At 39.7% G+C, this 72,089-nt stretch overlaps 1 protein-coding gene and 1 long non-coding RNA gene across 2 annotated transcripts; one reads left to right on the plus strand and one right to left on the minus strand.

Moving 5' to 3' along the window:
* The first annotated feature begins 6,249 nt into the window (after nucleotides 1–6,249).
* On the plus strand, nucleotides 6,250–9,672 carry LOC124160395. Its single transcript, XM_046536231.1, has 3 exons — nucleotides 6,250–6,362; nucleotides 7,631–8,399; nucleotides 9,613–9,672. The coding sequence occupies exons 1-3, from the start codon at nucleotides 6,250–6,252 to the stop codon at nucleotides 9,670–9,672; spliced, it is 942 nt and encodes a 313-aa protein (XP_046392187.1).
* Nucleotides 9,673–55,663: 45,991 nt separating this feature from the next.
* On the minus strand, nucleotides 55,664–57,052 carry LOC124161002. Its single transcript, XR_006865296.1, has 4 exons — nucleotides 56,752–57,052; nucleotides 56,441–56,680; nucleotides 56,140–56,297; nucleotides 55,664–55,904 (listed from the first exon to the last, which is right to left on the minus strand). It is a non-coding gene; the product is annotated as an uncharacterized LOC124161002 (long non-coding RNA).
* Between the last annotated feature and the right edge of the window lie 15,037 nt (nucleotides 57,053–72,089).

Here is a 72,089-nt window from a genome sequence, read left to right on the forward strand (position 1 = left end):
CATTCTCCCCAAATTGAAAAATAGCTTGCTATTCACTTAGGGGTACTTTGTTTGGATATGTATAGTGAAAAGGTATGAAAAAATAAACTAAACTATTGTTAGAAATTGTCGCTACTTTCTGGCTTTTTAATACTAACTTCTTAAAATTTGGAATAGGATATTTATGAAGCCGCATTTCGATTGTATGGAGTGTAGTTGCCAAGTTAATCGCAAGAATAGCGATCCAATCAACTCCCTCAGTACCTCGAAAATGTTAAGTAATATTCCCGAATCTGCCGGTTTAAATAGGAATCAGAGGAACATGTTTGCCTGTAGGAAAAACCAACGGCCTATTGGTGGAGGGGTATGCCCAGGATTTGATCCTGTGAATCTTGGAAACATTTCTGAAAATATGTTCGTGACACGCATTGGGAAGAAAGAGGCACTTTTGTCCTGAATATGATAAAGCTCTGAATGAAACAAGTTAATTTGTACGCAGTCGTGTAACTACGCGCAAGGGCACTAAGTTATGTAAACCCAGGAGTGAGTTCGCCATGAAGAAATTTTTGGCCCAACCACTGTTCGAATCAGGATCGCGAAATTGCTGGTCAGGGGTGCAGGCCAAATACACCACCTATACAACCATGGTGGAGCGGTAATCGGGAGATCCGAGTTAGAATCCTGGTCAAGCCAAATACTTTTTCTTGACGAAATTACGCCGTGGTATAATATGTCAAGTTTACTCGCCTCATCCTTAGTCTGACGGAAGCCAATACTAACAAAAAACAAGTTTTAAATGCTGGGAAAAAAGTGAAAAAAATTCAGTACCGAGGAAATTTCAAAATGGATAACTTCTTTTCTTTCCCACTCTTCGTCGTCGTTTTCACAAAAGGTATTCCAGGGACGGACGGACGTCAGAGGGGAATTGGGATGGGAAGAGTCTCAGTGTGGAGAAATTGAGAAATTGGGATGCGAATTAAAAGGACGAGCTATCATCGGCCCGAATGGACGTTTGACGATGACGCACGAGGGGGGCAGCTTTCCCTGGAAATGGTGAGAAATGGGGGAAAGGGGATGGGGGCAGAGTGGAGGGAGGGGGCGGGGTGGAGAAAAGGTCCTCCACAGCTTAAGAGATTACTACCGAAAACATTCTCACCGATAAGGATGCGTGACTGCCGAGAAGGAAAAAAACAGTCAAGACCCGAGTGCGAGAACCAGAAAGTGATCATGGACGCGATGTCTTCACCTATGTTCAAAGACACAGCTCCCACTGAAATCTACGCGTAATTAAAATACACCGGGACTAGCCACGGCGATAACTTTACGGAGTCACCTGCAATGGACAAATTGTGTGTAAATTCCACAGAGAAAAATATAACTGAGATTCGAACCCGGATCCCCTGATTTCTGGTAAATTGCTTCAGTCAGTTTAGCTACCAAGGCGTCATTCATCTCAATGGTATTTTGTCTGCTAGTAAATATAGATGTTGCAACTCTAAGTTTTCAATCAAGCCAGGAAAAAGAGCTTCAGAGGACACATCAACCTTTTCAAAAGATCGAATTTTGTTTGCTACATTTGATGAATAATTAATCCTTCAAATTTTTTCGCTTTTATCTTGAAAAGTAGCATGCTCAAGACCTTAGTCTAAATTCATTTTTTTATATAAGAACTGAAAATTGCAACTGGAAAATGCTGAGATGCAACTTTCAACTTTGAGATACAGCCAAATGTTGATCACAGTCAAATTTATACCTCCAGAAATTTTTAATATGATAGCAACTTATGGTATCATCTTAAAATTTTCGGGACGTCTAAATTTGATTGAAAATTTGAAAATATATCTTTATTAAATATTATCATACCGTATATCGACAAAAGACTTCAATAAATGTTGGGCGTAATTTCGTAATTTCCTTTATTTAATCAACGGTTGGTGTCCTAATACCTCCTGCCACACGACTATTGGTGCAGTTTCCATTGGGTTAGTAAGTAGATATAGATGAAGTTTCATGCGATAAATCTGCCACAAAAGTAAATAAAGACCGGAGAAGGGATGCGTACTCTTAATTATGAGCTACATGGCACTAGGAATTCTCCTACACGGTTTGTTGATGTGATGACACGGGGAGCTTTGCTCATCTAAAAACGGAATTGAATCGTAGACGTGAACAACAATTGCAATGCAGACGTTACAAAGAGTAAAATTAATCAATCAATTGCTGGAGGAATCATCGGGAGAAAAACAACTTGGGACACATACCTCACCCCGGGAAAGGTAGGTATTTTCACGCTATTTGAGACTATTCTGAATATAATATCAGCAAAAAAGGAGTTTTACCAAATCCAAATTTTTCTAAGTAAAGTTATGGACTGTTGAAAATGCCATGAGAATTGCGGAACGCGTGCAAATAATTCGATGGGAATCAATCATAGGTTTATGCATTTGATTAACTTATTAATGTTTGGTATGCACTTCATTTGTAACGGCTTAGAGAATTACTTTTTGCGCGTATATTGTTGAATTATATCTAAACTACGTTAGCACCTAACTGAGAATTACCTTTTTATTTGTAAAAATTTAGTATGAGAATTTGATATCAGTACTAAGGTCACTGAAATGAAAAATATTTCATCGGGCAAAAACCCTGAAGTTTCGATGCATGCAGGACTCCACTCAATGGTCTTATTAGCTATACTATTAATGTTATTACTTAAATATTTCTACGCCAATAAATATATATTCTCTTTTACTTGTTTCATCACCTATATTGTGATCTCATATGAGACATTCCTGTGCCGTTCTTCTCGATCAAGTACCCATTTCAAATACACATTTATCACTAGCTTTCATTCATCAAATGTTTATTCAATTTATCAGTAGCTGAAGTTTTTTTCATTCAGCCTAAAAGAATGTTTTCCCCACCTCATTGCCCGTTGCCCGAATTACCCACAAAGAAAATAATTCTGCCGAGGAATTCATCCATGATCGTGAAGCATTGACCTCAACTGAATCCACTCGAGGCCATTTACATCTTGAAACAACTAGATCGCAACCCGAGGAAGGCAATGATTGCCAAGTATCAATTAAGATGATGGCTTTCCAAGTAGGCTTCCGCGGAGATTATGATGAATTCTGCTGGTTTTTCCGGGTATTCTTCCGCGTTTATCCATTTGTAGGACGATATTTCGCCAACGTTCCAGTTGGCTTCCTCAGGTCCACTGAAGTGTTGATTTTTGCATCGCATCGCATCGCATTTTTGGTTAACTAATAGTTAATTTCTCGATATTCAGCATCAGCTGGTAATCGGCGTGTTGGTTGTTATTGTATTATGGCTTTTTTGTGTTTGGTGGTTAATTATTCAATTTTGTTCAGCGGTTTGGGTGTGTAATGGCTCTTTTGGGTCTGTTGTATTTAAAGTGTGGGTTTTATTCGTAGTTCCAGATTGGTGTGAGTAGCGTGTTGTTTGTTCTTTGCAAAGAGTGTTCGAAAGATTTGGCTATGTCGTGTAGGCATTGTGTAAGTGTTTTAATTTTGAGATTGTCGTGTAAGTATTGGTTGCGGACGAACCAGGGGGCGCCCGTGATTGTCCTTAAAGCCTTGTTTTGTAGAACTGTCAGTTTGTTTAAGTGTGTGTGTGCTATTGATCCCCAAGCCGGGTAGCCATAGGTTAGATACGGCCGGATCATCGCCGTGAACAGTAATTTCTTGGTGTCCAGCGCCAGGTGCTGGCTTTTTAATAGCGGGTAAATTGCCGCTGTTGCGCCTCTTGCTTTCCGGATGGCTTCGGATGTGTTGGCGCTCCAGGTGAGTTTCTCGTCTAGAGTGATGCCCAGAAATTTGGTGGTGGTACTTCGGACGATTCTTTTGTTCCCGTAATAGATGGGAGTGGACAGGGATTTTTTCCTCTTGCGTGCAAATTGTATGACCTGGCTTTTGGATGGATTCAACTGGAGTTTCCATGTGGTCATCCAGTCCTCCACGTCATCAAGGTGATCTTGGATGTGGTCGGCGGCCGTGTCTGGATCAAAGGACTTGGAGAGAATGGCGAGGTCGTCTGCATATAGGTAGGTATCGGTGTTTGGATGGGATGGCAAATCGTTGATGTACAAGTTGAATAGGGTAGGAGAGAGTAGGGATCCTTGGGGAACGCCGGAGTTAATAGGGTATAATTTGGATTTAGAATTGGAAAAGGATGAAAAGAAGGTTCGGTCGGATAAGTAGGATAAAATAATTTTGGTGAGGTATGAGGAGACGGGAGAGGTGTGGAGTTTGTGTATAAGTCCTTGATGCCAGACACGGTCAAATGCCTTCGACTGATCAAGGAATACGCCAACGATGTATTTTTTCATGTTATATCCTAGTTGGATGTATTCCACCAGCCTGGTAATCTGGTGGGAAGTGGAGTTACCAGTGCGGAAACCAGCTTGTTCGTCTCGAATGATGGCGTTGTCGATGAGCTCAGGTAGCAGGCGGTTTAGGATAGTCTTCTCTAGGATTCTTCCAAATGCCGATAGAAGACTAATTGGGCGGAAGTTATTCGGGTCCCGTGGAGACTTTCCCGGCTTTGGGATGTGAATAACCTTAGCGGTCTTCCAAGGTTTGGGGAAGTAGGATAACTTGAGGTAGGAGTTTAAGAGGTATCTGAGGAACAGGGTATAGTTTGGAGGCAGTTGCTTGATCAGGTGTTGGAGAAGAGGTCCGGGCCTGGGGCTTTCTTTTTCGGCATCTGCTTGACGATGGATTGGAGCTCTAATGGAGAGACCGGCGGAAAAGGCGGTGTAAGACAGTGGAGGACGGTGGAGTAGGAAATTTGGCAATCTTCCGCCATGTCTGAATCTTCTGAGTCCTTGAAAGTTTCTGCAAGCAGTTCAGCAAACTTGTCAGCTTTCTGTTGATCGGTGGCCGCTTGTGAGGTACCGAAATCGACAGGAGGAGTAGGGGTTTTTCTTTGTTTTAAAGAACGCGCTAGTTGCCAGACTTAATGGTCCTTATGGCTTACAGAGGCGATTTTGTTGTCCCAAGACTTTTGTCGGTGTTCCCTGATGAGACTGGTAACTCGGTTGCGTAGCGCTTTATATAGGTTCCGCATAGCTGGATCATGAGTTCTCCTCCAGCGTAGAAGTGCGTTGTTGCGGCGCTGCATCAGCGGAAGAACTGACGGCGGCAGAGAGTCGTCAATGAGGGGAGAAGGTTTTGGCGTGAACGAAGCATCAGCAATGCAGTTGTTTAAACTGTTGTTGAGGAGAGTTACATGGTCTTCAAGTTCTTCGGTGGTGATGCATGTGCGTGGGTCGGGAAGAATGATCTTCGAGGCGGAGGCTGTAAATTTGTCCCAGTTCACTATTGGGGAAGGAAGAGTCATCGGATATGAGAGAGGTAATGAGATTGAAATCGGGATATGATCAGACGAAAGTTGTGGAAGAGTTGTAGGCAAGAGTAATGGAGAAAGGTTTTTTGTGACGAAGAGATCTAGGATATCAGCTGATTGGTTGGGATCGGCAGAGATGTGGGTGGGGTTTGGTGGCGGAAGAATAGTGAATGGGACAGTTAGTTCTGCGTGATGCAGAGCTCGCCCTCTGGAGTTGGTGCTGTTGCATCCCCAAGCAACGTGTTTGCAATTGAGGTCTCCGCCGATGATTGCGGTGTTGGTAAGGACAGTCTCAATGGCGTCGAGATCAGTGCGGCTGATGCCGTGCTGTCTTGGCGGGAGGTAAGCACTCCATACATCAATACTGCCGTTGTTGGTGGAGAATTTAGATCCCACGAGTTCTAGTCTGTCGGTATTTGGGGACTGCAGTGGAGTTTCCGATAGGGTCTTCTTGAAGCCAAGCATCACACCGCCTCCTCCAATCCCTTCAGCTCGGTCCTTTCTTCTGATGGTGTAGTTCGGGACATAAAAAGTATCTCTCTGCTTGAGCCACGTTTCCTGGACAAGGAAGATGTCTGGTTGGTTGCTATGGACGAGGTGTTGGAATTCCTGTTTTTTGGGCCGAAGACTGCCCGCGTTCCAGGACAGTACTCGGAGATTGTGGACGGTTCTCGGTTTACAAGCCATTGAGGAGGATCATGGCGCCTGCAATGACTTCTTCTATTAAGATGTCCATTCTGGACTTGCCCTGTTCCGGGGCAATGATTTTTTTAATAAGGCCGGAGAGCCAACCTTTCAGTTGGCTCTTCCAGGAATCATTATTAACGTTTGGGGCCGATGGCGGCTGGCTGTTTTGTGGCGGTTGTGGGTTGCGGCGGGGGAGATTGGTAGTAGGGGAAGATGTTGAGGGTGCTGAGGGCATTGTTGCGATTGAGGGTGCAGTCTGGGCCTGAGGAACTGCGGGCGGAGTTGTGGCTGGGCGGTTTGTCGTCCGTCGCTGCGTCCAGGCGTTCGTAGGAGGAGGTGGAGGAAAATTAGTTTCGTTGTTGACCGGAGCTGCGGGGGCTTCTTCGGTTGGAGCGTGTTTTAAGCGCAACGCGAGAGCGAGCTCTTTGTATTTTGGGCAGCCTCTATATGTCGAAATGTGCGCCCCTTCACAGTTTGCACATTTCCCCGGCTGGTCCTTAGGCTTAGTGCAAGCTGAGTGGTGATGCGGGCCTGCGCATTTGAAGCATTTGATTGCCAGGGCACATGCTTTGTGGGAATGCCCAAACGCTTGGCATCGTCGGCACTGTATGGGTCCGGGAGTTGCTTTATAAACTTCGACCTTGGCAGTAAGGCCAAGCATGTGGTTGATTTTGGTAAGATTAACTCGTTGCTCCGGGTTTGTCAAGGCGTACCTGAAACATGGGCAGCGGTTTCAGTTGGATCGGTGGCAGTTTAGCGTTGGGATCGTTACGGCGCATTTGAGTGCGTTCGCGATTTTCATCTGGCGTTAGGCGCGACGTGTGCAATTGATGCACATGTTCTGTGCGGACGCCTTTAGATTGGAGCTCGTGAGCTATTAGTTCAGGTGGTGAGTCAGCTGGAAGTCCACGGATCACAAAGTGTTGCTTTTTATCTTGCTTGAGCTGATAGGAATAGTGTGGAATATTATGCTCTGCAAGAATTTTTGTTGTGGCTCTGAAATCGTCCACACGCTGGCATTTGACCATGATGTCGTTTTTCCGGAGGGAAGCGACGGGAAGAAATTGGCAGGCCGATTTTATCAGCCGCCATTTTGGTGACCATTTGGTAGTCTCTGTAGTAAAGATTGGCGGGATATTGGAGTGGCCTTCCCTAACGTTTTCGGCTTCTTCATTTTCCTCGGTGTCCTCCTCCATGTCGTCTGGCGGGGCGATGGCCGCAAATTGGTTGGCGATTTCAATAACTGGCTGCTGCGGCTGTGTTGATTTTTGCAGAAATTTGTTCATCTTATATACACCCCGTTTGCCGCCTTTTTTCTCGAGGTGTGCCCTTATTGGTCAGGATCTTTGAAGACCCTTTTCCACGCGCTGGCGAGATTGTAGCCGTCTTCACGGTTGAAGTTCTTTGTCGTTTTGGCGATTTCAATTGCCTCCCTGATTATTCTCGGGTAGTAGCGGCCTTCTTTGTTCAGAAGAGAGGCGTTGTCAAAATCAATATTGTGTGTCGGTCCACTCCATTGGAGTTCCGCCACCGCTGACTGGGTGGAATGTCCATTTTTTACTGCCCTTCTGTGCTCTTGGACTCGGCATTTCAGTGCTCGTGATGTTTGGCCTAAGGAAGAAGCTGATGAATTTCGAGGTGAAGTGAGCCGTATACTGCTCAATTCCAAAACCCCTGTAAACAACGTCAACCGAGAGGAGAAAAAAGCCTTGAGAGAACTTCGGACGAACGACGACATTATTATCACACCGGCGGATAAAGGGAACGCAACTGTAGTGATGAATAAAGAAGACTACATTAGTAAAATCAACGGTCTCCTGAACGATGATACTTACTCCGAAGAAAAACTGGATCCCACCTCCAGGACTCAAAAAGGAATCAAACACATTATCAACCAGTCTTCGATCCCTCCAGAAGAAAGAAAGTGGATCATCGAGTCGGCGCCCAAACCACCTAGATTATATGGTCTACCCAAGATCCATAAGCAAGGTGTCCCTCTACGACCAATAGTGAGTGCAATAGGTTCTCCCTCTCATAAAATTGCAAAATACTTGGCCCAGCAACTCGTACCGTTCTCCGGTCAGACGTCTACGCATGTAAAGAACTCCGCTCACTTCATTGAGATTATAAAAAAGGCCAAAATAAGCAAGGATGATATTTTAGTGAGTTTCGATGTAGTGTCTCTCTTCACAAACATCCCAATTGGTGAAGCCGTAGAGATTATCAAGACATTCACAAGTGACGGCCTCCCAGAAGACATCCCAAAGATGGTGGAATTTTGCCTGAGAAACTCCTACTTCACGTGGAACGGAAAATTCTACAGGCAAACAAATGGTGCTGCAATGGGGTCCCCACTCTCCCCGGTAATCGCCAATCTTTTCATGGAAGATTTTGAACGGAAAGCCCTGCAGTCCTTCAACAAAAAGCCAAAACTCTTTGTGAGGTATGTGGATGACACATTTGTGATATGGCCCCACGAAAAAGATGAACTCCAGAAGTTCTTGCACCACCTGAACGTACAAAATGCTGCCATAACATTTACCATGGAGATGGAAACGGACAATCGCTTACCTTTTCTTGACGTACTGGTCGAGAAGAAAGGAGATGGGACTTTGGGACACTCCGTTTTTCGTAAAAATACCCACACGGACCGATATCTCCATGCAGACTCCCATCACCACCCACAACAGAAATTCGGAGTAATTAAAACATTATTCCACCGAGCATGCTCCATCTCAGACGCTGCCTCCATCGAAAAAGAAAAACGGCATTTAATGGAAACCCTCCAGATGAACGGCTTCCGGCGAGAAAACATCTTGAAGATTTTCCACAAAATGGAACGTAAGCAGTCGCGGATGGCCCCAAAAAGGAACAATGAAGAGAGCCCTACTACAGAAAAGGCGAGGGCACACGCTATTCTACCTTACGTTGCCGGTACCACGGAAAAGATCGCGAGAGCTCTCCAGAAACACAACATCATGACCAGATTCAAATCCGTCACCAAGATGTCGAATATCCTCGTCAATACGAAAGACCACCACTCTAATGACATCTGTGGAGGAGTATATCAAATTAAATGCAGCTGCGGTGAGTCCTACAACGGCCAAACATCACGAGCACTGAAATGCCGAGTCCAAGAGCACAGAAGGGCAGTAAAAAATAGACATTTCACCCAGTCAGCGGTGGCGGAACACCAATGGAGTGGACCGACACACAATATTGATTTTGACAACGCCTCTCTTCTGAACAAAGAAGGCCGCTACTACCCGAGAATAATCAGGGAGGCAATTGAAATCGCCAAAACGACAAAGAACTTCAACCGTGAGGACGGCTACAATCTCGCCAGCGCGTGGAAAAGGGTCTTCAAATATCCTGACCAATCAGGGCACACCTCGAGAAAAAAGGCGGCAAACGGGGTGTATATAAGATGAACAAATTTCTGCAAAAATCAACACTTCAGTGGACCTGAGGAAGCCAACTGGAACGTTGGCGAAATATCGTCCTACAAATGGATAAACGCGGAAGAATACCAGGAAAAACCAGCAGAATTCAAGATGATGGCTATTCGGCGCTTAGTTCATCAAGAGTGCTCGGAATGACCACCACGAGACGTATATTCAGACGACTGTGCCGTGATTTACAACTAAACCACCATATTTAGACACTGTATTCTCGATGCAAACTAGTAGATCAGTGAAATATGATATTATGCTTTCCCGGCGAATAATGTGGGTAAACTTTTCTCGGGATTCCCACCGGGTTAATGTTTTTTTTATAAAAACATTAACCCGGTAGGAATCCCGAGAAAAGTTTACCCACATAGTAGATTAGTGGTTCCCAAACGGTGGTACGAGAATCAGTATAGGATTCGCCGAAAATAATCGGTAATGGGGGACGCTACGGTCCCTAGTAGCTCGCTAGTAGTAGTCTGGCAACAGCGGCGCGCCGCCCCGTAAGTGTTAACGAGGAAATATGTATGCATATTATATGGGGTATTCAACAAAATTTCTATTAATATAATTATTTATGCCTAGAAGTATCACCTACCCGTAGTGAAATTATGCAATAAAATGTGCACGTTACATTTTTGGGGGTACAATATTAGTTACATACTTAAAGAGAGGTACGGGAGAATAAGTAGCTGAGAACCGCTGGAGTAGATGATTGCAAAATACTCACGTCGATTGACACAATAGGTACTATGGCAAAATTTTATCATGGTGGCCACTGCTGTCAAATTGGTCAGAAATGTAAGGATATGGGTTATTTTTTACTCCTGAGAACAGAATTATTATCTCCAATAATAGCACGGCTATATACGAGGGTGTTTTTTTCTTCAACCTCCGATAGCTCAGCAAAAACACCTGACAAGCGACAGGCGTGTACTGCGCGGATAGGGCCATTGCGTGGCCTCCGTACCACGCGCTCAAGTCATTTCTGAGCGTAAGTTGTTAGTTTAAGGTAAGTAGCAATCTCATCAACTACACTTATTACGTCAATCGATTCTCCCGCTAAGTGTGCACTGCGGAGCGACAGCCAGAAAACTCGCCGAACGTCTTCAGCATTGACATGTCTTGGCTTTCATGCCGATATAAGAGAATTAGTCTTCAATGCAATGTGGCTAGAGTGTGAAACAGTGTGAAATATTACGTCCATTCCCATTCAAAACTAAAAAAGAGACATACTGACCTCTGGAAGTGTTCTGATCCATGGCAACGCTCGTCATCTAAGCGCTGATGCAGCCCAACTGCTGCTTAAGCAATTTAAATGAGACATTTTCGATTACCCGCCGTGCAACGCCGACCTAGTGCCGGGGGAAATCCATCTTTACGATGAAATGTTGATATGGCTAGGAAGGAAGCGTTTCCAAACGGGCGATGAGCTCCAGGGCAAAGGCAACATTCATTGGAAGACATTCGCGGCGACATCAAAAAGAAGGTTTAATAGTAAAGCTTGTCCACAGGCACGACCAATTCCTCGATCGCCGAGGCGATTATGCCGAAAGGACACCACAAGCGTATTCAACATTTAGCAATGAAATAACTTTTAATCAATCACTTCGTCTTGTCTTTATGAACCATCGGAGGTTGAAAAAAACGGCTCTCGTATTCTTACCAATGACGGACTCTTCTGTAGCCATTAAAAAAGTTTTTTTCACAAGCAATATGAAAGCGCGCATTGGCTGGGAACTATAGAGAGAAAATAGGAAACATCCCTAACAAGAAGAAGAAGGCTGGGAATTAGAGGCTTACAGAGCAGATTAGAAAAAAACAGCAAAAAAGATGAGGAAACTGAAGACATTAGCTTAGGAAAGGAAGAAATAGCGAGCTAAAGTGAAAAACCTCAGGAATACAACACTATTAACTTTTAAATACTACAGGAAATGGATGGAGGGGTTAAACAACTATTTCCTCTGCGAGCAATAAAAAACTAAAATACCAAAAATATCTGTAGCCACAGCTACTATGAGCATGACCTTTCTTCCACTCTTCGACCAATTAGAAGAGCCCGAAACAGTTATCATACTTGCCCGCATCATGCAAAAATAGACAGAAATTAATCTTGTGGCATAGCTGATTGCGTTTGAGCAGTGAATTTGTGGATAATGTTATCGATAGGGTAGCGTGCGCTGAGATGCCCTCGCCAGAACGGTAACGCGCTGATTCAAAGGTTCTTCTGGATAATGCCTGCGAATTTAATGAGACGGTAAAATATTCTCCTTTAGGATAGATTTCAGAAAGCCGTATTTCTAATAACACGCATAATGACATCCACCTAACATCTTATTTCCGCTATCGCCAAAGAGTTCACAATTCACATCGATGAATAGAGAACTCCATTAACCAAACGTAAAAACGCAATTTCAGCGCACCACAGGAATTCTGAAACGCTTTAAAAAAATTTGATATAATTCTGAAACGATATACTTAAGTACTCTTGAGAAGAAGTAAGACTCCTGCTCAGAGTTCTTTCCTATAAATATCGAGATGTTTCCTATCCGCGTAGTTTTGCAGTTGGCTTCGAAGTAATCGATTACTGCTCAGCCTTATCCAAGTACTATTGCTTACATTTATTCTGAGCATGCAAAATTTAAGTACTCACGTATCCTCTCCCTTGATTCTCTTCCGTTGCTTTCGTCGTCGGCTCCGGAAGTCCAGAAGACAGAGTAGGCTACCGCCGACTACCAACTTCCCTGCGCAAAATGCCGCCGAAGAATTCAACGCCCCAGACACAGCAGACGCCCAAGCGCGACACGTCTCAGGCTGCTAATGAGACTTCCTTTTGGAAATGCGAGGCTGCAAAATAGATTTCAGAAAAACAAAGTCATAAAAATAGTCCATATCAATTAACTTATTTTATATTTGAATCTATTATGTAAGACCTTTCCCCTGGGATAAAATCTTGCCTCGGTGGAAAGACTAGCGAGTTCCTATGACCCCTAGAGCTAAACTGGCAGTATTGCTTCTCAATTACTCCCAGTATAGCCACCCAGGCCAGGTAGATTAAAGCGCTGGAGTCAGACAAAAGGTAGTCCACATTATGGTGTCACATAAAAAAATTGCTGGAATGGAAGTGGGAACCATTACCAACTATATCTTCCAAAAAAACAGAATCGATCCCTCAGAAAGTCGAATACGCGACATTATGGGTGATCGTAAGCAAAATGCAGTTCTTAGAAAAATGCATTTGTAGATAAATGCACCTCCGTTGTAGTGAAAGTGACATCAGGTGTCCCATAAGGAAGGAGCGTAATTGGCCCCCTTTTGTTCATTATATACGTTATAATGACCTCTGTCCCCAATTCAGCAGTAAAATACGTTTTGTTTGCTGACGACGCTGTCGTGTATTCCGGAATCGGTGATCATTCTGGCATTGTAATTCTATCATCGGATTTAACCAACGTTCATTTGTGGAGCCAAGAGTGGGGACTCGAACTTAATCTGAGCAAATGTACGGCGGTACCTCTCTGGCGGAGTTCGTCCAACTACAACCATGTTTTTGGTGTGGATGGTATTAACATAAAGGCAACAAACGGAGTGAAATACTGGGAGTTACGAAAACTTCGAACCTATCGTGGGGAACACATATAAGGAATATTTGCGGAATAGCCCTGAAGAAATTAGGATTCGCCAAGCGTATTGTGGAAAAATTTTCGGATGACAAAGAAAATAAAGGTGCTATTCCACACTCGTCCGATTGCACCTTGAATATGCAGCGAGCGTATGGGATCCAGTGCAGAAAGACTTCCGCGAACTGAAAAAAAATACAAAGGAAGGCTGCGCGTTTCGTCAAAAACTGCTCCGGGCGTACAGACAGCGTTACGCAGATGTTAAGCGAATTGGGCTGGGAGCCGCTGGAGACTCGGCGGCTGCGCGCTAGGCTTAGATTGCTTGAACAATTGGGAATGGATGCCTTTAAGAGCGACATAGATAAGCTTAAGGTTGGATGGCGATATTTGGTGGAACTTGTTCGCAGGAAACATAATGAAAAGGGAACTTGTTCGCAGGAACATACAAAAGTGTATTTCATTATGTTTCCGACATAGATAACATAATATAATAACAGGCCGCACTATATTTCCAGGTCCGGTAGAAGCGATAAATTAAGAGAGATGTCTTGCCGAACGGATAAATATGGGAATTCGTTTTTCCCCCTAGCCATAAAGGACTTTAATAAATGCTAATCGTAATTTCCTTCCTTAATGGCCGGTGTCCTAACACCTCCTGCCACACGCCATGGGGCAGTAGGTAGATGTAGATGAAAGAATATGCGGAGGGTCTGTATGATGGAAGGAACATGACAGAGACTTTGACTTTAGAGTAGGAAAGCGCAGTGGAGGAGGATAATATTAGGCCAGGGATCTTAGATGCGGAAATCGAGAGAGCCCTTCGAGATATGGAGGCTAGGAAAGCAGTAGGCGTGTACAATATCCCGGGTGAGCTTCTAAAGATTCTCGGGAGGGATAATAAGAAAATGATTTTCGAACTAGAACGCAGAATCTATGAGGAGGGATGCTGGCCGGGGGATTTCGTGAAGACGGTTCTGATTCCTCTTCCAAAAAAGAAGAAAGCTGTGGAGATTACAGGACTATCAGCCTATTATTGCATGCGGCGAAAGTGGTACTAAGGATATTAAACAAACGAATTGAAGCTAGGGCAAACGAGTATTTGGGCGAAGATCAGTTTGGTTTTAGAGAAGGGAAGTCAACACGTGATGTAATAGCGATAATGAGGTCCCCAGTGGAGAGAAGTCTAAACTATAATGAGGAAGTAAATGTTTGTTTCCTGCATTTTGAAAAAAGCATTTTACAAAATCAGCTGGGTCAAGTTAATGCCCATTCTTAAGAAAGTAAGAGTAGATTGGAGGGATAGGTGACTGCTTCGTAATATGTATATGGCTCAGACTGCGCAAGTGAGGGTAGCGGACGGAGAATCTGGGTGGGCAAGCATTGGCCGGGGAATGAGTCAAGGCTGTCCTCTATCGCCGGTGCATATTTACGGTCACGCTGAGGATATGGTAAGGAAGGCGTGAAATGAGTTGGAAGCTTGAATGAAAGTGATGTCTAAATCAGTGAGGTTCGCGAATGACCAGCCGCTCATTAGCCATTCAGCGCGAGGGAGCTGAAGGCTCTAGTGGATGCGTTAGATAGGCGTTTGCTAGTAGTATAGCTCGAGAAAACCTAAGTTACGCGTTTTCGTAAGTCATCGCAAGCTAGGAAAGCGAGACTCAAGATAAAGTTTGGTGGACAAAAAGTTGAACAGGTAGAGAAATTATTACTTAATAAACTATTTCGGCAGCACATCAGAGGAAAACGGATACAGCAGTAAGAGAAATGCGTCAGAAAAGGAGAAGTTCATGAACAGGAAGGAGTTAATATGATGATCGCTTTGAAACGGTTTGAAGAAAATTTAGCCATGAGTTTGATTTATTCACGGTGCGGAAACATGGACACTTTGGAAGAGGGATGAGAAAAGACTGGAGGCATTAAAGATGTGTGTGTGTGTGTGTGTGGAGAAGGAGAAATGGACGGAGAGGAGGAGGAAAGACGAAGTGCTGGACATGGTGGGTGAGAAGAAGGAGCTGAGATACGGAGGAGGTAAAAGTTTTGGATGGAACGAGTACCTAGCGGGGAGGGGATGTTGAAAACAATGTTATAGGGTAGAATGCTTTGGTAAACGAGGGAAATGATGGAAGAGAAAAGGATAATTTAGATAGAATGACTAGGAGTAGGCTTTATTGTGAATTGAAGACGGAAGTACATGAAGGGAGGATGGAAGACTGCCAGAATGCTTCTTAAATACTCCATGGAAACCTATCTAATTCGGTAGAACTCTTTAATAATAATTTATATGGAAGAGTGTTTCGATATAACAGAGTGAAAAATTAAATTGCATGATTTTCTGGATTAGGTCGTCTTTGTATTTTCTGAAGAGTTATCAAAGCAATTATAACGTTATTTTAATTACATTATTTTGATTAATATCGAACGATGAACTTAACACGTATATTGAGATTCAGATCTTTCCGAACCATTATAGGAAATAATGATTCAAGTATTTGATAAATAGCTTGATAATTCTGGTATTTCTCCTCATATAGAACTTTTCTTAGGCCTAAAATTGTTCTTCATCTGTAATAAAATTGGTTGAAGGTTAATTTTACCATGAACTTTAGCATGGTGGAAGATAATTGACATAAGTTGGAGTGTCTTCCTTAAGATCGCAGATTTGTGGATAACGTTTTGAAATCATACGAGAAATGGCTAAAAAAAAGTGAAATATAAAAGTGAAAAAGTTATGGGATCCTAAGAGCATAACTAAACAGAGTAGCAAGTGGATGAAAAAATATGAGCAATTGCGTTATTATGGTAGTATCAGAATATTTTTAACTGAAGCTAAAGTAATAGATAAATTATGAGATAAAAAGTACCATTGGCGAGGAATTCTTCCTCAGAAGGACCTTGGTGCTAGAGAATACGTATTGGAAATATTTTACGACCAAAAAACTAGTAGGAGTACATGAAATTTCAAAGAGGTCGAAATGTTATTAAAGAAAACAGAGTAGGGATTACACCACCAAAGTGCTCTAAATTAGCGGAATTGCTATCTACGAAGATGTTGGAATTGCGTTACATGCTCATGAAATTGGTTGTAAGGGTAACCTGTACGCGAAGGTAAACCAACGAAAATAGATGGAATCAAGGTGAATAACTTTCTAAATAAAGTTTAAGAGCAAGATTGAATTTCTGAGAGGTGGATGAAAATAATGGAAGAAGGAAAGCTTCTAGGCTGGAGAAGGCAGAGAATATGAGTGATTAGGTTTGGAAGAAAAAATGAAAAGAATCAATGATTTTTAACTGTACGATGATAGGGTAAAAAGAAAAGATTTTCGGTGGTAAAAAGTTTATGATTCCAACAAAATTTAGTGGAATGGGATAGCCACAACAAAAAATTATGAGACAATTTAAATAATTTGGGGAGATGTGGGTTTAGAAAAAAACGCGTGCGTTTGCTTTGTAAACCGCACGTAAACAGTGTTGACGAGCAAAAAGCACCATAAAACATCAATATAAAATTCATTTATACACGATGTGTCCCACACCTCTTTAGATTCATTTTACTTTATCCATTGTACGCAATAACCCCTGGATTAAAAACCCGAATTATTTTTCCTCCGCAACAAAGGAGCTCTTTGATTGAGCTTCCGCATGCTTTGATACATCAGGCTTCGCTCGGCCATATTCCGCTGATCACTAAAACCTCGTTGGTGAACGAATTTATTTCCTGAAGAAGTTTCAACAAACTAAACCAGTCAATGGTAAAAATTATACAAGCATTTTTCTTCCTTTGCCGATGGAAAAAATTCCAAATCGAAACTTATTTGATATAGCCATGTGAAGCAAGAAACCGCGTTATGGAATCGTTACAAATATTGTAAAAGAAAATAACTTCCTTAAACTAACATGCCTTTTAACATTTCCCATGAAATATTATGCCTAATGAGAGAAAAAATAATATTTATATTGGCCATGGAGCATTTTCGTCCCTCAGTAGAACGTTTTAAGGAAAAAAGATGAATGATAATTTTATGTCTTTTCAATGCCTTTGGGGCAAAAGTTTTGAAAAAGTAAACTAATGCAAGGTAGAAAAAAAACTGTGATCACTAGAATTAAAATCACTCACTTGAACTGCCTTTCCCTTGAGCTACAACCTTGTCGCGGTGGAAAGGCTTGCGCGTTCCTATGACCCCCAGAGCTGCACTGGCGGGATTAATTCCAAATTATTCCCGGTAGGGCCACCCAAGCCAGATAGGTCGAAGGGTAGGAGCCAGAAGAAAGGTAGTCCACGTGATGGTGTCACGTGAAAAACACCGTTGGAATGGAAGTGGGAAACCCTACCAACTATCGCTTCCCTGAAAACATGGAGTACAACCAAATAAGCCTCGGAATCTCATCGCCCGGGACCCGTCCGCAAAGGGCGGGTGTCGGGCACGGCAGCGAGGTCGGCAAGGTCCTCGGGGTCATCAACATGCGAAATCCTTGCAGAGACTTATCATCATCATCATCATCAGCAGCAGCAGCAATGAAGAAGGAAGAAAAGCAGACCAGTAAGATGGAGAAGAAGAAGTCAGCTATAAATGCTGGGACGTGGAATGTGAGGACTATGATGAGGGCGGGGAAGTTAGAAAATATCAAAAGGGAAATGGAAAGAGGGAGGATAGATATCTTAGGATTATGCGAAGTGAGGTGGAGTGATGGGGGAGACTATTGGAGTGATGGGTATAGAGTCATATATAGTGGAGGGGAAGAAAGCCATCGAGGGGTAGCTTTAGTATTAAACGAGAAGATGGGTAAGCGTGTGGTAGGTATAGATCAGGTAAGCGATAGGATTCTGGTGGTAGAAATTGAGGCGCGGCCCACCAAACCTTGTGGTGGTCCAAGTTTACACGCCCACCAGCAATCATAGGGAGGAAGAGTTGATGAGGTGTATGAACAGCTCGAAGAAATAATTAGAGGCACACCGGGTAAGAAAAATCTGGAATTGATGGGGGACTGGAACGCTTCCGTCGGGGAAGGGAGGGATGGAAACAAAATAGGAGAATTTGGATTAGGAATTCGGAACGACAGGAATGAGAAAGCAGGAGAATTTTGCAGAAGAAACAAGTTATTCATCACAAACACGTGGTTCAATCATCATAAAGGGAGAAGGTACACATGAAAAATCCAGGGGATGTGAGGAGATATCAAATAGATGACATTATGGTAAGACAGAGGTTTAGGAATACTGTGAAAAACTCGCGCAGCTTCCCAGCAGCAGATGCGGATTCAGACCACAGCCTAGTACTTATGAAATGCAACGTTAGATTCTAAAGACTCGTAAAAGGTAGGAGAGTGAGGAAATGGAATGTAGAAGTGCTGAAGGGGAGTATGAGGAGAGAATATCAGGAAGTAGTGGACATTACTATACGGGAGATTGAAGGTACGAATACTGTTGAGGAAAAATGGGATAATATTAAAACTGGAATAGCCAATGCGGCGGAGAAGTCAATTGGCTACGTTGACAGCAGAAGGATAAAGAAGCCTTGGGCTACGGCGGCAATGGTAAAAGAAATGGAGAAGAGAAGGAAGTGGATGAACGTGGACACAGAACAGGGCAAAAGAATGTATAGGGAACTAAATAATCGATTACAACGTGAAACAAAGAGGGCAAGGGAGGCTTGGTGGAAAAGAAAGTGTGAGGACATGGTAAAGTTCCAGAAGTAAAGAAAAGTAGGCGCGTTGTACACCAAAGTGAAGTCGCTATCGGGCGGCAAAGGAGGACAAGCCATGTCTAAAATTAAGGCTAAAGATGGGAAGATGCTAACCGAGCGAGAAGAGGTACAGAGTAGATGAAAGGAATACGTGGAGGATCTGTATGACGGAAGAAACAGGCCAGAGAGATTGACTCTAGAGGAGGAAAGTGCAGTGGAGGATGATAATCTTGGGCCGGGGATATTAGATTCGGAAATAGAGAGAGCACTTCGTGATATTATGGCCAGGAAAGCAGTAGGCGTGGACAATATCCCGCGTGAGCTTCTGAAGAATCTAGGGAAGGATAGTAAGAAAAGGTTTTTCGAACTAGTGCGCAGGATCTATGAGGAGGGAATTTGGCCGGAGGATTTCGTGAAGACGGTTTTAATTCCGCTTCCGAAAAAGAAGAAAGCTGTGGAATGCGTAAATTATAGAACTATCAGCCTAATATCGCATGCGGCGAAAGTGGTACTGAGGATATTGAACAGACGAATGGAGGCAAGGGCAAAGGAGTATTTGGGCGAAGATCAATTTGGTTTCAGAAAAGGGAAGTCAACTCGTGATGCAATAGCAATAATGAGGTACTTCGTCGAGAGGAACCTAGAATATGACCAGGACATATATGCCTGTTTCGTGGATTTTGAGAAAGCGTTTGATAGGGTGAACTGGGTTAAGTTATTGGATATTCTCAAGAGAATAGGTGTAGATTGGAGGAATAGACGACTGATTCGTAATCTTTATATGGCCCAGACTGCGCAAGTGAGGGTAGCGGACGGAGAATCTGGGTGGGCAAGCATTGGCTGAGGTGTAAGGCAAGGCTGTTCTCTATCGCCGCTGCTTTTTAACGTATACGCTGAGGAGATGGTTAGAGACGCGTGGGGCGAGTTGGAAGCTGGAGTGAAAGTAGGTGGAATGATGTTGAAATCGGTAAGGTTCGCGGATGATCAGGCGCTGATTAGCCAGTCAGCGATGGGACTACAGGCTGCAGTGGATGCGTTAGACGAGCGGTGCGAGGAGTATGGGATGAGGATTAATCACAAGAAGACTAAGGTAATGCGGTTTTGTAAAGTATCGCGAGCGAGGAATGTGAGAATCAAGATAAAATAGGTGGGTAAAAACTTGAACAGGTAGAGCAGTTTAACTATTTGGGCAGCAAATTAGAAGGAAACGGTCACAGTAGCAAGGACATCAGGAAGCGAATTGCACTAGCAATGGAGGCGTTCATGAACAGGAAGGAGCTTCTTAGAGGATCGTTATGTAAGAGTTTAAAGAAAAGGTTAGTAAAAAGTTTGATTTGGAGTGTAGCTCTCTACGGTGCGGAGACGTGGACACTGAGGAAAGAAGACGAGAGAAGATTGGAGGCATTCGAGATGTGGGTATGGAGAAGAATGGAGAGGGTGAAATGGACGGAGAGGAAAAGGAACGACGAAGTGCTGGATATGGTTGGCGAGAAGAGGCAGCTTTCAGATGAGATACGGAGGAGACAGAAGGTATGGATGGAGTTGGTGCTTAGCGGGGAGGGGATGCTGAAAAAGGTGTTAGAGGGTAGAATGTTAGAGAAACGAGGGAGGGGAAGGAAAATAATATGATTTTTCGATAGATTGAAAGGGATTAGGCCTTACAGTGAATTAAAGAAGGCAGTGCTGGAAGGAAAGGGAGGTTTCCAGATAACTTCTTGAACACTCCATGGAAACCTACCTTAATCGGTAGAATACTATAATAACAAACTTGAGCTGCGATTTTCTTCGAGAAAACTACGGAAAATGTGAACCCCTGTGATTATAATGAATGACGGCACATTTCCTTTCAAAACTGACAACTATTATTGCTTCCGCTAAACTCTACTAACTCCAAGATTCATAAAGTGTCCATCAGAGACCTGAATGTTTATACAAGTATCAAAACTTCAAATTAATTTCATTTAGACATTCCTATACTACATGAATCGCCTCGAGGGACGTAATTATTTAAGATTTAACTCTTTATGCATTAAAAAAAACTTTAATTCCAATTTCCCCAGAATTGATCCCCTCATTATAACTTGCGCTTTAAGTTCCTCCTTAGGGCAGTAATTATTCTCGTTTACCTCAGAAATTAACAGGGTCGAGTAGCCGTAGAGTGATAAGATGGGGTACACTTAGGTATCATGAAATTAAGTCCTTCGTTAATATCCATTATTACACATGGTGCTTGAAAAAAAGTGTCCAATACTTTGAGTGGTGGTAGTACCCATCAAAACAAGAAAAAAGTCCAATACACCTCGGTCCAGAAACGCATAATTTCTGAGTTACGTAGAATTACCATACCACCTAGTCCGGTATAATCCACAAATTTCCACAGGGGATAATGACGCCTCGGTAGCTTTACTTGCTAAAGCACTCGGTCGGAAATCGAGGGATCCGGGTTCGAATCCCGGTCAAGCGAACGATTTTTCCTCTGTGGATTTTTCGCACAATTTGTGCATTGCGGGTGACTCCGTAAAAGTTATCACCGTGGCTAGTCCCGGTATACTTGAATTATTGTTGTTAAATTAAAACACTTGTTCATAGCGGCTGTAGAAGTTCGGTCCGGAAACGCAACTATAGTCTTTAAATTAGCGAAAATAATTCTACACCATGTGTTTCCCTAGCCATGTTATCTCCCGAAATTCCATCATTCAAGTCATAAATTCATATTTGATTCAATATTTCTGATTCATTTACCACGATTAGCGCACGAGCTAGAAAGAATAAGACGATTCTGCGTTGCTTTTCACTCGAAGGCAGAACAATCGGCGAATTGGGGTGGGCGCGCGGCTACTAACCTTTGAGCCTGCGAGGCCAGAAACCGGACACCTAACGGTGGGTCCTCTATCAAAGCAGAAGCTGTGTTTTTTCAAACGGTTCAGGCTTTCTCTGAGTCTTCCAAAGTTGCGGGGAGGAGGGCTAACTCTCCCCCGCATCAAAACAGCGTCCCTGACCACCTGTATCGCTCAATTAAAGCGATTGACGTCAGTTCCTTCAACCCAATCCCTGTTTTATCATAAATACTGTACTTTCATCGCCTTCGAATGACGTCAAAGTCAAAGTTCCTCCGACCCAATTTTTCACGCTCCCGTTTCAAAAATTATTGCTCAAATCCAACCAACCAGTCTTGTTGACTCATGAGTATATTGAGTTACAAATTTCCTACGTTTCAAGAAAATATGGCATTTTTATTTCGCTCCATTCTTTTTAGTACATTATTATCTTTGATCCTTCATCATCGCCTTTTACTTACCTATAAATTTAATTTAAAATTTTTCTAAGTTCTTACCAAAAATTATTCTTTACATATCTTATTCACTCAGAATGTTTGGATGCATCTCCAAGAATGACTTAAAAATTATTTTTCTTTGCGATCACTTAAGTTAAGTATTTTTTATTTTTGAATAGTTTATGACAGGCTTTCATTTTTTTTAATCAAACCATAAGCCTCAATTAACAAATCAAAATAAGAAGCAATCAATGCTTCAAGTTTACTTAAATTGTCATTGGAATATATCAATCAGCCCAATGAGAGGAACAAAATTTGTGAAAAAGAATGTTCGGTACATTTTTTCCAACGATTTATGATTACTATGGAAATGAAAATTGAAGGGGAAGAATTTGGCTCTTTTTAAGTGTAAATACAATAAAATTGCACATTGCTATGGGATAATACTAGAGCTTAACTTTAGCGAACAAGAAAAAAACGTTAAATTTTATGCATCACTAACATTAGATCCATATCTACCTGTACTAACCCGACTATTAAAATTCAATTAATCTCTATAATTCCTACGCTATGGAAATAGTCATGATGGTGTATAGTTTCACCACCCATAACTGTGACCTTGGTGGCGAATGAATTCCTCTGTCACCACGGTAGCTACTTTATCTTTGATACATCAGTATACTAATGATGCAAGTGGTGGTTGTAAAGAGGCTAAGATTGTTCATAATTCGATAGAATCCACAACTATTACTTGAAATAATTTCACTGCACAATCATCAAGATTCCGAATATATCTCTAATACTCATTTGACATACTTGATTAAGACATAGTATACTATAGATAATGGCCTTTACTTTCAATGAATTTATATTTTTAACTATAACTAAACTAGCTGACCCGGCGAACTTTGTACAGCCCATTCATCACTGAACAGTTAAGTTGCACCATTTATGAATCAAGATCGGCTGTACTGATTTTAATAATATTTAGCTTACGGTTGTAAGATAACATTTTTAAAATTAACCTGTTTTTTAATATTCTATGTGTTATCCGGGGCTCAGACGAATCCAAAGAACCTAATATCATTAAAATCGGTGTAGCCGTTGTCGAGTTATAAGTGTTCTAACTAACACGATTTTCGACTTTCTTTTACGTATATAGATTGAACCTTTATATTTTCTACAGTATTTAAAGAGTTGACCACTTTGATCATTCAATACTTCGAATAAAATTACACGATAATGATGATAATTATGCGAAATTTATGGCCCATTCCAGAAAATAAATCTGCCTCTTAAAGAAGCGCCAGAGAAGAAATGCATTTTAGCACTCAATAGTTTCTGAGAGACGTTGCTACCCTTGCAGTTGCTATACAGATAAAAAATGCAGCAGTAAAATCTGAACCACGACGTCCGAATTGATGATGAATACTTTATTTTATTGGTATCAAAGTGCAATCTCACCTTATCTGAAAACGGTGGACGGAACGCATTGTAATTACACTGTGGGTAGCCACCCGATTGAATCAAAGGAATGAGAATTCAGCTCTCAAAACCGGTTTTTAAGAGTAGCGTCGTTCACATAAAATCGCGGTCATAAATGAAGCAGCAAGGAGTGAGCTGCATGGATTTACCCCCGATGCACAGTAACGCGTCATAAGGGGAAAAAAAAGGAATACTTAGCCTCTTTCCACCCCAATACATGAAACTGGAATTAAAAGTGGTTATCATGCATATAAAAATGAGCTGGAGCAGCAATTAGTCACCCGGAAATCACTCATATTTCGAACTGTAAATCTCAATGGACCACAAATTCATTCTGTGAGGTTTCGAGACCTACCAAATTCCATGCTTATCTTTAAAGCAAACAAAGCCATCATTCAGAATTTTCGCCGTGAATAGATACTTTAACATAGATTACATTAGTCAATGGAGAAAATTGAACAAATAGCATTAATGGCACTAAATATTAACATGAACATTATTCATTCCCCTATTCCGGTCTAGTGAGCTTTGCATTTAAGGAATTCGTGGTTTTAATTATTCTTTTTAAAAATTTGTCAATGGCTTATGGTATATTTAAAGGGAGAAATATAGACGTTCGTTTCACAATATATCTCATCCACACGTATTCTTCCATTGTCATTTGATATACAGCTCTGAATTAACCATTCGTCGTCCTTTCTTACAACTTTGACTCTTTCTCTTCACCTTTCCTCCTAGCCCACCAAAAATTCTTCTCTCTATCTTCAGTATCTTCTCAAGCAACTTCCCCTCCTCACTCACCCGTGTAACATATTCTACTCTTACTATGTGTCTTCATTTTTTAGTATTTTGGAAGTATTATTCACTGGTAAAAAATAAGCTTTGTTTGAAAAGAAAGGTATAGTTTTCAAAGTGTAGAACGGGATGATATATGGTATAAATTTTAAAATGCAAAATAATAAAAATCTCAATTTAAAACTTTGAATGTTTAAAGTTGAAAATAAGTCTTTGAAAAATCATCATCATTACTAGTCAATAATCCTAGGATTGGTTTGACGCAGCTCTCCACTCAGTTCTCCTATCAGCTAATCTTTTCACACCTACGTATTTCTTCTCTTTCACATCCTTCTTCACTTGTTCCAAGTACATATTTTATTCGAGGCATTTCTTTTCCACTCTTCATACCTATTTGTCCCTTATGGATTGTCCTCATCAAGCCATTACGTCTTAAGATATGATTTATTACGTGGTTTCGCCTTCTTTTCATGGTTTTCACGAGCCTTCTCTTATCCCCAACTCTTTTTAGGACTCCCTCATTACACACAATCGGTCGATCCATTTAATTCTCATAATATTTCCGCATTACAAAATCGATCACTCATGATACCTTTGCTTCTGCCATTGTCCATGTCTCCCTTCCGCAGAGCAATACTTAAAATGTAAGTTCGGATAAATCGTTTCCTTACTTCCTTGCTTAAATGTATCGCCGTAAGTAGGTATTTCTTTCGTTGGAATGGTATTTTCGCCTTGGCTATTCAACTAGTTACTACTTCCTTGCTTCTTCCATCACTAATTATTCTGCTTTACATATAAAAGAATCTATCCACCTCGTACAGATTTTATTTCCCAATTTTATGTCCACCTTCACTTTTCCTCTTCTACTACATCCTGACTTGTGCTTATTTTCAGCTGATATCTTTCCTACATCTGACTCGCTGTAACCGGAACCTTCTTCAAATCCTTCCATGACTCTGCTGTGATACCTGTGTCATTGGAAAGTTGAAGCATGCTAATTTTGTTTCAATTGAAATTAATTTCTGGCACCTTATCTATTGTTTCATAAATGGATTTTTCGATTTAAGCGTTGCAAGTTACAGTAGACAAAGCATTAGGCTTCTCTCACTCCTTTCCCAATCGCTTATTTACAGCTGGGTATAGAGTATATCACCGTACTTTATTTACCTCGGAGTTAACTTTACCTCGATTTTCTATACTGCGGACGATTCTCCTGTCATTGCAAAGAACTAAATTCTCTTTTAGTATTCAAGGTATTTAATTTCAACCCACATTGTCAAACGCCTTCTCTAAGTTTACAAGCGCAACGAACGTGGGCTTGTTCTTTTCCATTCTTTTGTCTATGAGCATCTTTCGGGCCAATATTGCTCCCCTTACACCATTGCTTTTTTAGAATTCCAATTGGTTCTCATCCAAGCACTTTTCTTAGCTATTTATATCAATCTTCCGTGGCCGATCCTTCTCAGTACCTTGTACGATGCTGTCAGGATTATGGTCCTAAACTTTCCACACTTGAGCGCTATTTTTCTCTTAGGAATAGGGATTATACAGTTCATCTCGAAGTCCTTTGGTATTTCACCGGTAGAATAAATTTCATTCGTGAATAGTTTAGTTTATCATGGGAACATTTTGATTCTGTACTTTTAGTTTGTTATGAAAAACAAAGCCATTTCACACTAAATATTTCAGTTTATCTTCGTCGTCACTTCTGTCTCTTATCTAAAAGAAGAAAGCTCCCAATTTCAGAAATTTTGGAGGTACTATGGCCTGGATACTGATCATCATCATCACTGGTCAACAATCCATGGATTGGTTTGACGCAGCTCTCCACTCAGTTCTCCTATCAGCTAATCTTTTCACACCTACGCATTTCTTCTCTTTCACATCCTTCTTCACTTGCTCCATATATTTTGTTCGAGGTCTTCCTTTTCCGTTCTTGCCTTCCACTTGTCCCTCGACTATTGTCTTCATCAGGCCATCATGTCTCAAGATGTGGCCTATAAGGTTGTTCCGTTTTCTTGTTAAGGTTTTCATGAGGCTTCTCTTCCCTCCTATTCTTCTTAGGACTTCCTCGTTACTAACTCGGTCGATCCATTTGATCTTCATCATTCTTCTGTAACACCACATTTTGAAGGCCTCTATCCTTGTTTTCTCCGCTGCGGACATTGTCCATGCCTCACTTCCGTATAGGATTCCGCATTCTCCAAATGAAGGTTCTTATAAATTGTTTCTTTACTTCCATATTTAAGTTTCCCGCTGTAAGCAGGTCTCTCCTTTGGTGGAATGCTCTCTTCGCTTACGGCCTGATTACACGGTACATGAGAATGTACAAGAAAATGTGAGAATGTCTGAATCTCAGAATGAACGCGAAAATGCACCGTGTAACCACGCAAAATGTAAGAATGTATGAATGTCTGAACGCCTGCTCTAATTTCGTTCAGACAATCATACAATTCGATTTCAGAGTCACCTGGTGGCAGACTACGAAAACGACACATTCATTTCATCTGGCTTGTATAGGCGACTTCTTTGTTTACGTAAGGCCCCGATAGTTATTTGGATTTGATATGATCTTGCTTGACTTGGATATCTCACTGATTGGATATGGGTAGCGAAAGAATGGAACACAAGAAAAGGGGATGGGTAAAAGGAAGGATCAGATGGAAAGGCCATTAATGTATGAACCGCGAGAATTGTCCAAGAATGAGATCCAAATGATCGTTAAAAGGTCATAAAAAAACCTGTGATAGGCAAAGAAATAAGATTCAAGTATTATTTGCGCTGTATTTACTCGAGTTCCTGTTTTTGAATCGAGACCGACTGCAAAACGAGTCGAAATTTTAGGTGTTGCGTTGACATGCAGCGAACGCTATGGGCATCGCAGTAATAAATATTGAATTTACCTTGCCAAAAACCTCATATTTCTAGTATATTCCTGTAGCGTGCGCGTGTAGATTCACAGGAGAAGGATGGAGGGAAATCACGACACACTCGCTTCCAAGACTAAAATTCAACTGCCTTTATTATGTCCTGTTTTTTATATCACAAGGCTTAAGGGCACGAGAAAAATTTAAAATGTGCTTTTATTATGGAACACTACTATCCAACAAAATTTGAACGATATCGGCGATAGACACTTCGTGAATATTCCTTGTTAGGGGCTCCTTTCGACGAGAGGCCGGCCGCCCCTCACATTCCTTATTTTTCTCCGTGGTTTAATCGTAATCAGTATTTATTCTCGTAAACAGCCACTTTCCTTATAATTTGATCCTACAATGGGTAGAATGATAGGTACATTCATAGAGTTGTTTGCAAAGTGAAATAAGTAACTTGATAAAATCCTGCGGTAACCATGATTTAAGAGTGTACTTACGTTGAGGATATCCCGTTGACAATATAGATAATGTATTTGACTCCGTTCTGTGAATCATTAACCACTTATTCCTCTTATTTTTGTCCTTTCGAACACAAGCAAAAAACTTCTCCGGCGAGTAAATAGAGGTACTAGACGACGGAGCACTTTATCTGGTTTTATGGGATACACGATTTATATGGTTTTCACACGTTTTTCTATTGAAGGTCCACACTGCATTACACTAACTGCATTAAGCAAATGATGTAGGTGTGTAACGTAGATCACAATCTGCAATCACCTTATTTGGATTTAATCTTTCCAAAGCTCCCCAAACAATCGCCTTTATTTATTTCAACAACGCCTTGGCAACCCAAAATATTCACAATCCGAAGTTTGACGTTAAAACAGCTATTATATTCGCAAAATATGCGTTTGAGGCACCACATAGACAGTTTTTCTATCCACTTCCTAGGCCTGTCATCAGTGGATACCGTGCCGTGATGTAACGTGCGCACGCTTCGTCACGTGTTTTCAAACAGTCGATGAAGATTATTTTTAATGACTTATATCTCAGCTATAAAACATAATTCATCCGCGAAATTTTCGGCAAGTACATTTGAGGTAAGTATCTTATTGTTCTAGTACTTTAAAAAAAGTTTGCATGTTCCCCATTGGTTTATATTTGAAGTATAAATAATTTGTTGCGCATTAAAAATGTACGAAAAAATGTATGAAAAAATGTACCGTGCAACCACCTACTCGTGGATCTTGTCCATGAGAATGTACAAGAATCTGTTCAGAAAACCATTCAGAAATATGTACAGAATCTTGTACATTCTAATGTACCGTGTAACCAGGCCTTTAGGCTATTCTGCTGATGATTTCGTTCTTACTTCTCCCGTCACTAGTTATCTTGACTCCAAAATAACCGAATTCATCCCTTTCTATCAGTTTTTGCTTCCCTATTTTAATGTTAGTCTTGACTTCTTCTCTTCTGCTGCATACTAATATCTTGGTTTTCTTCGTGCTTATTTTGAGTTGATGTTTACCCATTACCCTACCCATATTAACCAGAGTATTTTTCTAATCCTTCTCTGTTTCTTCTATAACGACTATGTAATCGGCAAATCTAATCATGCTATTTTTTTCTCCACGGATAATCACTCTCAATGCCTTTTCTTTGATTTCATTTCGGTGGCGGAGGTGTAAAGTCCTCGCCTGCCAACCCAAATGTCGCGGGTTCGAGTCCCGCCTGGGTAAGGTACCCTTATCCAGGGCATGAATGCTTGTGATTGTTAACTGTTATCAACCCCGATGTAAGGCCGAAAAGAGCTATTTTCGGTGGAGTGTGAAATAAATAAATTAATGGCTTTCTCAATGTAAACGTTGAAAATTACGGGTGACAATGTACAGCCTCGTCGCACTCCTTTCCTAATTCTTGCTTCTTCACAGCTGGGCCCTAATTTTATGACCGCTACTTGGTTTTTGTATAAACTGCGAATGATTCTTCTGTCATTATAAAGAACACCAATTTCCTTTAGGATTCCAAGCATTGTGCTCCAATCCACGTTATCAAATGCTTTCTCTAAGTCCACAAACGCAACGAATGTTGGCTTGTTCTTTTCCATTCTCTTTTCTATGAGCAGTCTTAGGGCCAATATTGCTTTCCTTGTGCCTTTGTTTTTTCTGAGTCCAAATTGATCCTCATCCAAATATTCCTCTTCTCTTCGTTCTATTCTTCTATAGACGATCCTTGTCAGTATCTTCGACGCATGTGTGATTAGGGTTATAGTCCTAAAATCTTCGCACTTCTCCGCTCTTTTCTTCTTAGGAATAGGGATTATGATGTTCCTCTCGAAGTCCTTTGGTATCTCACCAGTCAAATATATTTCACTAATGATTTTGTACAGGTTGTTCAGTGTCTTCTCTCCTGAATTTTTAATTAGCTCTGCAGGAATATGATCAATGCCAGACGCTTTAGTTATCCTAAGGTCTCTTATAGCCGCATCAAATTCTGATCTTAAAATTGGGGCTCCCATGTCATCGGCATCCACTTTCCTCTCGTTTTCGATAGCATTCGTTCTTAGGCTGCATCCTTTGTACAAATATTCCAGATATTCCTTCCATCTCTTCCCTTTTTCTTCGTTTTCAATCATTATTTTTTCATTTTTTGTCCCTAAGTGTATTACATCTTACGCCCCTTTCCTTAACACTACAACTACCGATGGAGTCATTTTGACTCCTCGCCATTTTTATTTCTCTGCCCTGTCTATAATTTTCCGAATTCCGGCCTGAAATTCCGTGACTTTTATTCATTTTCGACACAAAATAAGGCTGTGCGATTAAAATAATTCTAGAAAATAAAATAGTGCACGTTTTTCAAAATTTACCTTTAACTACCAAAGGGAGTCATTTTGACTCCCTAATGTATTTTGCTCGTCTTTTCACCAAATAGTAATATTTATACAAGTTTTTATGTCTTCTTATGTCAATAATAATTAATATAAATCAATCAAAGGCTTAAATACACAATTATTTTCCTTTTGGCTCATATTTGCGAGACTTTGAAAGCATTTCTTATTTTACGGGTCTGTGTTTGGATCTACAAACTATGTGAATGACCTGATATTATTTTACCTTGCGATAAAGTGGTGAATATGCAATTCATAGCATTTTCAAATCCATGTGTTTAGAATCCGTTGTGTCTGTCCCTCCTCCGTTACCCCTTCCTTCTCGCCGCCCACCTTTGCCGCCGCCCGCTAATACTGTGCATTGCGCTGCAGCACTTTTATTTCAGCCTTGACTGCGTGGAAGTTGATTTTCAAATATGAAAAAGTACCTCTGATATACCGATTCCCCAGAAAAATTGATATACTGATGAACCAGGAAAATAAATCAGTAGAATGAAATAAAGTTACTGTCCTAGCACCTACGGCTACCTGTTGGCAAGGAGAGCAAATATCTTGCAAATGCCTTCCCTTATGTTGGAAAAGGTAATTCACTTCATGCAGATTGCCGTTTATCAGAACTGAAACCAATGCAACCATTTCTGAAAAAGGGCGAAATGTTACTGTATATAATTACTTTACCTCAGTCAAACTCGCTGAACAGCAAAAAAATCCATGGTACTAGCACTGTGGGAAAGGTAAATAAAAGAGAATAGAAGAACCAAAATAGATGAAATCACAAATATACCACAAGAACGTCTACTCAGTGATAGCCTATCTACTCGTTGGAAAATACTCCCGACTTAGCAGGTGTTCATGGATAGTGTACAATGAGACTACCTAAAAGATTACGCGCAAGACGTTTTAGAAAAAGCTCGTTACAGAGTTGGCTGATCCTCATGTTAGATGTAGATAAAAGCGTTGCGTGTCCAATGCCGCAGATTCTTCTGACAGTTTTCTGCAAAAAAATTATTTCCAGGCAAAACCAAAGTGCAAAAATAATCTATCAGTTGGGAATTGTAAGACCTGCCAAAAGTCTTTGTGTGGGCAATGAAAATGAACGACAATGCTTGAACTCTAAAGCACCTTAGACAAATGCGTGGCGTATCAACTGCATTTTTTTGCTTTAGTTCATTATCTTCCCAACTACCATGTAGCCTAAGTAATATTTTTGATCATTCAAACAATATGATAAAATGTGTTGAAAAGTCTACGTTTGCTGTTTTATCCAATTCCTCCATTATAATTCTATTAAAACAACATAACATGTAAGAAAAAAGAATTTCAAAGCAACACTGTCGAATTTCGCATTTAAAAAAATATATTTTTTTGTTAAAACGACGTCTGAAATATTGCAATTATTAACAAAAATGATAAACTAATGCAATCTATCAATAAAAACAGACATAAACAGCAAAAATAAACAATAATAAGGTAGGAGTCAAAATGACTCCATTCGGTAGTTCTAGGGGGGGTGTCAAGTCCGGTATTCCTAGTGTTAAAGCGGTTCCTCACTATCCTATAGGCGGCCTCTATTTTTCCATGTTTAAGATTGTTTAGTACGTCTTCACAAATATTTTTCATCCACGTTTCTCTAGCCTTCCGCGGTTTACGACATATTTCGTTCCTTATTCTCTTGTAACGATTCAGTCCTTCCTCTGTTTTCGCAGCCTTGTATTTTTTTCTCTTTTCAATGAGATCTAATACTTCCTGCGTGATGCATGTTTTTTTCCAAACGACTCTTCTTTTACCAATAACTTCCTCAGCTGCTGCCTGCAGACCACTTTTAATGGTTTTCCAACTCTCTTCCACTGGTTTGTTGGTCGTCTACTCCCCTATTCTCTTTTCTACAGCTTCTTTAAAAGCCAGTTGATGCTGAACCTCCTTCAGTTTTTCAACCTGCCATGTATTATCACGGCTTTCTTCAATTTCATAAATTTAAGGTGGCATTTCATCATAACTAAGTTATGGTCTCTATCGATATTGTAACGGTTAGCCACCAACCATTTTATTTTATGTTGTATGCTTTGTTTTGAACTCGCGGGCTATCGAATCGCATAATTCGATAGTATGGCTGGTTTTCGCACGCCGCCGTCCTTAGGGGCGGCATAAAAAGGTGCGGAGCGTGAGGACTCAGGACAGAAAAAGGAGTGCAACAATGTTGTAGTGAGTGGTGAGTGAAATAATTGAAACCAAGGGAAGAAAGTTCGACACCGTGGAGCCATACGGACGCAGTAACGTCAAGGACAGAACGTAAAGTATCTGCACTCCATTCCCCCCCCCAGTGAAGACCCCCCTCCTCGTATACGGTGAACACTGTTCGTGTGTGGGAAAAGGGATTTTTTTTTCATTTCTCTTTGGTTGTTATAACTTGGTCCTTTCATTGTTCAACAATTCTTTTTTGATGCTATAATAAATTGTTATTTCTGTATTGTAAGGTGGCTAACCGTCATTTCCATCCGAATCATCAGCGTATTTTACTCATGGGCGAACCCCAACACCCATCTGGGATTTCAAAATGTTCCAATTTGTTTTTATTTTCTGCAAGTAACCACTTCCTTGGGACGTAGGCATCAGGGGAAGGGAGGACCCATTGAACGGGCTGGTTACATTGGCGCCCAACGTGGGGCTCGACGAGGTAGGGAAATACGCGAATGACCCGAGTATGAGTCAAGAGAGCGGAGAAAGGAACCGCGTTTCACGGATACCGGAATAAGCCGCCTTCGCTCGATAGCGAAGAGGAGAACCTAGTGACGGGGTTTTCGGCCATAATGGACAGGTGGGAACTGGGCACTGGAAAGCAGGAGGAAAAAATAGGAGAGGCGTCGAGAGGCGCGTCAGAGACAGAGGAACCAACATTGAGGAGTATAATGGCGATTATACTGGAATGCAAGCGGGAAGTGAAAGACAACGGGAGAATAACGGAGGAAATGAGAGAAGAAATTAAAACTTAGATTCAGGGAATTCGGGAGGAATTTTATGAGAAAGTAAACCTGATGTTCGAGAAGGAGAGGGCAGAAGTTAAACGGGAGTGCCGGGAGATGAGAGGGGAAATTCAACGGGTAAGAGCAGAAGCACAGAAGTCGCGGGACGAGACCTCAGCCGCTATAAGGGGGGCGACGCAAAGTCGAATCAAAGAAATGGACCAGAGGATGAGTGAAGTGGAAGGAAAAGTGGCGGTTATGGCGTCGTCCCGTGCGGAGCAGGAAGGAAGAGAAGAACAAGGGAGCCGGGATGAAGCAGTGCAGGCGTTGAGGGCCGAGCTAGAAAAAGTGAAGCGAGCGGCGATGACGGTGATGCACGCTCTGAACATTGCGGGAACTCCTAGTCGGATATCATTTCGGGGACGGGCGCACGAGCATCCCATCACATTCCTCAAACAATTCGAAGCGCACTGCAATCTGTATAACATACCCCAAAACCAGCAATCGCTGCTATTATACCAGCTGTTGGATGGGAGCGCGAAGACATGGGCTGATTCCCTTGCGCGGCTCCCGGACGACATTCAGGAATTCAGAGAGAATTTTTTAAGTCGTTACTGGAATAGTGCGACTCAATACGATTTTAAAGTGAGAGTAACGACGGGAACCTACCGGAGGGAACGGGGGCTTAGTATGCGTGACTACGCGACGGAAAAGATCGCGCTAATAAGGCTCTGTAACCCGCCGGTTGACGAAGGGGAAATAATCCACTTGTTAACCCGCCAGTATCCTCCCGCGATATGGGATTTACTGAAAAGCGTGAGAATCGTATGCATCGAGGGATTCTTGGAATTACTAGGAAGATATGACCAGACCGACGCAGAAGAGAGGGCAAAGCGAGAAAAAGTAAATCAAGCTATTCCAACCCAGCGGGGACCGGAGGGGAGGAGAAGAGAGGATGGAACGGATGGAAGGAGGAACACAGGAGGCGGTAGAACTGAAGGTTTTTTCCAACCCAACGCGACTTCGAACGCACCCCCGGCACGAGAACCCGCGGTGGATAGGAGCGGGGCGCGGCCAAGAGAAGGCGGTGGAGATTGGAGTACTCGGAGACAGTCTAATGCATGGCAGATGGCCCAGGCGACGGCGGAAACGTCCACCTCGCCACTGACTGATTCGGGATACTAGGAAGGGTGGAGACGGAAGAGGCCAACGACTCCCACCCGATCGAAAGGCCCAAGGGGAGACGTGAGGCGAGAGTCAAGAGGGACGAGTGCCCAGAAATCGAAGTGGAAATACACGGAAGAAATATTAAGGCGTTGATTGACACGGGGAGCAATGTAAATGCCGTGTAAGGTGGCGTAATTGTGGGGAAGCAGGCTGCCGGAGTAAGAGTGCCTATGCAACCAATCACGCGTTCTTGGATTCGTAGCGCGGATGGAAGAAAATCCAAACCCATCACCAAACAAGTCATGCTAGCAATGAAAATAGGAGAAGCGGAATTAGAGGTTGTGTGCCTCGTGATTGAGAGCCTTATATGGCCTATAATACTGGGCGTCGGGTTTCTCAAAGAAAATAATGCTGTGCTGAACTTTGCGAGCCACGAAATGGAGTTGGTTACGTCTTCGCACGGGCATTTAGTGGAAGTCTTCAGTGAGGGAGAGGCAGACGAAGAGGGATCAGTCACGCTAAAGTGTTCAACCGCCGTCATGTGCCCAGTACGCGCCGAAGAGATAAAAGCAAAAATAGAAAGCATGACTGACTTGGAAGAAAAGGAGAGGAGAAGAGTTTCCGTGTGCCTACGGAGCCATGAGAAGGTGTTCGAGCGAACGGTGGGGCCGATAATAGGTTACGTCCACCGAATACGCTTATATGATGAAACTCCTTTTAACCAGAAGTCATAACCCATCCCATTCGCCTACAGGGAGGAGATGGAGAAGCAGATAGCCGAATTGATGGAGTTAGGAGTGATAGAGAAAGCGGCGAGCCCATTCAACAATCCGTTGGTGGTGGTCAAGAAAAGAGATGGCAAGGTGCGAATTTGTTTGGACGCCCGCCGTCTCAACTCGGTTACCATTCCAAAAAGAGACGTACCGCCACGAGTGGATGATGTCTTGCAAATGTTTTGGGGGGCGAAGATATTTACGACGACGGACTTTACGAAATCGTATTTCCAGATCCCGCTGCACCCGGACGACCGGAAATATACGGCCTTTCGACTGGGGTCCTGTACATATCAGTTTAAAAGGGTTCCTTTTGGTTTAAAAAATAGCGGTCCCGCACTAATTAGGTATCTGGACGAGATTCTGGGGCCCAAGGTGTCGGCGTTTGCCGCAGTTTACGTCGACGATGTAATAATCTACTCCTCCTCATTTGAAGAACATTTGAAGCACGTCAATATTATTTTTGAGAAGTTCCAAGCCGCTAATCTAACGGTGAACTTAGCCAAGTCACATTTCTTTCAAAAGGAGGTAACATTCTTAGGGTACATTATTAATGAAGGAGGGGTGAAACCGGACCCAGAAAGGATCAAACCGGTGCAAGATTTCCGGCCCCCCGCAACGTGAAAATGTTACGAGGGTTTTTGGGGCTATGCAACTATTATTCAAAGTCTTGCAAAAACTATTCCCAATTAACTGTGCCCCTAATGGGATTGATTAAAAAAGGGAAAAAATGGGAATGGACCGCGCAGCATGAAGAAGCGTTCCTCAGGATGAAGGAAGCGTTCCTAAAAATAACCGTCTTGGCGCACCCCAATTTCAATCGCTTAATGGTGTTACAAACTGACGCCTGCGTCTCCTGATTAGGGCTCACCTTATCGCAAGTAGACGACCAGGGAGAAGAGCGAGTGATTACGTTTGCAAGTCGGACCTTGAAGGGCGGCAGAGTAAATAATCTCATTTCATTTATGAAAAATAAATCCTTCGCGAGTTTCAGCGGCTCGCAAATATTTATTTTTGGGGGCCATGTAACGGTTAGCCACCAACCATTTTATTTTATGTTGTATGCTTTGTTTTGAACACGCGGGCTATCGAATCGGATGATTCGATAGTATGGCTGGTTTTCGCACGCCGCCGTCCCTAGGGACGGCATAGAAAGGTGCGGCGGGTGAGGACTCAGGACAGAAAAAGGAGTGCAACGATGTTGTAGTGAATGGTGAGTGAAATAATTGAAACCAAGGGAAGGAAGTTCGACACCGCGGAGCCATACGGACGCAGTAACGTCAAGGACAGATCGTAAAGTATCTTCACTCCATTCCCCCCCCCCCAGTGAAGACCCCCCTCCTCGTATACGGTGAACACTGTTCGTGTGTGGGAAAAGGGATTTTTTTTCATTTCTCTTTGGTTGTTATAACTTGGTCCTTTCATTGTTCAACAATTCTTTTTTGATGCTATAATAAATTGTTATTTCTGTATTGTAAGGTGGCTAACCGTCATTTCCATCCGAATCATCAGCGTATTTTACTCGTGGGCGAACCCCAACACCCATCTGGGATTTCAAAATGTTCCAATTTGTTTTTATTTTCTGCAAATAACCACTTCCTTGGGACGTAGGCATCAGGGGAAGGGAGGACCCATTGAACGGGCTGGTTACAATATATACCCCTGGATAACTTTTGCAGTCCTTCACCTTGTTCCTGAATCTTTGTTTCATTAGAATGTAGTTGATTTGGAATCTTCCAAGGTCTCCTGGCATCTTCCACGTGTATCTTCTTCGCAAGGGGTTTTTGAATAATGTGTTGGCAACCACTAGCCTGTGTTAAGTGCAGAATTCCAGAAGCCTTTCTACTGGATGCTGATATAAAGTTAAATTTAGCAATCTATTGAGGACAGAAAAGAAATAATTTGGTGACGAAAAAAAAGTAAGCACTATTAATTTTGCGAGTAAAATGTGATACATACTTTCTGTCTCGTTGTGAAGTACTGAATAAAAACAAAACATTCTAATCAAGTAACACCCTTAAGCACACCCCTATGTCCTCGTTGAAATGAGAATCATATGTACCCTTAATAATTTCTTAGTCAATAAAAACATTTTAGATCACTTTTTCTTCCAATTTCTCCCATTTTATAATCGGCATTATCTGGAAATAACGACCATTTGATCTTAGGTTTTCCCGGCGTAAAACAGAAGGAGAAACATTTTTCTTGGTAGGTCACAGGGTTGAAATTAAATTAAGTATTTTGGGTATGAGAACCTATGAACTGAGCTATGGTTTTCTAATTTAAAACTGATAAGATATTGAATGAAGCCGTGAAATTAACCATCCTTCTACCATCAAAGGCATAAATAACATTTACCAACTTTATGCCTTTCCGTTCCTGAAAAAGCATGTAAATATGATCACATGTTCCTCGTTTCTTTACTTGCGCTAGAAAGCGCCACCTCTAGCCGCTGAAATTAATTTTCAGCCAAAAGTTGGATAGATTCCATGGCAAAACATTTTGTCCGTAGTAATTTAAATTCATCTGACCCAATGTGTCTAAAGTTCTCATTTACCTCGAAGGCAAGATTTCGTCAAAGTCATGAGGTGGACAAGCTTAGTATTTATCGCAGGGCGGCATAACTTACTCTACTCACAAGTTTTTTTTCGGTATTATTCCGCAGTCGGAAGCTACATTAAGAAAAAAATACGTCGATCACTGCTTTCTCCGCGAATGACGCACGGGAGCCATAATACAAAAAAATAACACGACAAAACGCTCTCCAATCATCAGTGCATGGATCATTTTGGTTTCAATATGCATTTACTGTGCCCCGAAGGAATAGGTCACTAGAACACTGTGTTTCCATTTCAAAGGCTATAAGAGGCAAAAATCCCTCAACTGTGCGTGGACCCATTTTCATGCCTGATCAGGCATGAGAACCCCGCAATGCGTACCTACATATTGGTTAGAACACACTTAATCGCAGGTATAATCCTTTTTCCCAATACTGCATGGTGGCGCCACAGAAGCATTTACGTTCTTTGATCGCCCTCTGAGTACGGTGCGCGAGTTTTGTCGGGTAACGACAAACAACTTTTTTTTCGATTTTCTTACTTACTTTTTCAATGGAAGAGGTAGCTGGATTAATTCTGTTATTTGGGAAGCAGGATAACTAGCGATTGAAGAAGCAAGAGAGAAATCATCAACAGTATAGCCAAGGCTGAGGGAGAATTCCACCAAAAGAAAGATATAGGTACTACTTACTTATAGCGCAAAATGAATGTGCGAGTGGAAAATTAGTGAGTCCTTATTGCTTCTACCAATGCAACAATATTCCAAAAAGTATCGTCAACGATGATTTAATTAATGAACTTGCTATTGCTTCTACTGAAACGTTACTTTGGTTTGTACATACTATAGTAATGTAAGCGTAGTAAAAACAATGCATCGTATGGAGTACTTACAGGGGTAAATTTAATATATCTTATGATGGGACTCCTTATGAATACCATAACATTGTTACATTAATAATTTTGTCCTAAAGTTATTTCAAGTCCGTCTGACTTAATTTAGCAAACTCTTAGGTACCTACTTCGTCGTAAAAGTAATTGGTAGTCGAAAAATCGTTTATTTCGGCCAAGAAAATTACAATCCCTAAAATATTCCATACTTTATATCAAGCCTCTTCAACATGTAGATTAAATAATTTGCAAATAGCTTAATAAATTTAATGCATTTCATTAATTGATTCTTCAACAAAAAAATAACTAATCTACACTCATGAAAATCCTTGAATCCACCTTTGGTTCCACAGTAATGTGTCAAAGTTTTATCTGTGTATTTGTTTTAAGTGCAGCAATAAATTTATAGATCAATATATCATGACAATATTTTCCAGGTTTTTTTAATACGCAAGAGCTAGGGAGTAAATAATTTCTCCGCGATAAAATAGTTTATTGTACAATGAAAAAAGGTCCTATACTCACCATCGCAATGAAATCATATTAAATCTAGTTAGACAATAGCAACAGCGAGTGAAGAAAAATCTTAAACATACCTACTAAAAAGTTCATTTTTTAAATACGGAATAAAATTAGATAGGCACTTGATTATATGTTTATGATGAAAATTGCCAAAATATTAAGCGCACTATTGCACAAGGTTTCCAAGGAATGTTGGTGACGACAGAAACCAAGTCAACTAATATTTATTGTATGGTGGCATGAAACAGTTGAGCCGCAAAAAATATGTAATTTCCAAAGTATGCACGCGGGCCAGTGAAAAAGTTCCTCGCGAATCCAACGTTTCCAGGTCCAAGGACTATCATGAAATTAAAAAAAATGCTCTCATGCAACCTCAACCATTAAGCCGTTATTTTTGACCTGAAAGTTTTTAAATACGAGTAATCTTCCATGAAACTAATTCCTCCTTCTCCATTGCATGAAAAAACTCCATTTAGAACGATGATAAAAATCTGATTCTTCAAAACTAATTTTGGCGAGTGTAAAAATATGTATGAATTGCGTTGAGTGTATTTGACTGATGGTTAATGATACAGTAGACCTTAAAATTATCAGGTTGGATATCCTTCAACGTACCACTTTCTAAAATTTCATCCATTTTTTGATTTCTTAGAAGGTGGGGAGAAAAGAGAAGTCTTCTTAAAACCCCAAGAAGAAGACGTGACAACATCAGGAGACATGAATGCATGACGAAGACAGTCGTCGGAGGACAGGTGGATGGGGAGAAGTGATGAAAACCACAAATTAATATGGGAAGCTTCTCTCTTTATATAAATATCCTTCTTCTTTCTTTACAAACTTCTTCTTTGTTGCAACAGAGTCAACCCAACTCTTTATAACAACTCATAAGCAATAAAAAATCAATAGCAACCGTAGCCGTAGTCAATATTACACATGTTAGGTTTGCCGATATCAACTAGAAGTACTGTGGACAGCCTCGAGTGTGCTACATAGGTCAGGTTAAAAAGGATGTTAAAAGAGAAGAATTAAGTCTCTTTGATTAGGATAGCAGACAGGAGAGTGGAATTGAGATCTTCGTCAAACCAATCTTACGATTGATGATTTATGATGATGATAGAAGGAGGGGATGACAACTTATCTTGAAAATTTCACAAAATAGACGGATACTGCTTTGAAGCGAGGATGCGTATCCAGCAGCAAACGTTTAAGTCACGAGGGCGCGTGTTCCACTCCACGTTGACGATCACGAAATGGCTCACTTGTGGCGTATTTCATGAGGGTTGCAGAGAGGGGAGCTACTTCACTCGCAGTAGCGGCGGCGTCCCACAGGCCGACGGGAACACCTTCCCCGCTGCTTCCGTCCGCGCGCTGTCACCATTTGTCGCCTCGTCTGCACTCCACATGAAACTACTGCACGAAGAGAAATCTCACCTCATGATCCAGTATAATGACTGGCAGTCCTGCTACCTGCTTTGACTGTCTGTCACTGCATTGAACTTTCCCTATAACCTTGAAATTTTTAAGAAATGTAGAGAATACCTATGTAACTTTGGTAGTTATCAAAATGGATCGACCGGGTAAGTAATGAGGAAGTCCGAAGAAGAGTAGGAAATGAGAGAAGCCTCATGAAAACCTTAACAAAAAGACGGTACCTTATAGGCGGTACCATATGTTGAAACACGATGAAGACAATCGCCGAGGGACAAGTGGATGGCAAGAACGGAAAAGAAGGACCTCGAACATAATATATGGAAGAGGAAAAGGAGAATGTAAAAGAAAAGAAATACCTAGGTCTAAGAATATTAATTGATAGGGAATGGAGTGGAGAGCGACAAACCAATCGAAAAAGAGAGTAGCTGACTGCCTTTGAGAAGAAAAGATCAAAGAAAATTTATGCTTGAATTCCTTTTCATTCCAAAAGTATGTATTTTGAGAGAGAACCTACTTAATTTAAGAATTACCCGCAATTTATTCCATTTGCTCACACACATTGCGTCAAACCAATCCTAGGATTGTTGGCCACTGACGATGAATTATCTCAAATTCGCAAAAGGTGCAATTAACATTAGTGAAATATTTGCAGTTGAGGCAAGGGTTTTTTGTAAACGAAAGCCAAGAAAATTTCAAAATGATCGCTTAAATTATGGACGAAGTCTGACCTACGAAAAACGACACAACACGGCCGTTTGAGCGAAAGTAGTACGTCGAATGGTTTTATTCCTCCTCGAATCGTACTTGGCCTGCCCTAAGCAAAAGCCGCGCAGAAGTTTCTGGCAGAGTACCTACCCATTCTAGTTTCATGAAACTATTATGATTTATTTCGTATTTGTTTTTAGATATGCTCACTAGTTTTTGGTTAAAAACAATTATACTGCATTTTTATCTCTCTGAAAACAATCACACTTCGCGTTCACATTCTTTTCAATCGAGAAAGTTAGTTCCAGTCAGGTCATTATTTTCATATTGAAAGCGAAATTGTGTATCATAACACGGATCAATTTAATAAATTTTCTCCCCCTCGTACAAAGATATCCGATAGTTTTAAGCCGGAGTCTCAAAAGTGTTTGCGGTTTACAGAGTACTCAAAAGCACAAGTGGTCAAAAAAACTCATTTCGACTCATATCTCTCGCGGTTATTTTTCACTCCTTACAACCGTAATTCAGTGAATAAACAAGCCTTTAAGGTGGATACTGGCCATCGAAACAAACGCATCGAACCCGGAAAACTACAGCAATTATCACAGCGTGAAATGATTCCCTCCCTCATATGGTCAAAAGTCATAATACATTTTCCGCTTGGCCTCTTGATTGAAACCAAATTCATACCACATTCAGACACCATTTTTGTCTCGGACATAAATTAAGCTGGCCTGAATTCTTTTGACCGAAGATAAAAACTCTTTTGATAACCTTTCAATTCACGGATATCGTTAACTTATAGACATTAATTTTGGCTCTTTAAGTCTGCTTGCTTAGAATCAAACATTATGTCTTTCGAAAAACGTTTTTTTTCATATTCCTTGGATCTCTAGGACAGTAAATGAGTAAAAATATGTCAAAAGTCTAAACAAATCGCTGATAACATCATGCAAGGCTAGACCAGAAAAGAAACAAAGAACTTCAAATATTACTTGGTATTTACGACTTAATTATCTGCAAAAAGGGTAGATTTTCCCGGATAAATATTGCTTCAATGTGAACCATAATAAACAGGGTGGAGAAAAATTTTGTCACGAAATTTAAACCCTTGATAGCTGAAGCCAGAATTACCGAGATGTTTACGTCGAAAACGCACCATTTTCAAACTACAAAAACGTTCGAGGCAAGCGCTCCGATTGGCCGCGAGGTTGCCCTGTTGCCGGTTGCCTTGGATATATAGCGATCTGCGACAGGCTAAGCATTCGACATCATGAGTTGTCCAGAGAAACAGCGCAGACTCGGTGCCAATCGGAGCGCTTGACTTAAAGTTTCTGTAGTTTAAAAATAATGCGTTTTCAACCTGAACGACACCAGTGATTTTGGTTCCTACTCCTCCTATCTATCTATGGCTTAAATTTCGAGACAAATTTTTTCTCCACCCTCAATAAATTGGACAGCAAAAAAGCAGTTTTCCTATCTCTTTGGATAATGGTTCCTGAAGCACTGCACTGAGAAGAAAGCCAGAGCAGATGATTCTTCGGCCGGTCCACCATTAAGAAAAAAAATCGAACTGATTCCATTGATACCAGTTTGAAAAAAACGTTACAGCTTACATAGGAAGTAATAGGTACACCAAGAGCTAGTTATTATTTATATTTTTAATTTATTACCCTACCGTCACATCTTTTGGAAAATGTGATTCTTAGGACTCAAATCAGACATTTTGTACGAGTATTTATTAAAATGTATTTAATGAGGCCATCCTACTCGTTTTTGTGCCTCTTTTAAAGGCTCAAGGCTCATTGAAAACACCTCCAAGTGTGCTACTATGGTTGTGGAAGGTGCCATGATCATTTGTTTTCAAAAGGAGGTGTATAGGTGTTTTTGAATGCGTGTTCTCTGTTACATTTTTTGTACGTTTTGCATTTGGGCTAGTATAAAAATTTGCAATGTTTTGAATTATATAATCAAAATAAAACTTTGTTTCATTCCACTCAGTATTTTTTAAAACAGATGATTCTGTTACCTCTTGCCAATTAACCTGAAAAGGCCGATATTGGTATAGTTTATAATGAATACTATGTGGAATATAGCAAAGTTTATTTTTGATTCTATCATGCCACCATTCCACGAAGTCAACTCGCGAACCATTGATTTGATTGTTTTGAATGGTGTAATTTATTTGATAGACCGTGTGAAGTCAGTTGTTGGTGTGATTTAATTCAACCGTTATACGCTTCATTTAATTCAACCGTTATACGCGTTCATACGCTCTCTGCGTATGCAAATAACGGTCGTACAAGTACAAAATGCCACTGCTATCCCACAGTTTCGGCCAAAAAAACTTCACTTACTTAAATGACAGTCTGTGCGTCATTTTGAAAGATGTGTGTTCAGACAATTCGTGCCTTTCTTCCGAATCTGTATTGGTTCCTAACCGGTTTTTGGTTCCGGTTAAAAAGCTGTGTAACTAGTCGAGAGGAAAAAAGTCTCGAAGCATTTACTAGTTCTCAATGTTTGACATAAAAATGCTCTCGTCTGCTAGCAGGGTTCCCATGATGGGGTGGTGATTGTATTCATGTAATGTGGTTTATCTCTGTCACAACCTGCTTCACAAACACATTGCAGTCCCGAAAAACCCCATTCTCTCCCTCAAGAAAACCAGCTACCAGACACCTGAATTCTTGTCTAACTTGCAACAGCAAATTTCTCAATGCATGAATAAGAATAATTCTTTTGAAACTTAATTAACAATGGCAGTGAAAACTTATCACAATCAATCTTTGTAATTTACATAAGAAACTACATGACATATTGTAACAAAATAGGGCGATTTTCCACAGTAAAAAATGTAAAAGTAATGGATCGATTCGTAACATTTCCCGATTCTTAGACTATTATTTACTTTTCAAATCTAATGATGCTACTAATAAAAAAACCTCTAAAATATCTCACCCCCTTTGTCCAAAAAATTATGATAAAAATCCCTTAAAATAGGAAAAATAATTTTCTCGAGGAAAATTATGAATTAAGTATGAATTAAGATACTATTATACCAAAAAATTATCGTTTACCAATTCAAAGATAAAAAATGTTGCTGTTGTTATATTCGTGGACTATGTGTCTTGCACAACAAAATTCGCAAGTGTTCTTTTGGAATAAGTAAGCGCCGCACAGTGGGGCAAAAACCATAAAAGGTGGTCATAATTAGAAAAATAAAAGTTCGGGGTTTTGACTTTTCATACCACGGTTGGGAAAACATTTATTTGAGTAAGTAAGTATGGAAATCTTCGTATAAATCACTGGCAAAGTGACAGGTGCGCTGCTGAGATGCATAGACTCCCTCTCGCTTCGAAATATTCCGATCTTCAAGACTGCTCTACAGCTACCCAATTGGCTCAATTTTAAATTTAAAAGGTAGAATCGAATCGACTCCGAAGCATGATGGCTAAAGGTGCATGGGCTTCGTTCTAGTTTATTACCAGGAGGCGTAAGTCGCTTGAATTACCGAAATAGATGGCGTTGTGCCATTGCCATCATCAATTTTACTTCATTGCTTTGGTGTGGGACTATGGGGAAGATTAGTCAACTTCAATAATCCAGATTAAATGGGAACAACCCGTTCGTCCCACGCATGAACGAAAAGCTGCTGTAAGGAAAATACCTGATTGACGACGAGAAGTATTTATTGCATTCAGCTGTTCTTTTTCAGAAACTTAAAAAAAAAATTCCTGATGAAGTTATTTTCGATGCAGGGTCATAATTATTTATTTCAAACACTTTCGGTTTTAAACGGTACCAAATTCGAAATGTGGTCCAATATAAAGTATTTCGTCGAACGGCTTACTCTGCGCTTGCATTTGAAATGAGCCATTAACTTGATATATCAACTCGTGACGTAATTTGCTGAAACTTGCTCATGTTATGAATGTTGAAGTTTTGAATTGGAGTTATTACGTAGGTGTTATATCTTAGTTCGTTTGGAGAAAGTAACGGAATCGTCTGGGTAGCATTCTGTATCCTGCGTCAAATCATGGTTGTTCTACTGCAAGACCTTAATTTCGGGAATGCTGAGGTATTGCTGAAAAATTTACCCTTAGCTACTGAAAAGACTTTTGCAAAGCAAATACTTAAGTCTAAAATGATGGAACAATGGGTACTGGATCACACTGTATGGTGGCATAACCCCTGATACCCTGAACTATAACTGAAACCGAGTACCACAGCGCATGTTACTGCAAGTGGTTCTACGTGGCATTATAGTGGAAAGCGAAGTACTGTAGGACTTGTGATTGGTGTAGTGCTGAGAGATGTGAATTAAATAATTCATATAATCCGCATCAACGAATAGTTTTGCACGCCATATGGTAGCTCGCCAAATGGCTAAAATTTCGTAGTCCACGCGAAACTTAAAAGAAAACTGACTGCACAAGTTTTGGGTAAACCCGCGTAAGTAAGTTCACAGCCATTTGAAGCGTTAAAAGCCATTTAAATAGATTGAAGTAGCTTTTAAGTTCAAGGCGCAGGTTAGCCAAAATTTTTTTAATGATTCATATATGATAGCTAGGTAAAATATCACACGCTAGCTGATGACTTCGGTAATATTTTTAGACTATTAAAGATCAAATCGTCATATTTGATTTGTTTTTGGCTAATTTTACCTAGTATGAGAAAAGAACGCTGCGTCAAACCAATCTTAGGATTGTTGACTAGAGATGGTGATAGAAATTCTACAGTTATAATAAAACTATATTGAAGGTGCAGTATCTTAAAAAGTATTTGATTCACTACTCATAGGAAACATACGATTTAGACGTATTCAGAATTTATCTAGTTCAATCTGTTAGCATCGATTGTCATATCTTCGCAAAAAGTAAATGTGAGAAATTAGTTGACACAAAAGCATCCCAATGTGTCTGGCCGTATGTCTGTACCTACGGCAAACCAGTACAATTATCAAATTACGCAACATTAAATATGTTCTTAACTTAAAAAATTCATACTTTCTTTCCCAATTGCTATAAAGGTACGAAATCAAGGCATGAAATAATTCATTATTTACTTCAAATGTCATATGCAGCATGTGACTGTTGAGATGTAATGATTGTGATTGACTTCAATAGTTGATGAAGTCTTCTCGGGAAATCAGCCGGGTCATGATGGACATTGCTGCCAACGTTTCAATGGCCTTCTCTGCCATCGTCTTCAGGGCGAATATCTGTACTCCTATAACATCTATCTGTACACTTATGTCATCTATCTGCACTACTATAATATCTTCGCCCTGAAGGCGATGGCAAAGAAGGCCATTGAACCGTTGGCAGCAATGTCCATCCTGACCCGGCTGATTTCCCGAGAAGATTTCATCAACAAGATCCGCTGGAAAAGCACCAAACCCTTCATCGACTTCGAAAGCGTCGCATTTTGTTTCTCATGCAAGGAGTGGTATTTTCAATGCAATTATTAAAATTGATCACAAAAATGTGAAATTAATTAACAAAAAGCAAGAAAAATATATTCAGCAATAAATTTGAAAATTGTGGATAGAGTTAGAATTCCGATGGAACTCGTTGAGCCGATTACGATGCCCTATTTGATTGGAAACTTTGAAATGGGAGAAAACTTTCATGAGAGAAAACACTATCTGGGCTGGACTGGGTGGCGTTTTTTTGGTGCTGAGAGCGTGCGTGTTTGGGTGGGAGGGGACACAGGGGTGGGAAGGGTGGGAAGCACCTCGATCGTCTGGTCCACCTCGGCGGCCAGTGACGCACGTTCAGCGGAGCAGGCCTTTCCGCACGTAGGCTCATATTTTTTCAGATACCTCCATCGCGATAAATGTATGGCTCAACGGCCGATACATCTCAGCGCCAACTTACTATACCTGCTCCTCCCAACTCAGCTGTGCTGGAGTTTAGGATGGATATAAAAAAAATTCTTTCCAAATAGATCCCAAAATTGCTTCTAGATTTGGTATTGAAATAAATAGTGGTTTATACGTACAATGGCAACATTTACTTAGTCCTTTCAGCCAGACATTTTTTCTCCTCCTTGGTACAGGGAAAAAAAAGTTTAGTTACAACTATCGAATTCTTATGAAATTTATCAAACTTTTGGGTTCATATGGCACATTGAAAAATTCAGTAAAAATTACCAAACCAGTTTGATAAATTCTATCAAACAGATTTGGTAATTGTTACCGAAATGGCTACAGCTGTTCGATAAAACTATCAAAATCGAAAGGATAATAAAACCGATGTAGCGTGCACATGTGAACGATTTTCAATCCAGAAAACACAATTCTGATTGAAAATCATAAAATTAGGAGTTTAGGACAAGTTTCCGCAAAAGAAATACAAAAAAAGGGGAAAAATAGCACACCTGCATGAAGCTTTGAACGTGGGTCCCTCGCGTGGTAGCAACGGACTCTAACAACTAGTCTAATTCGGTTGCCATAGTAATTGCTCACTCAAACGCCCTAATATATTATTATTGTAAATAATCAACCTTTGTTTTGAAATGTGAATAAGGTGTGACTACAGCTTCCCTTTGTAAGCTTAAGAGGAATACTTTATGCACACAATTGCATTAGGTACGTAGTTACTCCATATGCATATCTAGTTCAGATGCGCAAGAAAACTTTATCCGCAGGCTTTTTACATCGATATAGAGATGACTTTAAAGTGCTGGGTGATATCCCTAGCATGGATTGGGTCTAGTATCACGACTATTATCACATGTTATTAAACATGTTCGCAAATGATTATACCTCAGGAATACCTCTAAATAAAGTTTCAATGAGTCGAAATATACTAACATTTCCTTACAGCTTTAATATCCATGATAATACGCTATTCAATCATTGTCTTTGATGCACCAGCTTACGGATAACATTACAATTTAAAGCAGGAACAAACAGAAAAATGAACGTAAACAAAATTAAAACGTTATCGCCATCACAAATAATGAAAACAAAATCATTTCTACCTACCTATCGCTAACGTAAGGCCTGTTTAAGAATCTTTCAACTGCAAATGTGTATTGGCATAAACAAAAGAGGGACGACAGACCGTTCGATAGATTACGAAACGCTTAGTAATTTCTATCAAACCAAATTCGCATAACAATGTAGGGTTTGATAATTTTTACCATACAAGCAATCATCTTCGTAAAATTAATCATAACTTCGATGAAAGTTACCAAACTCAGAATCTTATTAACTTAATTCAGTTATAATAACTAAACTCTTTCCTACAATTGACCAAATTATGAAATATCATAATGTTTGATGAAATATATCAAGAGCGTTTGGTAAAATAAATCAAGTGCTTAGTAATTTACATCAAAGTTTAAGTATATTTAACAAAAATACTCCCTATCACACCAGTTTGATAATTTTAATCAAATCTTTTTTTTCCGTGTAGGATTTATTTTTGTGCTATTTTAATTAATATGTGATCTTATGAACTATTACACCAAAACGTTGGAATATCTTTCATACAATACATTTTGTGGTCTATGTTTGTTATTACGGACAAATATGTTATGTATGGGAGTATGAATCCCTGAAATATCATGTCTATTTTAATGAGCATTATAACTGGCATTAATCATAATTCAATATATAACAGGAGAAAGCAATTATTAATATTGTTCTCGTTTCTCGTTTTCCTTGTTGAACAATCATGTCCAATGCTCAGATCTGTTGCATTTAATAATAATATAAAAGTTCCTGCCTTGCACTCTACATCTCTGAACCTATTTTATCTCCCACACAGTATATGCAAAATATGCTTTCAGATTTGGTATCGAAAGAAAGAATGGTCATTATGTATAATTTCTCAATGTGCAATAACCTTGTTCACTATATTTCAGGAAAAAGCAACTCGTATAATTGCTCTAGTCTGCCTTATTAAATAATCATGTCCAGCGCTCAGATCTCAGATTCAACAATTAATCAATTGTTGAAATGCCCAGAGGCGCAACCACAAACAATATGCACCATTTATTTTCTGTGTGCGTAACATTCGTTATTTCTAAGAAGGTAGGGGCTGAATCCCTTTTTCTCGACTCCTTTTTCTCGACTTTTACTATAACACATGTAATTAGGGCGACATGTACGAGTTGAATAAATTATCATTATTGTCATTATTATGAAAAGGATTAAACGTGCACTTTTTTCGTGACACCGAGTGGCCTCGGGTTCAATTTCCGGGTGGAGGATTTGGACGCACGAAATAAAATCCCTAAATTATGAGCCGACGAAGAGGAAAGAACTGGTCCACCACTGCCTCAAACGTGTGACACTCATGAACCCGAGGCTTTATTCGGGGTGAGTTCTAAATATAGAGGGTTTTCGATTTAAAAAATTTCCAATAATTTGAGAGGTGGTATTACCCAACATAAGATGAGAAAAATCCAATAAAACTAGGTCCAGAAACGCATACTTTTTGGTTCATGCACACTTTTACATAGCGCCTGAAGATATTCGGTCCAAAAACGCATAATTTCTGCAACCTGCATTATACTTGCACCTACTTAGGATACATTCCAACTGATGTCTTTTCGTTAGAGGTGCTAAATGCGACGTCCATCCAAAGTCCTTAATATGGCCATGCTTGGACTAGCACAGCCTCTTAAGCCAATAAAAAATTTTCATATAGAAGGATATACCGCTCCCTACAGATATGCGAAAATCTCTACGTGAGACTCCTTGTTCAAGCATGGTCAAGGCACGACCAATGATGGAAGCACTGCCCGATGTTTTTTTTCTGATCCTAAGCTATCATCAGAATTTATCGGTACATTTACCATCAAAAACTCATATTATAAAGATTTTTATTTATTAATTCCAAAATTTGTTATGAATATTTAGAATTTTTTTGGAAGAAGGATTTGGTGAGGAATTTTCTTTCCTTTTCAAATAGGCATTATCGAGGAACTCATCTCGAGGTTTACCTCTATTTTAAAGCTCTGACATCTGGTCTTGAGATAGATTACACCAATTTCAACGAGTACTGCACAGAAACTGCATCCCTTTTTGTGGATTTGTATCCGTGGTATATGCCGCCCGCGATGTACAAAGTGCTGTTTCATGGAGCATCAATTGCCACGGCATCAGTTCGGAGGAAGCTTTGGAGTCTCGCCACAAAGATATCAGAAGATTCCGAGCGCACCACATGCGAAAAATTTCACGCTTAGCTGGAATGGGAGATCTTTTCCGAAGGCTCCTCCTTACTTCGGATCCTCTAATATCCAATAGTTATGTATGTATAAATTCCAAAAGAAATGTTTCAAAGGATATACGAAAGTTACTTGTATTGAAGGAGCAAACTTAAATGAGAACAGTTACGGCTGGGAATCCGATGAACTGGTAGTGGGCTGGTAAATTTGTCCCTTGCGTATTCTTATGTTTTATATATTTATGTTAATTTATTATGGGTCATAAATAATTTTATGTGATATTGTGGTTTATGTAGTTGTGCTATGTAATTGTTTGCTAGGTGATTTCTTATGTGTGTTCTCTCAGACAAAATGTTGTCGCAAAATTAGTTGACTAAATCATTTATAATGTTTAAATAATAATCTTATGTATTTAATATGAACATTTTTATTTGAATTATTAAATTTAATGTTAAACTACTTACTTTTCATTCCTAGCTATTAATTTCGCATAAGTGTTCCCTCTCTAATGAAGCGGTCCAAATAGTCGATTTTTATTTTTTTCCGTCTCCGCGAATTTGTTTAAAAAAACTCCCCGGGTCAATATATCGGTAAAATGTCATTATACTCATGTTATATAGCCTAAATAAGAGTAGTAGGAAAAATGTCATCGAGAAAATTTTAAAAGTATGGAAGATATGATTTTTTGGCCAGCTTTTTTCGATTTCAGCCCACTGTGGGACGCCTTCCCAATTTTACCGGCTTTCTTAAGATCTTGCAGAATGGACGGACGACGTTATCAAAGCAGGTAGCGATACTGCTGAGATCAAACGAAATGGTCAATATCGAAAATGAATAATCGAGTTTGGATCGAAACTCGAAGATCATGACTCGATTTCGATTTCCTCGATATTTGACTGTCAAATATCGATTTTAGATTTTAATCGAAGTTGACTTTATCATCATTACGCCGGGTTTCTCTCCAACTTTCCTTCCTTACACTTTCTTGAGGCGCAAAGAACCTTGGATATCGGCAACCATTTCAAAATGTCATACCATTTAAGGTAGAAAGATATAATTAGACTGAGTGAGTTACACAGGGCAGATTATTATTTAGGACGCTAAAGTGAAAAATTGCGTAAATGTGAACATAAGAGGGCGGAATAGATGTCTCCGTCAAACCTATCTTCGGTCCCATAGCAGTGGTCACATTTTCATTGGGAGAAGGCTAATACTGGCGATTCCAGTTAATGGTAAACAGACATGGTATCTCTAGCGTATGTATCACGGTTCAATCACTTTATCTTTTATGTTTTGTGAACTTTCCCCATTTTGTTTTTCTCAAAATCGATTCTGCTCCTCATAAACAATATTTCTTATTTCAGGTCTAGTTATTTGTTGAGTGGAAGCTGTGGTTGTGATATGGAAGGTACTACTCATAATCAGTTGAATTTGATGTGTCGATTGAAGTTCTTCGGAATTTATTATTTTTTGTTACAGTTTTCCTAATCGCAAAAGCAAGCCGAATATTTATTTCCGTAAAGTCTTCAGGACCTGAAGGGCCCATGACAATAAAAGTCTTTAATTATTTATTTATTTTCAAATTCCCCGTAAACAGCTCATAGAGGCCTTTACAACGGAGGAATCAACAGAGCCCGATACAAGCACCCATGCCCTGGATAGGGACCTCCTACCCAGGCGGGATTCGAACCCGCGACCTACGGCTTGCCAGGCGAGGACTTAACCCCACCGTCACCGAGGCAGACAAATTTATTTAATTTATTTAATTTATTTAATTTATTTACACCGAGGCCATTATTATTTAACAAATCATCAAATGATACAACATCAAACATAACAACAATCTCGGAACTAATATGTGTTACTTTTATATGTTATGTTAATGCGCTATCCTCTACTTAACTGTATTTGTTGAAGTAAGTATCTTCGGATAAGCCATGTGGCTCAGGATGGCTTATATCGTTGACGTTTATAATTTATAAATCCTATGTAATCGAATTGTATAAGTTATCTTCTTCGTTAAATTGCAAAATTTACATTAATATCTAGTGTGAAGAGTTTTGTAAATACTGCTATGATTTTTTTTGCGCAGATGTATAATAAATATTATTTGAATTTAAATTTTTTAATGTCTCGCACCGGGTTTTCCTCAACATTTCATTCCCTACCCTTTCCTACGACGAAAATGACCTGGTCCATCTGTGCCTACCTTAGGCAAGTACACGCCAAGCTTTGCTATCGTTTTTGGTGACTGGGCAGAGCACTCATCCCAGAGTATTACTTACATCACTTCCTGAATTTGCAGTTCGTCGTCCGCACGCGAGAACATCACTCACTCGTCACCTTGGCACGCGCCCTGACGGATGGACCAACCAGCCTTCGCGTGTCTCTCTCCCTCGCATCATGCATGACCTTGCCTCGCGAGGCCCACCGATCATTGGGAGACGACGAGGCAGCACACGCCGCCCGTTCCACGTGGATTCGAGGCGGACAAAACTTTGAATGGAAAAATCCCAAATGCAAAGCCGACATACAAATCAGTTGGGAAACCCCTTGTGACGTCGGGATCCCTGAAGTAATATAAACTCCCTTGAAATATTATCGATTTGGCACTACCCCTCTTCCATGCGTGTCTTCTCTCTTAAACTTTCTTTCCAAAAATGTACTTCTTTTTATCAACAACGCAACGTTCATTTAAACGAACAATAAACAATCAAAAAGATGAACCTATCAAAGCACACATTAATATTTAAATTAATGTAATCAAAAAACACATATAGTGAATGAAATTAAAGAAACAAATTTAGATAAAATAAATAAAAATGGAATGGGATAAGGCACGGCGTTGTACCCTCTGAATGAGTAAACCAGAGTGATTATCTACGCACAAAATTTACATGGCAAAATAGAAGATTAAACGATGGCTTTTCGTTTTGTTTTCTCTCTTGTCCTCAATTTTTAAAGTTGATTGGAGTCATGGAGTGTAGGTCTTTAATAATAAATATTATATAAATGTATTTTATACAAAGAAATCAAAATTGATAGGTAACTATAACCTGAAATTAGCTTAGTAAGAATTAATAAAAAATTATATTCATTGGAAAGAAGGTTTATCAAAATTCTTGTCTCCTCTTTTTACATAATTTACAATTGAATTCTTTTTATTTTATTATTGTAAAAAACGTTGTAATAACCTGTCATACCTTTATGATTCAAGTTATTGAAATTATATTCATGCGTAGCCCTGATGAATGTATAAAAATATACCGAAACGTTGCCCAAAAGTTTTGTATTTCATTCCTAAAGACCAACACTCCAAGACACCTATCAACTGTAGCTATAATTGAAGACATGAGTGCCAGAACCAGATATTATACCAAGGTGAAGATTCGAGAAAAATGAGAAAAAATTAATGATTTTGGTTTCAGAGATTGCTAGAACAACACCTGCAGAAATTATTTGAAACTAAATCCAGAAAAACAATGTATGCTGTTAAAGGAAGAAGGGCGCTTATGTTTTTGTGAAAATCTCATTTTTTACAACAATTTTGCTCTCAGTTGAGGCAAAATTATTATTAAAATCATTAAGTTATACTACCTAATTTACATTCAACGGCATGGTTGAGAAGAACGGGGTAAATGGCTTCTATATTAGGTTGAATAATCCTGAAGAGGCAACAACCAATATCGGAGTTGATATAACTGTGCATTTACAAAAGTGATTATGTTGACTTCTAAATAACGGTCTACACAAATTGTGCTAGGAATAACGAAATTGTGAAATTGATGTTGGTTGGTGCTGTGAATAATGCGCAGTTAAAGGGCGAAGAACGTGTATAGGTGTAATTTTTTAATATTAGTTTTGTCATTGTTTCCTTTTGGAATATGCATTGCTAGTGATATATATTATCTATACGGCCACGATTAACTGCTCAATAATCAAAATCAAATACGGAATGTGATTTGGTGTGCTTGAAACGCTCGAGATGAGATTTTGCTCGGGATCTGCTGATTCCGTGCCGGAATGAAAGCCGAGTGGTCGTAGTTAGGTGAGATTATAATTCCGTGTCGCAATCTTGAGCAATATGGCGGATGTTATGGTTTATTTGCGGTTAATGAGAGAATTAGAATAGGAAGAAGGTGAAGTTTTTGGAAGAACGAGATACTTCAGGGAAACAGAGGATTCCTTCAATGTGGGCGACGGCGAATTCAAGAGCCCTTTTTGTCTCTCAAAGGTATTGACAAGAGATTTGATTGAATCTCTCACAGATGTCATTCCGAAGGAATATCCTCATCGATTTCAGTAGAAACTAAGGGCGAGTAACATTTTTGCTGAAATCGTATCAGGGTAATGTGCTTATGAGTAAATTTTATTAACGTAATTAAGTCCCTTCACCTTGAATTATTTGAGTTTCCTAAATTTTAAAAGCATATTCATTGCCATTAATTCAGGTTATGATGCAATTTCAGATGTTTGCACTACATACGCGGCTGCGCGTGTGATGTACCTCCAGAAACATTATGTTAATTTTCGAAGACCATACAAATTAACATGCTCGAATGTACCACTGTACGCGTTGAAGAACCCGGCACGAATATCGAATGTCTGTGTGCTGTGTATGCTGTGGTTAACTATGTTTCCTGTTGCTGCTGAACGAAATCAAAGGATGTACTTGAAGGTGCATTTAGTAATTTTTGGACGCCGAAAGTTACTTGGAAGAGTTCTCGTTATTTATGCTTACCTTCAAAGTTAACAAATGTGGGTTGAAACAAAATAACGTATCTATAATGGACAGAAGCCTAATATTCACTGAAAGTTGTGACAAAAATGCCTTTTTTGGGTTCAAGGAGTCTAGATTAATTAATAAAATGCTATTGCATACTGTATTTCAAGTGGTTCAAATAAAAAAATGTTATTTAATCTAGAGATTTCATTTAATTTCACCTTCCCTAGTAGTAATCCTAATTTTTTTTTACTCCCTTTAGCCCTGCTAGTATGAATATACTAATTTTAAAGAATATTATTAGGGGAAAAGTTACTAAGGTTAATATTTATGATTATCATGAGAATGCAATTTGGATGGAGGTAAACAAATTAGTTATTAAACGATTTTAATTTCTCCGGGTGAATACTATTGATGAATTCTTTGATATTGATGATTCTTTGATGAATTCATCTCGGGTTCTCAGCCAGGTGAAATTTTGTGAAATTGGACTTTCAAAGAGTAACACGACCTTGAAGATGGGAGACAATTCGTCTCTCAAAACGTCGGCTTATACAAAATAATTAACCTGGCTGAGAATCCGAGAAGAATTCATTCAATTTAGTTATTGGTTATAGGAGAGGTATTCATATGAAATATTTCAATGGTAGAATTCAATTATTATATTGAACACAAATAATCAAATACAAAGTTTGACAACTAAAAATTAATTTTGTCGATCTTGGCCTCAATGTTTACTAGTTTTAGTTCCTCCCTTTCCAATCTAAGCATTTTGCATTAACTTTTTTTTGTTTCCTCTAATTGCTTAACTTCGGGTAGAATACACTCTCCTGTAGTAACAATGGCTTCTCTGGAATTCTTTCAATCACTCTACACTGGTGTTGGTATCTGAAATAAATATTTTGTAAATAATATAATATTTTTAAAAAGGGCAATGAGGGTTTTTAAGTTCATAATGTTAATATTTACAGTATTTAGATTAATAAATTACATAGTATAATATGATTTTACACTATTAATAGCAATTTTAGAATAGTATTAAAGTAATAACATTGTGCATAGAGAATTATTATTCAAAGGACAACTTTAAAAAAACCTCTCCTCATAAAAAAAAATCACCTACTCATTAATATTGAAATAGCCAAGAATTGCATTTCCACTTATTATATCAGCCACCCGCCTCTGGAAATATTGAGCTACTGGAGCCCCACTCGCAGTGTGGATTACATCTTTTGATTGGGCGGCTGCTTTGCCCTTGGGAGCATATTTATCTTGCGAAGACTGTAAAGAGATATATCACCCATGATACCGATACATTGTTCCACTCATAGCTATTAAAATTATCGCCATACAAAAATATGCGTAACTCTTCATTAACCGAATCTGTTTTATTATTTATGCGGCGAAAAAGTCATAGCACTTACAAAATTGTGAGAAGCCGTGTCGATGATTTGTGGTTGAAAATGATAAGTATTTACTTCGCAATACATAAATTCATTCAATTTTCATTATTTCCTTTCTCCATCACTTCCATAACCTCATACATTCTTTAATTTTCAGCTGGTTTCAGCGTCACCTGCTGCCAATGCATTGCTCCTTCTTTGGCAGTAAAATTATTTTTTAGTTTTCCGTTGTTCATGCTTTCACTTTCTGAAAAGTAAACACTGATAAAAAACATTAAATATTACAAACAATAGAATCAAAATTGGTTCCAGTTACTTATGAGGTTACTTACCTTCACAAATTGAAGAAGTATTTCCTTATGTTGTTTAGTTGTATTAATTTATATCAGCGGTATCTGAATTTCTGCTGTCGATTGTTTTGTAAATATTTGTAGGCTCGGCGTTAACAACGGCCGTATTTACGTCCTAAACCCGACGTTGCCACGTCTATCGCTCGGGTTGAATCTAGATAGCAACACTCGAAGCCGACAATCGGCTAGAAAATTTCAAGCACACCAAATCCCGAGCAAAACGATTCCGACACGGAATGAGAGATCGGGATTATTCCGTGCCGGAATCAATCCCGAGCGATTCAAGCACACCCCCCCAGGTCATCAACATGTCCATCCGCGAAAACTCTTCCCGGTTCCACGCGGTCAAATAAAGGAAGAAATCTCAATTTATGTGTACGGAGACTAGCCACAGTGGAAAAACCGAAACGGAGTCATCCGCAATGCACAAATTGTGCAGAAAAATAGACGGGCTAAAAATCATTCGCCTTGACCGGAACCCCCGCGAAAGCGAATGATTTTTTCTCTGTGGAATTTTCGCACAATTTTAATATTGCGGAAGGCTCCGTAAACGTGTCACCGTGGCTATTCCGGGTATACTTTAGGTAATCAAGAGCGAACACCTCAATGTGATCAAAGTTCGGGGTTTACTCTCCGGCTGTGGCGCTGTGCGCTCGTCTTGAATTGCTAGTCGCATAATATGCTCAGAAATCCACACCATCCTGACCATTATGCTCCATAAATATCCAAATATGGGAACGATGGATCGGTAAATTAACTGACCGGAAATCGGGGATGGGGGGTCCGGATTCGAATCCTGGTCAAGACAAATGATTTTTTTCTCTTTGGAATTCTCACAAAATAAGGTATCTCAATCTCAAATCGGAGCAAAATTTAGATGATTGCTCACCACTTATACGATGCTGCCACATGCAGTAAAGTACGTAATTGCGAAATTTTGGCAAATCTTCAAATAAAATAAATTTACCTCAGAAAATCCTAGTTTGACGCGACGATGCAAGCTTAAGCTAGGCTCGCAGAGGAATTTGTCTGATCAGGTGCCTATGCGATGTGATAGGTGAGACTCTATGCATGGTTGTGTAAAAAAAGAACAGTGAGCAGTGATCAGCGTAGTGCTGAACAGCGCGGATACATGAACTCAGGAAATAGAGCGAGGAAGGAGTGAAGGCGTTCGAAAGATGGTAGAGGATAAAAATCTAGAACGTGTGTTGGACAGATTGGAAGATATTTAGAGTTTTAAGGTATCTCACTTTACAAATCGATGTGATCTGTATCCTACATCTTCTGCTCCAAAACCTGAAGATACTTAATGCTTTTTATCCATTTCCCCAACGATCCATGCCTTTCATCCGACGAGAGTCGCAACCGATCGCAAAGAAATATTGGAAATTTTTCTCTAAAAAAAATTATAAGCACATCACTGCAGTGTTTTGTGAAAAATCGAATCAAATTGTATTGCGGGTATATAATAATAATAATTGAATAATTGCTTTAGATTCAGTTTTTCATAGAGCCAATCAATCTCAGCTGAAAATCCAACGCTATTTAGACAAAACTTCTAAATTAGAAAAAATAATTGCTGACTACACTGGTCAATATGCGGTGGTAATAGAGACAATTTAATTGAATATACCATTTTCCACGTTGAGAATAAAAAACTTAAACCCAAATAAAAATGTAATGGATAAATGTTCCAGCAAATCATACGCTAGAAAAACTCAAATTCAATATAAAAATACTTAAGAATGCCTGAATTCAACACCGGGAATACGAATTTGTTTCAGTTCGTATCATGTTATGGTTAGAAAAGAAGGGTGCTTTTTCGGCGTATGCTGGTAGTAAAGGCTATTCGAGTTCTCCACCGGGTAATCTCCTCCATGGCTGCCAACATTTCGGGGTACGAGTCGTACTCCATCTTCAGGGCTGAGTGAGGAAGCACTGCAGATGGAGTACGACTCGTACCCCGAAACGTCGGCAGCCATGGAAGAGATTACCTGGCGGAGAACTCGAATAGCCTATGCTATCGTTATTTTGAAAAATATACAAGCAGATAATATGCTAAATTACCCACGTATCAATAAACGTAGAAATTAATTAATATAGTAAAGCATTGTAACGCTTGATATTAAACTACTGATGCTGATGTTCAATGAATGACATTTATTTAATCAGGAATTTGTTAATAGAAAAGGAGGGGGAGAATCGCTGAGAAGGAAGGAAGTGAGAAAGTTGCTTGAAGGAGTGTAAGACAAAAAAACTAACATTTGAATAAAATAAAGAAGTTTTTGGAAAACCAAACATTCGTCTGACGTTAAAGGAAGTATGGATCGCCTGACGTAATGACAGTAGGAGAAAGGAGAATAGGGTAGTTTCCTATTATTTTTTTATTGCTTAATCGAAAGATTATTACTCCTGGAGTACGTATTTCACGCTTTTAGATTTTTAAACGACGATATCTATTTTTCGCGATTAAATGAAAAGTAAAAATTTTCAAGCGCGCGAAAACGCGACGGCTAAATATGAATGCCGAGAAAACTCCCGTGTGACGTCGTTCTGGTTCCCGCTGCCGCAAGTGAGGTGACCTTGGGGCGAGGCTTTGAGCGGTGATACGATGCAGGCTGATAGCAGGTAGTAGAGTGCTCTGCTAGCAGGTAGCGCTTGGCGTTAATAAGGATTATTAATACCTTATCATGCGAAGGAAACTCTTCTTGGTTTAAATAAGGATTACCTTATCAAACGAAGAAAAATTTCCGACCATAGCCAAATTTAGTAGGTAATTATTAAGAGATGTTTCCCTAAGCTCAGTGCCACATGCATGCATTGGTAATCCCAGACGATCCACTCGTATAGAAACTAGGTCCCTGTGACGTCACGTGGAGTGGCATCGCATGGGCGCCATTCTGGCCTTTTTCAAATGAGAATAAAATTGACCATTGCCGTTCGTCTAAACCGGTATTTCTAAAACCAAATGATTTGTATATTATGAATACACTAATGGTGGGTAACGAATCGGAATCAATGTCTTTCATTTTCTTTAAAGAAGGAAACTACCCTATTCTGCTAAAAAAAATCCCAGAGAAGGGGAAAGGAAAACTTAATCGGCCTTGTTATGACAAATGATTGCCTGATGAAGACCAGTCGCAGAAAGAGAGGAGGAAGGGAAGAAGGGCAAGGGACGGCCCCGAACGAGCCACATAGGACAAAGGGTTATAAAGGATGCAAAAGAAAAGAAATACGAATAAATATGAAAAGAGCAGAATAGAGAGCTATGTTGAATCAATCTCACGATTGTTGATTGACATATCATGACGACAAAATACGTGGCCTGCTACCTGCAATAATATATCCGGAAATACATTTAATCGAAAAAATTTAATTTTTTTACCAGCACAAGGGTGTTTTAGAAGGAATCAGCAACAATTCATTAGGCGGTATGGGAGGCAATTTTAAACATTATTTGTCCTATAATAATGGGGTCGCAACTCCTTTGCTATGGCAAAGCAAACATTTTCTTGGATGCACTTTTCGCTTACCATGGTAACGGTTTTCTTTAGGTACCCAGCCTTTTCGACATTTTATTTAATACTCTAGATTTTGAAGGACATTTCATAACTAACGTTGGGCGAAAATGAACGATTATATTTGTCTGAAACGATTGGTCTTAAAATGGGTGTGATTACGCAATCGTATTGTTGATACTTGCTCAAAGCTATAGTTAATTAAGCTCAAATATTTATTTATTCACACAATTCTAATCGCACATTTTCGTCCAACCTTAATTATTTACTGTCCTTAAAAATCCAGTTAAATAAATAAAATGCAGAAAATCTGGACACCCAAGATAAAAAGGTTTTCATGGTAACTGCAAATTGCATTCAAAAAGTATTTGCGTTGCCGCATCTAGCAGTAACTAAGGAGTTGCGACCCTATTATTATAGGAAAAAAATGTTTAAATTGTCTCCCCTTCCACTTACTGAAATATTGCAGATTCCTTCTTAAACACCCTTATGCTGATGAAAAAATGAATTTTTTTTATTAGATTTTTTAAACTAAGGAGTTGCGACCCCATTTGTATGGCCAAAAGATGCTTAATGCTTGTCTCCCCAACCACCTCCTGAAGTATGCGGATTCCTCCTGAAACACATTGTATAAGAAGGGTTCAAATTTAGATATGGGAAGGGATAATCGTGGTGGGTTGATTTTTCACTATTTGGAACCGGTCGCCCGCACTCTTCCGCGGCTTTCTCAACCTTAAGAAGAGAGGCGGAGTCTAATATTTTGGCCGTATTTTTTAGAAGAGGGAGGATGAAGTGGTGGAGAAATGACGGGACGAGCCGAAGACCTTCCGCTTCTCAGACGGTGGCGGCCCAGGCGACGGGAGGGTGAGGGAGCCAAGATTTTTCCGAGAGGACCCCGGAGTGCGGAGTGTGGGGGGAAGTCGAGTCGGGTGAGGGTGCGGCACGCGCGGTTGCACCAATCAGATGGAATCGGGAAAGCTCACGCCTGCGCAGAACAGAGCGATTGAATTGCGAGGGGATAGCATGAGAAAAGAACGGATTATAAAGAGAAAGTACGTATATAGCACGCGTAATAGCCAACACGATAGAAAGGGAAGTGTATGAATGAAATTTATTAATTTTCCTGAGGTTATACCCCTTAAAAACTAATAAAATATATAAACATATCTATTGAGCAACATGAACAGTGAAATCAAAACTTTGGAACTAAAATAGTGAAAAATTAAATATAAAAATGTATAATTCACAATGCATAATATTTTGGAAATAATTAAACGAAATTCATCTACGTGCTTTTTTTAGTTAGCAATAGAGGCTCTGCACTAAAATACTATAGTTAAATAAGCAAACACAACGATTACAATTTGCCAAATAATAAAAACATTTGGTGGTCAGAAAGTTATTACTTATGATTTTTCTTCTTAAAAATAGCAACAAAAGAACAACATTTTACGTTTTTATGGAAGGTTTTTCCAGAGACGACAGGCAGTGACCAAGAAATAATATCGGAACTCCGTTGTGCGATGGCTAGGCAAATAAAGACAGACATGATGTACGGCAGGCATATTTAAATACTCCTTCGAAACACATTTTTTAATTGTGGCCCTCTCAAAAATATTTTATGAAAACTAGCGTTTGAAATTTTCAAATCGACGCCATTTCTCCTTATGCCCCTAAAATGTTGTGAAAAAAATTGAGCATATGTTTCATTAAGAAAGCCATCAAATGGCGCAAATTGCATTGAAAAATATGCTTTCTATCTCGAGATATTTAAAAAAGAGTGGAAATCGAAATTTCGAGTTAGCCGGCCCTGGTGGGCCTCTAGCGGGCTGGTAGTGTGGAGAGGTTAGTCCTATTTGATCCCAAATCCTATGCCCCAAGTCTGGGAAAAATCCGTGAAGGGGGACTTTTCAATCTCTTACTCGGCTATGCCCTTTCAACTCTTACACATTTCAATGTTTTCTAGAGTTTTGTATGGCGACAGGAACGAAGTAATCGGGTATGAAGATAAGTAAAACCTGTGTACCACCCAGAAAGAGACATATTTGTTCACTTCTAGATGAATTTATGGCAACTTTTCAAGAATTAAGCTCGACTTGCATAAAATATTGCCGTTCAACCGTCTGAAAGCGGCTGATAATGTGACCAACTGTGCTATTTGGAGGAGGCAACTGATAGCTTTGCGCAATGAGCTGAGGATCTGGGAAATCCGGCGTCGATATTAGCTCTCAGCGCCAACACTATCACGGTTCAGCGTCCCATCTGAGGAACAAAGTGCTGTTCCCGAAGTACTCAAACACCCAAACAGGGATTGAGAAGTGTCTGTAAAATCTCCGCCATCGCCTGGATTTAAACCCGGACCCCCAGTGTGGGAAAACAACACTCCGACCACCGAAATAACCGATCTGATCCTCTGGGTTTACTTTATTCTCTCTATTTCAAAGAAAATCGTATTTAAAAACAATATATGCGAAAAGCAAAAACTAAACAAATTTTTCGTGACTATCCGAAGAACAAAATATATATTCCGAGAAGAGTTCAATCACTAAATCGGTGACTTCTTCCCAAATGTCTAGGGAGCTGAGAGCAATCTATACAGCCCACATAAATTAATTACGCAATCAGCAGAGGCTAAGTTACATTCAGAAAGCATTCGCCTTCATCAAGCGCCGTAGATGTTCTGTGAAGGGAGGACGATTGTTGATTTTGTTCACAACTACCACAAGTAGAAGCCAGGAAAGCAGAACAGTTTGTAAGTCGATACGCAATCAGTGCTTGATTTATCATTCATTTAAGTATGTGTATAATTTAAAAAATCGTAATATTACTACCTTGGTCTCTCGGTAATCCGGCAGATGTCGGGCCAGGGCAATGTCGGATTACCGAAAACGCAAGATCACTCGAAATCACTAATTATGACGCAATTAAACGGCAGAAGCTATGTATTATTGTAAACATACATGTATATAACATCTTGCATTACACTCTACATATGTACGTACTCTTAATCGAAGTGTTTACGTAAAGAAAAACTACAATAAAGAAAATATTTAGTACTTACGTGCTAGTAGTGCATTGTTTCGTACCAATAGTTCACATTACTACATTGAAGTGAAAAGCTTCCTATCAGATCCTTCCCCTATTTTCTTAGATGGACTAGGCTCACCTGCGAAGTGGACTACTCGAAATTACCAAGTTACTTGCTAGGTCTTGTATGAAAGTAAGATAACTGGCAGGGAGGAGTGAAGGGCCGGATTAGGCACAGTGGGAGCAGGTACTATAATTAACTTACAAATTACCACTTTTGGGTACGTATTGCGCGTTGTTTTCGTGGCTCAGATAATATTCGGTGGAAAAATCCAGAATGATAATTTATCCCTGTCTGGTTTGAGAGCAGCATATTCAAGAGAACCGAAAAGAACAGCATGCGCAAGAGAACGCTGCCGCGGGGGAAAAATGTGATGAGGGCGAAATGAAAGGACCAGTCGGGGAGTAAATCACCTTTTCATTCCACGAAGCGAAAAGCATTTAAGCAATGAGCATTACTTACTCAGTCCAACAAATTAAAACAGAAGTCATGTCCCGTGGGAGAACGCGCGATGGAAAAGAATATTTCGTGAAATGCGAAGAGACGAGCCAGGACCACCACGGTGGAGTAACAGCGTCATCGTAGAATACAGGTTAACAGAAACGGGTTGTGTGCAGCGGATAAAGGCAGTAACATCAGAAAGTTTATTTATTGCCCATTACATATTCCCAGATCGAAAATGCATTTCATGCGCGATTTCAGGAATTAGATCCAACGAGAATTCTAACTATTTGATAAAGTGTTTAAATCTTATTATTTGAATTTTTCTTCCTATCCCAATTCTGCGAAGTCATAACTGAAAAGCAACAGCTTATTCGATTCATTCGTACACATCTCAACAATATGATATTTCAAAGTCTTGTTTCCGTCACTAAAAAAAGGTAATGCATCGATGGAGTTAAAATCCGTCGAAAATTTCAATCCTGGAGATGAATGACCAAGGCCACTTGAAACCATTGAAGTATGCATGTGCTTTTGCCTTGTATTTGCAATAAATTGACGAATTACTTAGAAGATATATCCCGATTATGCCTTACAGATTGTGACTAATAACATGTAATATGCAGGAGGCTTACCCAAGCTGAAGGAAAGATGAGCATTTTAAAATGGTAGGGTAAGATTTCGATGAATAAAACTATTAATAAACAGATGGATTAAGCTACAGCCCACGGTATTAAAATCATTACGCCCAGAATGAGAGTTTAAGTTGTTTTTTTGGAAGCACTGGGGAAAGCGAACTTTTGTTATTCCACTCCGTCTTTGTTTTCACTCCAATATTTCTGAATCCAATGAGTTTGCCACTTATATTTATACAAATTTGACAAAATCAAGTAACTATTACATTTTAAACTGTTATAAAGAATGCATTTAAAGAAATTTATTTCGAGGAAAATCATTTTTTGCATGCTGGCTGCCATTTAACATTAACAAAGTTTTCCTCCATCGACTATTTCGTGGGTTTACCTTAAAATTATAATATTTAGGTCGTGAATCGTCCAACCTCTTTTTATCATGTTTTCATACCAGCTAAGTACTTCAGATCGTGTGTGCAATGCACACTGTGCATCCTTATGTCTTCATTCGGACGGTCGGAATAGAATCTGATGAACTTATAGATGTGACAGATATTTTCATAATACTCCTTACTCGTCAAATCGTTTGGAAAAATAGTTCAATGCGGGGTCCAGGCCTTATTTTCGGAATCACTGCGATCGGCTTGAACCACGTGATGGCGCGTCGCACAGTGATCCAGAGAACCCGAAAATAAGGCATTGAACCCAGTATTGAACGACCTTCCAAGCGATTTGACGGTAAGCGGTATTAAGAAAATATCTGTTACATCTATTAGTGATATCATAAAACTCCAGGAAATTTGGAAAGACCGATAGAGGCCTGTTTAAAAGTGACACTCTAGAATGCAGGTGTATGGTCATTGAGTGGCTAACAAATGCTCCACTTCAGACAGATATTTCATCAATAATATAGCTCCTATTTGAATCCCATTAACAAGAAACAGAAGATATGATAAGTATTTTTTATGTATCATAATGTTCTTATTTTAATTGAATATTTACGATGAACTGAGAACAAATAGTAGCGAAAATGAAATATAATCAGCAGTGGAAAAGTGAAGTACGTTTTTGCCCACATCTTCCTTTGAAAAAACAACTAATTTTGGCTATTTCAAAATTTTAGGTTTTGAAATTCAAGGTTCGATGCCTTGCAGAAGCTTTCAGATTCAAAAATAATGTTAGAAGAAATGAAGGCTGAGTTTATTCTGCATCTTACGTACAGCTATTAAAAGTAACTTATAACTAGGAGTTCCGCTGTATATAGCTCGTATATCGTTTCCAAAAAATCAGAAATATCGTGATGATATTCATCAAACATGATTTGTATTGGCGCAATAAGACTTTATTGAACTAATTTTCTACACTGGGAAGGCTTACCAGGCAAAAATATATCGAGAATAATTGCGAAAAATTTTCATTCTTCCCACTTCCGGTTAGTGACCTCAAACGACTGTAAATACTCAAGGTACTTACTTTGGTTTCAATAGGTTATCGAACCGCATATATTCCCATTCTGGGCCACTGCTCGTTGCCGATAGCGAGGTAATTCAATCCATTTAGCTTTAACTTTCATATCTGGTTCATCGAAATCTCTTAGCATAATGCGATGCTACCGAAAGGGAAAGTAAGACGCATTCGGAAGGAAAAAAGAGACCTTAAACAGATTTCCTTCGGGATCGGAGGGTTTTTGGCGCGCCTGCAATTTCAAAAGCGTTTTCTCGCATTGGCCAGCGAACCTGGTGCCTGCCCAAAAGCGGGGAAAAACGGAGCAAAGTGAGAGAAGCGCCCATGCCACTTTTTTGTCACGAATTCCTCGAAACCGAACGCAAATCAAGCGTGCCCCCACCCGATTTATTGAGACAAAACAGTTGAATGGCGTTTTTCTTTTTTGTCGCCTCGAAGCGGCGCCTTTTACTCTCCCCCCGTCCCTTTGTTATTTTGGCGCCAAACTCAATTGGCGCTGACAGCAAGTCTCCCTTAATGTGTCCATTCTTAGCCCGATAAAAACGGTTGCCATGGTAGCTCACAAAACTTTAACTGAACCCATTTCGGCCCACCGCACCGTAGCCTTACATCCACATCCTTTTTTTTGCAAAAAAAGTTTGCAAAAACTAAATCCAGGTATTATTTCTTTTTGATATCGATCAAAATAAACCCACTGATGGAAAGAGAGGGCTGCGATACGGATATTCGATATGGACGCCTATTCCCAGTAAATTACATGCACGTATCATAATAGTAAACAGAAAACGCCATAGCATAGATTATTTTAACTTCCCGTCATCCAAAAATACATTTTCCGTGAATATTTATCGCCTCTATCAATGTCACCAGCAGAAATTAAACAACAATAGATTCTGTCCTCGTAAACACCTAGTGTAACTATTTGACTTTGGTTCATTCTGAGGATGTCTGAAGTAGGTGCATCACCAAAATATTTAAATGTATTACTAATGGTGACTCCATGAGGGCGACGTACTTAAATATCTTCAAAATCGTGAGAAGAAAGTTTTCTCTGCGGATATGTATTAGATGAACGCATCACCTTCTTTGATGCTGTTGTGTATTTTGTATTTGTTCGTGACGTATTACTCATTTAAACCGTACGCTATTGTCGTAAAAATTTCAAATTACGAAGAAAAAATCATCGCCAACATTTTTCTATTACTAAAATATGTAAATTTTGCGTAAATAAATACGAATGTTTAAATTTTAAGACGGAGTATTATATCCATAAGGTAAACTTAGTTGGCATAAATTTCCAAATAAATATTATATACGCCAAGTAAAGACACTGGTCAATTAAGATTGATTCGTCCTCTTCAAAGGCCTCGACCACCGGAAAAGGACATGAAATACTTGGAGATTTTACCTCCGAGTCATTACTGAGGTAAACTTTTTCAAGTTTGAAATGAAGGAAATTAACTCTGAAAAATTCGAAATAGTATAGTAAATTTTACACGAGTGATCCCTAACGAAAAATAAGACAGGTTTTGTGTGAGTGACGCGTCGTCGTAATGGTCTCAACTGACGGAAAAAAGACCTGCAATGAACCAGTAATGCAGGTTCGCGGCTTATGCTTGAATTTTCAAGAAAGCCGATTTCAACACGCCTTCATAACACGCCGTTGTGAAAGATAACAATTTTGCACAGCGCCTTTCATTTGGTACAGCGCGTGGAGCATAAGAGAAAAACATGAAAACTTTCAGATTAAATTAACTCCTATAATAATTAATCGTAGCGGGCGTATCTTGGTGGAAATCCATAATCAAAGGAATAGAAGGATGAAAGTTGTTCATCCTTCTATTCCTGAAATTAACTCCTGTATAGTTATGAATTGATTTCAGCAATGAACTAAGGAAATAACTTTCCATCCTCTAATATCTAAGTCTATGTCAGAAAGAAAAATCAATGTCACGTAGTGAAATTCCTGTCAAAAGCATCTCACAATATTTGAGATACCAGGCCCATTTTCACCGTTATAACACCTTAAAAGTGTTTTCTCCTCATAAATTGCGATCATATTAGCATTCAGTACCAATAATGCTAAAATATTGATAATTTTACCCTAAAAATTACTCATAGTAACCAAATGGCCTCCAATATTCGAAAAATATGTGGATTACCAGGAGCAGGTCAAATAACATATTTTTTATATAGAGAAACATCGAAGCAAGGTTTACGAAATTGATCAGGAAAGGAACTAGCTTCAACGGGAAGCTTTCAAGTCGGCTCTTTTGGTAAAAATTTTAATGATGATAGCTATTTTATAGCTGACTAATTGGATGTTTCCAGTAACCCCTGCCGCTGGAATTTACAAGGACGTTGAAATAGCCATATGCCGAGTAGAAATCATTCTAGTTAATTTCTCATGCCCATAATTTTCACCCTGTCACCTCGGCATCGAGGTAATAAAAGTTGAAAATCGCTCGCAGCGATAACATCTCAAGCAAATTAGACGGTAGATCACGTGAGAAAATATATATACTCAGGTGAAGAATCTTCAGTTGGCTAATTGACATTTCCACGTGTCCAAGGGAACGCCTTCATTTATCTACGAGAGGTCATGTGAAGCCAACAAGTCGATTAGCTCGGCTATTTCATTCACGTCGTGCGCATTGATCCCCGATGCTCGCTCTCTTGCAACCTCGCAAGGCCCGAGGCGAAGATCCGGCCGCACCCATATCGTCGCATCGAGATCCTCCATTGTTTTTCCGTGCGCAGTCGCAGCCGACCTCTGACCCTTGAGTGTAAATATTCACAGAGGATTCGACGCGGTTATCTGAAAATTATCCGAGAACTGAGACTGACATTAATGACACAAGTTGCACTACAATTATGCCGATATTTTTACGAAAAATAGAAACATTTTTTTAAATTAAATCTTTTCGCGGGATTATATACGGTATAAAATATCGTAAACTGACAATTTTTTCGTAAATATCATGCTGGATCAACTTTGACGCTTAAAGTTGAAAGTTCCCCGATTAATATAACATGCTGGTGGCAGCGCATTTAGTCTAGGGAGTGGTATGCACTATGCACAAATGCACAAATAATTTCCGAAAAATTTTCCCACCATTGAAACAGCAGCAATGCGCAAGTTCTTGCGAAAAAATTTAAATCCAGGTTTATTAATGGGTTCGTACCTTAGCCTGATAGCACTCCAACATAGCCAACTCCTAATTATTAACGTGAATCCAAATTTCCGCAAAATAACAACTCATCACTTCTACTTCAAAATGGTATCGACATTTGGAAAACTATAGGTATACTTCTCCCAGCAGAGTTAACTCCAATTATTTCCGTCCTCAACTCTTTCAACAAAAAACTGTAGATGTAGATCACCACGATTTCCCATTTCGTCGAACTTAACTCTACACTGTGGTGCACCTAAATATCTCTCTGCGTTCAAAGGTTAATCGATGCAGTCATTACGAGACTTTTTTCTTTTTAAGAGTTGACATTAAGAAGTCGACTTCAACCTCACGCCTTTCACCTATATTCACGCACACATTCATTAAGGTTCGATCCCAAAGTGGAGAATACCGCGTAATGGCTATTGCACTTATATCGTATAATGAGAAGAGTAAGCATTAATTAATTTACCAATGAAAAGATAAATTATTCACTCCCCAGAGTTTAACCTGATGACTAATCCATGCTAGCAGCGTCCTCCTATATACATATTCCTAAAATACATTATTATTATTAGAGCGTAATACTATAATTGAAGCGCGAGGCCGCACCCACGGAGCTGAATACGAGCGCCTCTTTTCTTTTTCCACGGGTTAGTGGCGGTCGACCTGGTTCGACCCAGGTTGCGAAGGTTTTCGTCGAGAGGAGGCAATGAAATGCACGGCCCAATAACCAACACGATGGAAATGGTGGAGTGGGCAATGAAGAAACGTCGGAGATCGAATTACACCACAATCTACACAAATATGAAAACCCTTTGGCGGTATTTCTTAGTTCGCAAACTTCTTCAAAAGTGATTAATCGCCTCTGTCCAGCCGTATCTATAACGCATCTTTCACACTACTCCAGATGTCTTGAAAAAGGAACGTGGAACCAGCCGTCTTGTGCAATAAAATGAGGTTCAAGACTATTCGAGATGGCCTTTCAAGAGTGTTTGTTCAACATATCGATGGCAAAGTTAGAACAACACATACTTCAAAAATGGAGGAAAAAACACGATTGATTTCTTTTACTTGCACACTGAAATTAAAAACCAAAAGTTCATAAAACTGAAAAAGAAACATTCATTTGCAAATAAAGAGTTGTTCTTTGTTTCTATTTCATTTTTTAATGCTATTACACTTTGTTTAAGATACCTGACTCAAACCGGCCGAATTTAAGATACGCGTTGTTATAACTTAGCCATCGATATCTTGAATTGAATTAAACACCCTTTCACACTGCTGTAGAAGGCTTGATATGATGAAGAAAAGTGAACCTGATCGACGGAGGAATAGCGTAGAAGGAGGCCGAGAGATATTCAAAGTCATAATTTTACTCACAGGAAACAAATTTGTATCAATTTCTTCCAATGCGGAACTTGCCTTCTGCTTCATGTGGTAGTTCACTTCTTATTTCAAATTAAATGAGGGCTTTAATGGCATTTCTCTCCTATGCAGCCATGGCTTCAATGCTCATCCCTTCTCCAAGGGAGCACTCGGAATGCTAGATAACCTTCACTGATCGGTCCAAACTCTTCGACACCATTCGAGATTCAATAGAAATTAGAACCGTTCAAGACAAAACGAATTTGATGGTAACGAAGAGATTCAAGACAAGATGTCCATAGTCATGACGATTCATATGACGTCATATTAATCCTAAAAAGCTTGTTCAACGAGTGTTGAACGGAATTTGACAGTGTGAAACCGCCTTATGAAAATATCTGATAGAACCTCAATTTAAAGTGCCTTTTTTACCCCTGTAACAGTTAGGTAATTTAACATAAGTATACTGACACGATACACAGAAGCCAATATCTAATCATTCCTATTGTTACTCTGAAACATGTTATTATCCATAAAAATGGAGTACACAATTAGACAAATGCTCAATATTCGGCCAGAATGACCCTTCAAAATAGAATAACATCCCCAATTCCGTTAACACCAGTGAGCCTCTAGATATCTCGATAATAAAAGTGTTTGCTTCAGGCATCATCGGCTCTGTCCTACCGAATCCTCATTGAAATATTATACGTTGACTCAATGCTACCTTTCTCTTATTCATCTTCAGCATTAATCACAATCCTATGATTGGTTTGACGCAGCTCTCCATTTCTCTCTCCTATCCGCTAGCCTTTTCATAGCGACGTATTTCTCATCTTTTACATCCTTTATAATCTCTCCTATGCAACTCATTCGTGGCCATCCCTTTCCCTTTTTCCCTTCCACCTGTCCTTCAACGATTGTCTTCATCAGGCCACCTTGTCTCATAATATAACCAACTAAGTTGTCCCGTCTTCTCCTTAAGGTTTTAAGAAAACTTCTCTTTTCTCCCACTCTTCTAAGCACTTCCTCATTACTTACTTGGTGAATCCATTCCATCTTCACTATTCTTCGATAGCACCACATTTCGAATGCCTAAACTCTGCTGTCAATGTCCAAGCCTCGCTTCATTGAGACATATGCCCCATATTTAGCATCTGATGAAGTGTTTCCTTACCTCTACTCTATCATCATAACCTGGAAGAACATTCTTCTTCTTGTGTAAAGCCCTCCACGCCTGCGCTATTCTTTCTTGCTTCGTCCGTCGTTGGTAATTCGGCTTCCTGGGTAATCTTTCACTTCTTCAAGGTTTATTTTACCTAGATTAATGTTCGTCCTAGCCTCCTCATGCTCATGAAATTTATAGGTACACTCTCGTGTGAATCATTTTCCATCCTGGACAGTAAAACGGTCGTAACACAGTTTCTCTTTCATCCCGCCGCACGGGATGTTATACAGGCTCTGGATATTTGCGCAACGCCGATATTACCATCGTGAAACGTGTTTACCAGCGAAAGGGCCGGACTGGCAATAGATGGACGGGAATCCCTACCAAGGGCCCATGACCAGCTTGGTAACAAGAAATAATAAAAATGAATCAAATTTATTTAAAACGTGTTCCAATTCTAAATTTAGA

Source organism: Ischnura elegans, chromosome 6 (assembly GCF_921293095.1).
Source record: "Ischnura elegans chromosome 6, ioIscEleg1.1, whole genome shotgun sequence".
Lineage (NCBI taxonomy): Eukaryota > Metazoa > Arthropoda > Insecta > Odonata > Coenagrionidae > Ischnura > Ischnura elegans.

Coding starts and splice junctions, on each gene's coding strand:
- LOC124160395 (XM_046536231.1), top strand. CDS start 6,250: ATGTTGAGGGTGCTGAGGGCATTGTTGCGATTGAGGGTGCAGTCTGGG. Junction 6,363..7,630: donor GTCGCTGCGTCCAGGCGTTC/GTAGGAGGAGGT, acceptor TCGGCATTTCAG/TGCTCGTGATGTTTGGCCTA. Junction 8,400..9,612: donor TGGGGTCCCCACTCTCCCCG/GTAATCGCCAAT, acceptor TTCGGCGCTTAG/TTCATCAAGAGTGCTCGGAA.